The sequence below is a fragment of the Anas platyrhynchos genome, chromosome 10 (assembly GCF_047663525.1).
Source record: "Anas platyrhynchos isolate ZD024472 breed Pekin duck chromosome 10, IASCAAS_PekinDuck_T2T, whole genome shotgun sequence".
NCBI classification, from domain to species: domain Eukaryota; kingdom Metazoa; phylum Chordata; class Aves; order Anseriformes; family Anatidae; genus Anas; species Anas platyrhynchos.
The window spans coordinates 19,896,665-19,968,753 of record NC_092596.1 but is presented as its reverse complement, the minus strand read 5'-3'; the positions used below and the strand labels follow the sequence as shown (position 1 = coordinate 19,968,753).

The window sequence follows — 72,089 nt, the reverse complement described above, 5'->3', positions numbered from 1 at the left end:
CAAACTCTGGAGAGGAGGAGATTTCAGCAAGTCAGTCTGTAAAGATAGAAAGTGATCCATATTTGCTAGGATGAGATGGCTGATAAAGATAAAACTTCTAATGGAGGAGGAGGAATTTTGAAGAGTATGTATTTACACATATTATTTATATTTACAGAAACATAAAATGTTAACTTTTTTCTTAAAAAAATAGTGTATCAAACATCTTATGTTGTGTCTTTTTATTGAAAATATATACGGATGGTGATGCAGAAAAAACTTTTAAATAACACATTTGCTAAATTTAATAAAAATCTGGGCTCACACAATATCGAACATTTTATAAAAACTATCAATATGGAGCTATTTTTAATGATTATATTTACTTTATACCCAATTACTTGACAAGTAATCAGGAGATGAAAGGCTGTAGCAAAAGAAAAAACTCAGAATAAAGGAGGTGATAACTAGAAATAGGTACAACAATACACAGACATATTTGAACATCTCAAAGTTAATATCCACTCAATCTACTGAATAAACTATTAACTGAACAAAAGCACTTTAACTATTTCCCTAATTGAACCCAAGATGCCTTTTTTAAAAAAGGAGTTGGAATAAAGATATATAGCCTGAAGAGGGAAGAGGGAAGGTACCAACACCAGATGATATAAACAGGCATATGCAAACATGACAAGTTTATATTTAAGAAACCATTCAGGGCAAGGACATGATACTTTAAAAGTATCAAATTATCATAGCATTGCAAGCATTTTTAATCCATAAATAATCACATACTGTGCTGCATAACCTGATGAAGGAAATTCAAAGATATTCATAGAGGGATCATTTCAGAGGAGTCAATGGAGGAGAAAAAAAAAAAAAAAAAAAAGGAAAAAAGAAAAAAGGGTCAAGGAGGATGCAGTTATTTAGAACTGCAGTTTCACCTTAAGCTTCATTCATCCTAACTGTATGATGCTACCAAAAAAAATGGACATCTTCTCTTACCCCTCCCACCCATGAATTGTTATGCTTAATCTCATAACCTGTAACTGTACAGTGCAGTGTGGGAGACTGCTGATCTGGAGGAACATTATCCCAGCTAAATAACCAAAGAGGGTTTTGCTTGTTTGTGTTCTTTTTCCTCCTCCATTCTACTGGTTAATTGTAATTATATATACATATTTTATATATATATATATATATATATATATATAAATATAATATATATATGTGTTTTTTAAAAGGGTTTAATAGTCATATAAACTTAGTAATGTAGCACTTTCTGCAAATGGATATGCTGGTAATAGCACTTAAAAATGAGTATATTAATAAATGTGCAGAAAAATTAAACATTTATAACTCATATTTTTATTAAAAATCTTCCTATCATCTTCTGCATTACAGGAAACCATTTCACCTGCTTAATGTTTTTTTTCTGGAACAATGATACAGAATGACTAAAAGTGAATTGGTCAAATATTGAACAAATTATTTTATTCCCAAATTATCTATTTATTAATTGCATACAATTAAGGACATTAGAGCTAAAAAGTCCTCACTTGCCCTAAAAATTATGGCAGTAAAATAGTTTGCAATCAATTTCATGAACAACTTAAATTTTTGCTATCATATGTGATAAAAAAAAGGCTTGACTTATTCAAAAAGTCTTCCAGCACAACTCCCACACAATGCTGGCAAAGAGATAAGTCCTAGAAAAAGCCAGTACAATAAACGACCTCAATATGCTTTCAAAATCTAGGACATTCGTGTTAATGAGTTAATGTTAACTCTACAATACTAGGCAAAAACTCCTATCCCTTACTAGACCTTACTCGAGGAGAGGAGAGGAAAAGGGAGGAGAGGAGAGAAAACTTCAAAAGCAACCTAGAGGATTAAGCCCTAATTAAATAAGATAAAGCTATCAAACTTTGGCTTTCAGATTTTTAAAATCTTCAGAAAAGTGAAGAATGTAGTCATAGTTATAAGATGCACCATTAGCTTCATAATTAAGTAGAAAAAATCCATAACAGCAAATAAATTGAACTATTTCCTCACAAGAGGGCGTGGAGAGGCAGGCACTGATCTCTTCTCTCTGGTGATAAGATATAGGACCTGAGGGAATGGCTTGAAGCTGTGACCAAGTTCAGTCTGGGTATCACGAAAAAGTTCTTCACCAAAAGAGTGGACAGGCACTGGAACAGACTTCCCTGGGAAGTGGTCATGGCACTGAGCTGACCACCATTCAAAAAGTGTTTGGACACTGCTCTCAGACAACTGATATTTATTTATTTATTTATTTATTTAGAGTGATCCTTTGGTGACCCAGGAGTTGCACTAAATGAGCCTTGAGGATCCCTTCCAATTCAGATATAAGATATATTATACAATTCTATGATTTTGCTTTATTGTATCCTTACTTCTATTTTGTTTGCACTTATTTTAAAATGTATTAAAGGCTAGACTTCAGTTTTGGAAATACAGAACTTTAGAGGAGAGAAACATTCTTTTTAAGGTTGCTGTATTGTAAATAGTTTTCTATATTTCCAGTTGAAGGAATTACTGATATTTTAAAAGCACTGAAGATCCATGAAAGCTCTAGAATTAGGATCTCTAAGTAGCTTGCAGAAATGCTCTTTCCCTGCATAAATTTAGCCTATTAGTTTTGTTTTGGTTCCAGATTTGAAGAAAAAATGTAACTGTGTTTACAGAAAGAAAAAACACATAATTAAAAAAAAAAAAAAAAAAAGAAAAATTTGAAAGTTGAGAAGTTCAAACACTAAAAAGACAGTAAATCTAGTCTGTGGCTAAAACTACAATCAAACATTAAAGATTTTGCATGACTTGTGCAATAGAGACACATTTATCTCTGCACCAGTTGCATCACTTCAATGAGGAAATCATTTCTTTCACATACACAATACAGCGTACAGAGTCAAAATGCTCCACAAACAGCTCCACAATCTGCTGATTAGCTCTTTCTAAGTACCTAAAGAACATAGATAAAAATCTCAGAGACATTATCCCAGTGAATACTGTGGTCCAGGTAGGCAGCTCTTGACAACCTTTGGTTATCTCATTGCTGTGTTCCCAAATCCATGATGTACATGAGTGTTTGGGAGGGCAAAGGGAGTCCCCAGCAAATTACTAACTCTTGGAGAGCAGAGGGGCAGCTCTGGGCTCAAGGACTTCAGGCTCTCTGTTTGCAACATGTACTATGATGGGGTCTACGTTAAAACATCTTTTAGTCCTTGAAGTTAACTACAATCTGGTTTCTCCTTATAAACTTAAGCAGTGAATATATTGAATAGATAAAGCAGTACAGTGTTAAGGAGATGCCTCTCTGCTGATGATGTAAGCTTTGGTAATCAGAAATCACAGCTAAGAGGAAAAAAGCTTACATGTAAGAAAGAAAAATATACTGGTGAAATAATCCTGGTTTTTACCTGTGACAACAAAAGAATATCCCCCACCTGGATGGATGGGTGGCTCAGATGGGTAGCTTAAGTACTTGATAAATACATTTTCCAATCAGTAACTCCAAAGTGTATAATAACTACATGTCATTTGGATTTCCTGTAACTTAATAAAACCCAAGAGAGTTCTTTTGAAATAAGTTGGTTAAACTATATTACTTCTATATAAATTTAGGTTAAAAAAAAATCTCTTGTTGAAAAGCTAGATAAAAGTATATGAACTGTCCAGACGTAGTGTCTGCAGAAATATTTAATTTCTTTACAAGTCTCCAGGGATACTTTTGCTTGCTGTAACAATAGCAGATCAAGTAAATTTCATTTATTTGCAATACACATCATCACAGGTGGACCTGGTATCTTGGAAACATGTAAAAAATTAGGTTCTGGCTAGTACAGTCTAAAGACAGAAACACAAAAGAGAAAAATAAAGCTGAAGAGCAGATGGCACTGAAGATTGAAACAGAAAAAAAAATAAATCCAATAAAATTATCAATTTAAAAACAAACCAGCATTTCCTAAAATAGGTATGCTTCTGTTTTTTTTTTTTTTTTTTTTTTTTTTTTTGGTAGCTTTTTAAAGTTTCAAGCATGTAAAATGCATACAGATAAAGTTTCAAGATAAGTCAACCACAAGTCAATTTCTGTACCAGAAAAGAAGATCTTTCTGCTCCAGACACATTTAATTAGTTTGCCTAATGAGGCCTTTTAACATAACTGTTGAACTATTCACCTGCTGTACCTTTCAAGGGAAATATCAAATATATCAAATTTCCAGTTTAGCAGAAAAAAAGTTTTTTCTTTGCAAAATTGAAAACTATCAGATGTTTTGAGGTAACTCTGGAATCTTATGAAAGCTTGGATACTCTCCTCTCAAATAAGTTTTTTTTTTTTTTTAAACCATCAGCTGAAATACATAAAATAAATAAAATCATATTTAATGAAGTAATAATTATATAATTATACGGCATGTGAATAAATGACATGCAAATGAGCATGTGATATGATAGAATAAATTGGACATAAAGAATTCCCATGGCTAGAAACATATTTTGTTGCAAACTTAACCTTGGTCTTCTGATTAAAGCCCTTTAAAATTTAAGAAAATACTCAGCATTTTTAAAATCTTAAGAATTAATTAAGAATTAATTAATTAAGAATCTTAAATTCTTAAATTTCTTTCATAAGGATATGCTCAGCATGTTGCTCTGATGTAAGCTGATCATACAACAGAGTTCTGTATAAGACAGTACATGAAATTTGACCACTAAGTGTAATACAGGGTTACAGCTGTGGTAAGTGGGCAGTAGATAGTTAAACAGATAGGAACAAGGAGTGAGATGAAGGAAAGCAGCCATAACTAAAGTGCACCAAGAAGCTAAAAGCCAGAGATGAGACTGCTTTTCATACCTAGCAGAGTGATAGCATTTTGAGGTATGGTATCACAAACTAAACAGAGTACCAAACACATTAAAGTCTACTGATGATAAAATTGTTTTACAAACAGCAGAGTTTATTTTACCACTTATAGAACAAATTCTATCAATACTGAAAATTAATTAAACTTCTAAATCCATCTTGGAGCCTAATGGTATGCTCAAGCAAGAAAGAGAATAGCTGTATGAAGTGGGAAAGTAAGTCTAGGAGAAAGTTAAAATATATCTTTTCCGAAGCTTCACCAAGTGATCTCCTTCAATCAACCATTTTAATTGGCGCAGACTGCATTGCCTCACATAAGACACAGAACAGGAAACACAAATTTCTTAGATTTCTTTCTCTGTCATTACTAGTATGCAATTAGAAACACATTAGAAATACGAATGGAAGTTGAAGTTCAGGTAAGTAGAGATTGAAGTGCACTGCAACATCTTATTTTGTTCTTTAATATCTTCACAATCCAACAGGAAGCCTAACATAAACTAATCATTGTAGAGAACATTAAAGTCCCTGATTTCAGCCTAACACAATATATTCTAGAGAGCAGGCTACAGAAGAAACAAAATTAAACTGTCATCTAAAATGTAAATTTTAATTCTCAGGGGAGGAGAAAAAAAAAAAAAAAAAAAAAAAAAAGCTTAAGTTTACTGTCCTGTCTTGGGTAGTTGCTTCCCAAGTATTTTGTTTCACACATGTTTTTTTTAGATTGTATGGGGGAGTAAGTTTTTGTAAGTAAATTTTGGACTTAACTGGAAATATATAACAAAAGGATGAAATGTGCTTTGATTTGATCCACTGTGATTTTGTCGAACACATGGAAAATTTCGGGTCTTGAACTGATGTTTTTTCTCTTGAATTCTAAATACTTATGGCTCAAGAAACATTTTATGTATTCATATATGGATGTAATTTATGGCATACTGGATTTATCATAATCAAGACCTAAGAGTTAAAATTAAATTTGTTAACCCATTTATTAGTTTTCTTATAAAGTCCCTGTTTCTACAAGCCTATATGCACACTCATCTTTATATGACTACTCCTGCTAAATTAATGGCAGAAGAATGAATATAGTGTAATAAATCCGTAGAGCTACATAGTATCATTGCCTGAATTGTGACTTTGATTAGACAGCTTAAATGAAGTGAATATAATTATCTCTTATATATGAAATACTGATCATAGAAGTATTAATATTTGTTATTTTATTGACTAAGTAGAAATGAATTAATGCAAAAAAAATAGTTTTATATTCTTCAAATTAATGCATTTAATTGCATTAAATTGGTGTGCAATTTCTTTATTTTCATTGTCAGTTTTGTATAAAACCATCAATCACTGAAGAAAGTAGGTATTTTTAATTCCTCAGTCACTCTATTAATTTTAAAATTTAATCATCCTTTTCATCATTTAGGATACTTGATTGGTCCATGAATTTAATCAGAATGTTTATTAAGCATATCTGTGGAAAACAAGGCTTCTCATTAAGGGGAACGGGTCAAGCTTTTACACTGATGGCTGGTATCTGCTTAGGTCACCAGAGGTTCTGACTAACACTGATTAAAGAAATGTGATACAAACTAACTTGTTGTTTTGACCTTCATTCAATTGTTTATTGTTCTTCAGGTTTTGCTGTCTGAATGGCGTGACACAAAAATACATAAGTAATACAGAGGAATGACCTAGTTTCAATGTTGAAAGAAGCTAACTATGGCAATACAGAGTTCAGTACATCCTTAGCTAACATTCTTTTGACCATATTACTTCCAAAATTTAGTTTCAAAATATCATATAAGGCCTGTTTTCTCATGGAACATTTTTCACAAAAGGACAAACGGTCAATTGAGTACAACCACATTATGCTCATTTTATTATGTTGGCTTCCAAATAGATCCTCAGTAGGCGAAAGATTCAAGGCAGTATTGAGGCAGTATTGAGGTGCTCAACGCCTCCAGCTTACCAAGTAGAAGTCTGTATTATGATTCTTTGTACGCAACCATTTTTTGAGACTTGGAGGGCAGAAAGGTTAAAGAGCAGGAGGAAAGGTCAAGCCAGATAAGTAAAAGTCCATATTTCATAGAATTACTGTTTTACTTATCACTTTCCTTGAGATTTGACAGGCATACTAGTGATTAGGTTATAACCTTCAAATAGATTTATAGGCTCTAGGGAATTTTTATTCAACTTACCCTTGGGGATGTCTTGATATAATGTCTTTATGTTGGCAGTTGTGATTTTTAAAGGTCTCACAGAATAATGAAGAAAGACATGAGCAGCAAATATCTTTGTATTCACTAAGTACTCTGGAAGCAAATACTTAATACTATTTTAAATAGCCTTGTTTACATTGTTCATTGATTTGGAATGTTTTGATAGTTTTGAACAGTTTTGACAGTGAATGAAAGTCAGCATTTCTGCTTTGGTTAACTTTAATATTCTGCTTTTGTCATCAGTGATCTTATTTGATGCAACAGTAATTAACTTCAGAGGATTCTTTCATATTAATTGGACAGGTGAGCACTGAAGAAAACACAGTAATGGCTCTAAGCTTTTCACAGGTAGGGACAAGTCCACACACACTATTACAATATAGCCAGCAAGAATTTAAATAGGGAATTTTTCAAAAGCATGTATACTTGGTTAGAACCAAACACAGCTGAAGCTCTGCCTTGCAACTGCTCATTATAAATCCACTCAGCAGCTGATTTCTCAAAATATTTTCAGCCTGTTATTGACAGAGCTACAATTTTCCCTGAGTTCTTACAAAACATGGTCTTGCCAAGTTTGCCACAAAAGACTTTCCCATCTCTACCAAGAAAAAGAGTATGAGATAAGATATCATGGTATGCAAAATCAAAATCATAGCATCACTGACAGAAGCAACAACCAGACGTGACAGTAAGACCGAACAGACAACCACCCATTCAGCAGTAAGACTCTTCTCTGGCTGGTCTGTGGGCTGCTGCTTTGTCATTCTGGACTTCAATGCCCTTTTGGGGGGAAAATCAGCCAACAGGCTATCACAGCACCTGATCAATCACTGTCAGTCTTATTCCAAAAGCAAAGATTTCCCTGATCAAATTCCTTGGTATGGATTCTCCCAGACTAAATCTCATCTTTCTTTTTCAATTTCATTGGGTCAATGCTCAACACCTATATTAAAATGAATGACAGCCTTTTGTATTTTGTTGTTAACGCCCATCAGATACTTACGTGGTTAGCACAGACACACTAGTTCAACTGGTAAAAAGCAAAAAATAAAAAAAAAAAGATGTCCCCACAGGAAGAAATTTACTCAACTTATTTCTTCAGCTTCAGAAAGTAGATACCTCCTTGTTTGAGGACAGGAGAGAAAACTGTCACTGTTCCTTTCATCTATTTGAGACAAAAAAAAAAAAAAAAAAAAAAAAAAAAAGACCAGCTAGTTTCTGACAATTGGCTGTTATTAAACTCCAACTTGCTATGGCCAGCTGTGCCTAATTTGAGTCACTGGTGCAAAAATAACCAGTCAGCAGGAATTGAGGCAATTATGGGTAATTCTGCTGTAGAGCAGTCCTGTATCAGAATCCCAGGATTAACTTCAGGCTGGTGCTCCAAGGTGACTGAATGAAGAACACAAGGCTTCAGTAAAATCATCAGTAGTCAAAATCAGTTTTTATATGAGCTGATTTTGGAAGGCTATAACCTGTTTTTGGTTTTATTTTTATTTTTATTTATTTATTACAGACAGATTGTTGAAACTATTTTAGTGCCTGAAGGTGCACAGAGGTGCATAATATCTTCTAGGGGCTATTTGTCTTACTGTTAAATATCCAGCCCTCTTGCTCGTATGTTAGTCTATAATCATTTTGCAACCCAATCAACCTCTATGGATGTTTAGCAATTTCTATACCTTGCCTCATATTCCCTCTGTTAGATTGCAAAATAATACAGTTTTTTAAACTTAATTTCAAGAAAACATTTCCCTCTTCCTAGATGAGAAACACATTATTTTTGTAAGAACTGCTATGAAATACATGCAGTAAACAAATTCAGAGAGTAAGAAGTGTTCTTAAGTCAGCATTCAGTTCTGCTTTTATGTTAAAAATATGAGAGAGAATAGAAATAAAATTTGAAGTAATCATGTCATTTTGAAAAAAGTCTCCAGGAAAACAAACAAACAAAAACTTCTGAATTTAAGATGTAGTTTAAGCTTTGAATGTAAAAACAACAGCTGGATGTAAACATCCTAAACAGCATCCTTTAAAAAAAAAAAAAAAAACATGTAGAAAAAATCATGAAAACCCAGCAAATAGTCCCATCATTAATATCAGTATTAACCAGACCACTGTAAAACAACTGTAGCTTTGCTTTTAAAGATGACAGTTTCCACTCACTGCTTCTGACTCACTGTAACAGAATTTTTTTCATAGGGAAAAATTAATAGTATCTTAATTGTATGTGAGAATTACTACTACCAGCTTTTCAAACTCTTAGGTGGTATTACATATGTGAGAGATAAAAATATCAGGTATATTGACACTGTTACCTGAAGTCAGCTTCTGTTGCAACAAAGCGTAGGCTCTCTACATCTAACAAGGTATAATTTAGGACATCAAGCCTCTATTCAAGCTAATAAGTAGATCCGTGTCCCTTCAATTATTTATTCCTTTAGCAGACAATTCCATTAACCCCCTCCTGTGCAATAATTTGTTCTGCCACATGTTAGAAAAATTATTTTCCAGCTGCTCAGCAATACTACTACTGTAAATTGAAAGTATTTTCTGGTAGACAGCTGATACTCAACAGAGAGGTGAACAGTGACATCTGATACACAGAGGGTAATGTAGTAGTAAAAACACTGTAAGACAAATGTTAAGTTCCTCCAGCTTGATGTTTGTGGACTGACAGCGAGATGCAAAAATACTTATGAATTATTCACTCACCTCAAGAAATAAATTATAGCTTTTCTTTTTAAAGCTACTACATAGGTGAGAACCAAAAACGAAGCAAACACTGACACCTGCAACATAGAAGCTATTCAAAGAAAATTGTACAGTACACACATAGTTAAGTTCACCCCCACCATGATGTTTGTGGACTTACAATGCCACAACATGTAAAATTGTAATAATTTATTCACTTAGCTTAGGTAAACAAGAAGTAATTCAATTTTCTGCACCCAAAAGGACTGTCTGGTGAGTCAATGAAAACAAACATTATGGCAGCAGCCACTGCTTTTGTACTTTATTTCATAGGAGGCTATACAGCCCAGAAACCTACAAACCTAGTGGAGTCATTTTGCAAAAGGCTTTACAGCTACACCAAATGGTATCTCCACAGCAGTTACAAGTTTTTGAATGCATGCCTTGTAGTGCATAATTCTAGACTGATAGTGGTGAGTAACAGAGAAAGGAATGCTCACACCATGATTTTTTTGAAAATTGTGTATTAAGCAAACGACTGCCAATCAGGTCTAAGGTAAGATGGGTGCAGCTGATGAGTCTGACCAGCAAGCACAAAGTAGTGGCATCCACTGCTCTGTCTGATTGTATTCAACATGTGAAATAGTCCAACATAGATACTGATCAGTTTTGTACTCATCCCAACTATAAAACTTATTGGTTTCCAGAGACAGACCTCCAGTGAACTATAAAATCAAAAATTCAAGGGAAGAAAGAGTGGCACTTCAGTCTGACATAATTGATGAGATCTGTACAGAGGAACAAATAATGAATGGAAGGGTATGGCAACCAGAGATAGAAAAAATAAAATGAACAACTGGGAAGGCATGCCTTTCAGTATTTCTCAAGACATCCATTTTTTTTTGACTGAGAATAATATAAAATTTAGTGGAAGCTCAAAACCTTGCCTATCTACAAAAATCAAGGAACTAAGAAATAGCCCCTTCCCTCCCCTCCCCCCCCCCCAAAAAAAAAATAAAAAAAAAAAAAAGAAAGAAAAAAGGACAAAGAAACACACCATTCAGAAGGTCCTGTCTGAAAACATACATGCCAGATATTTCTAAACAAAAGGGATGTAAGCAACTAGTAGAGCAAGACCAGTTCCCTGAACCCCTCTTTTCTGACCCCTCTCTTTTCATTTTCTTGAGAGAACAATTTGTTTGTATTGTTTTTGTACGTTCATTTTTCATAATGTTTATATATACTTTTGTAATCCTGTACCATGGATAGAAGATAGAAAGCCATTTCTTATAAGCAATTTTACCAGAAAAGAAACTATAGTTAAACATAATAGATAGATAAATAAAAACAACAATGTATAAAACAGAAATTCAAGCAAAGGAGAAGCTAATTTAATGCAGAGAAGAAAAGACATGGCCTGCTTTACAAATGCTAATGTATGTGACAGAAAACTATCAACCTCATTTCTCAATAGTAAATTTAAAATTCCAAGCTTAAATGGTTTACCAAAAATTACACAATAAGTCACTGCTGAATTCTGAAAGTAATCCCAAACCTAATCCCCAGACCACAGCGAGTCCCCAGGGAATTACTTATGGATGTATTTTTCACTGAAATTGTGCTTTTTCTTGTTTCCATTGTATTTAATAGAAACCATGGCTCAACACCCTTTAAATTTATTATATTATATTTCATAAGAAGACAACAGAGATGAGTAGAGGATGAAGATTTCCTTAACTGTTCATGGGCCAGTCAGCCTGATGCAAACCCTGGCCTTTTTTTTTCCATTCTGAGGATTTGACCTTGGGTTACGTGAGGGCTTCCTGTTGCTCCCAGTTTGCTGACCCCTCTTGCCTCACCAACAGAGAGTCATGTACAGTCATTCTGCACATGACAGCAAAGTCTTGGAAAGTTCATTCTAAATAGGCAAAAGTAACAGTTGTGACTCATTAAATGCAAAATGTTTACCTCACCTCAAAACAAGACACTCACAGAGAGTAGCAGGAGCAGGGCCCACAGGGCAGCCATGCCAAAGGGGTGCAGGCCAAGTGCCCCAACATGCCTGGGGACAGGGCCCAGCACACAAAGATGCCCACTGTGACATCAGGCAGCCATGTCACAGTAATGCACAGTCCTGCCAGCAATGCACAAAGCTGTGCAAGCCTTGTGGGCAGGGGCACAGCACCAACACAAAGGGCCTGTGCCTTGGCTGCCTGCCTGCTCCCAGGGTTGGCTTGGCCACAGGTTGCCAACCACTTACAGTCCCTGACTGCTGCCACAGTCCGTAAAACAGACTGTAAAATTTAAATTCAGGTTTGAATGAAGGAATGTATTTTCTGAAAAATTTTATGAGTCCTTGTAACATATGAAGAAAACTAGGAAATGACTTTTATAGCTGAAATCTTAGGTCTGTGGCCTATTGCACTACCTCATGCTGTAATGATTCTTAATTATCATGAGAAAGTGTGTACCACACAGTATTTTAAAGATTTTTTTTCACATCATCTCTTTATTTGTTTATATTAGCACCAAATTTTAATTATCTAGATATTTTTTAATTATTTATAATATAATATTACATATCTAATATATTATTATAATATAATTAATTATAGGATTTTTAAAAGAAAGTTTTGCTCCCATAAGGAATTTTTATATATCCCAGTCTGATTATACTTATGTGATAATGAAACTGCAGCTGAAGAAGACTCAATATATTCACATCACTGAATTCAGCAGAAAAAATCATTTTATTCCATGATTCAGAATGCTGCTGGTCAACAACAACAACAACAACAACAACAACAACAACAACAAAATAGAGGAAAGTACTATGACAGTGTTGAAAGACATGAATTATCATTTATATACTTACTTGAGAATGACAATCGGAAAGGACTGGGCAAGGATATTGGAATGGAGAAGTGTTTCTGGATACCAAGTGACTTAGACAAAAATAAGTCTAGGAAATAACCTCTCACTAGGTGAAGAGAATAAGCCAAAAGACACACAAAGGTAAGGAAAAGTGGTATGTATGAAACAGTCCATTGGAATGGGCACACAATTTAATATTTCTTTTTAAGGGAGATATGTGAAACCTACCAGTAACATGTTCCCTCCTTTCTGGTACTGGTTGATTTGACAGTAGAAAGCTATTATCCTCAGCAAGAAATTTCAACGGGTCTGAGCAGTACATTGAAATACTCCAAAATTGATGATAAAAGTGGAACAGTAATATGAGGAAATGAAGGAATTCCACAAAGCAAAAAGAGACATATGAATATAAAAATCTTAAAATGGAAATTAGAATTGCCTTTGTTGTACAGTTCATACATAATGTTACATAATCCCTTCACTTACTTTTTTCTACAGGTGGTCATTTTCTTCACAGAAAGTTTGGTATCTTCATTAATTCCCTAGCACGCAGCTTTTAAGAACTGATCTAGCTTACAGATATGCTAATTAAGTACAGCAGCTAATTAAGTTAATAAAGTGATGTAAAAATACAAAGTTCCATATCAGGATACACGAATATGGTGAAAATACCAGTATATCATTTTGGGCAACCTGTATGAGTATTTTTGTCTCATCTGTGCTCTGATTCCCGAGCTTTAATTCTCCAGTTACATGGAGAATTTCCTTTTCATCTTGCTTTTGACACTAAATATATATATATATGATCTTAAAGCACTCAGAATTTACAAACTTGTTACAAAAGCCAGATGGAAATTAATTCCACCTTAATGGTTTGATTTTGCTTATATGTCATAACTTAGGGCAACAAATGAAACAAAAATGAGCATTATATGAGCATCTCAAGTTAAAGGAGATGAAGTCCTACAGAAATACCATGATGATGGTTTTAAAGACATTATAATTCTTGTTAATAGCATAATGATTGAGAGTGAAAAGACAGCATTAATTCAGGAAAACTTTGTGTTAAGTTAGAGTTATTATTACAAACAAAATACTGTATTAAAACACTATCTGTTTATATTGACAGTGAGCAATATTCAGAACAGTAGCTGGACTAGAAATAGTAACAAAACAATAAATCAAAAAAAAAAAAAAAGTCCTATAAGTAGTGCTTATGAAACTTCAATTCATGATAAGAATATAAGTGGAAAGTTCTAAATTTTTCTTGTCATTTAAAAAAAAAAAAATTGAGTTAGAAGAAGCGCATAGAAGGATGATTGATAGAGTATGGTGGTATTATGAGCAATATTCTGGAAATGTCTCAAGAGAGAGCCTATAAATTTGAGTTCACACATCTCTGCCTTTTATACCACAGTTCCACAGAGGAATGTCTTCCATATGACCTTCCTCTTCATGCTTGCTTTATTCACTGTCTCTGTGTTAATGCAGACACTTATATTATTATTTTTTTTTAGAAAATTGATAAGGAGGGGCAAACAAGGGACCTGTAAAAGGTTACCCCAAACTTTCAAATGGGTAGAATCCAGTCAGTAGCCAAGAAATTAAATACACTGTCAAACTCAATGGGTCATATTATAAAAAGAGAACTGTTGCTACGAATGCTGTAAAGAAAGGCAGGTTGATATTTTTCTTTCCGTAAGACCTACATACCCTAGATATACTTTGGATTAGCCTATACAGTTTATCAGATTAAGAAAAACATGGATGCAGTGGTTCAGAAGGTATAGAATCACAGAATTATTAAGGTTCGAAAAGACCTTCAAGATCATCTGCTCCAACCATCACCCTACTACCAATGCCACCCACTAAACCATGTCCAACCTTTCCTTAAATACCCCCAGGGACGGTGACTCCACCACTTCCCTGAGCAACCTGTTCCAAATGCCTGTATACTCTTTCTGAGAAGAAATGTCTCCTCATTTCCAGCCTAAACCTCCTCCAGCACAACTTGAGGCCTTTCCCTCTAGTCCTATCACTAGTTATCTGCAAGAAGAGGCCAACCCCCAGCTCCCTACAACTCCCCATCACCTTTCCTTGCACCAAGGTCAGGCTGACAGGCCTGTAGTTCCCTGGGTCCTCCTTATGACCCTTCTTATAGATGAGCCTCACATTAGCAAGTCTCCAGTCATCTGGGACTAGTCTGGTAAAAGAACAAAAGAACTTGGTCAACTTCAAAAATATTTTAATTTTCCACTGGATCTTACAACGGTGTCTAAAACATTAACTGAGGTCCAAATGTATACAGGATCTACGTGTCACCAACTTTAAAAAAGAAAGAACTATGTAGAACCAGTAACAGAATTTTGGTTCACATCAAATGTAATGAATAAATTCCTAATTGAGAACCCAAATGTTTGTATAAATACTTCCATGGGATTGTCTCAGTTATGAGACTAGTGACAGAAAACAGCAAAGGAGAAAAGTTATCTCCATAAGTACATAGGTAGGAGCATACAAGAAAACTGACCGCACCTAACCTAAATCATAAATTCCTAAAGGAGTGGTAACCTGGAGATAACCGGATGGTAAAAATTTAATAGCATATGAAGGACAGTTTGAAAAAATCTACTCTTTTAGCAATTTTGTTTTCATATGAACTTTTAGTTCTCTGACAGTTGGTGTATTAGCTCCTTAACTGTTTCATATAGCTGTAAAATTTTTGAAAAGTTGTTCAGAAGGTTTCCTTTCAGGAAACTGTACTCTGAACTGTGGTATCTGGTACATTTATAATGCACTATAAAGTCCATTTGCTTCTAATTTTAAATGAAAACCTGGTGTCTAGTTCAGACTAGATCTGAACTTGTTTTTAATTACCTGTAGAGTTTGTCATATTAAATTGGGTTAAGTTTCATCACATTACTTGCATGGCACAAAACAAATGAATATAAACTGGCATAACATGTAGCATACTTAAAATACTTTGCTAACTACTTCATTTTATTGAAAATGAATGAGGTAGAAAACTTCCTCTAGGATGGTAATTTTAACCTTAACTATGGCTTCTACTGTTAAGAACTAACTTCTGGTAGGAAAGTAGTGAAAAAAAAGTAGAAATAAAAAGTAGAAAAATATAGTGAAAAAAAAAGTAGACGTTTTCAAGACTGATAAGAATGAATATGAAAGAATACTTTAAGATCTTATTGGAAAAAATATAATGAGAAGAAATATGCTTTTTACACACAGGTTTGAGTGTCAAAAAGATGTATCTGAACTGGGACTGGATGAAGTCTAACAGGATAATGTATTGCCATGCAAACAATTCATGTCTTCTAACTTTGAAGTAGGATCTAGAGAGCAAGTGCAAAACCCAAGAATTTAGTAGTACAGATAGATTAAGTCTTGAAGTACTTAGGAGACTGACTGTGCAAACTTGACACATGCTGTCTTAACAAGAACAAGAAACAGCTCACATGCCATTGGGAAATAATGCCAAACTAATAAAATTTGCCTAAAATTTCTTCTTAACATTCACCAAAAGAAACTTACCATGAAACTGCATAACAAATAGAGTCTGAAATATATGTTGCACATACAGAACTGGATACTAGTAAAAAAATACACATTTGAAGTACTTTTGAAAATCTGAACACATTAATGATAGAGGATATTACTGTATCTTTAGTGTCAGAAAAGCTCTTTAAATTTTTTCCCTATACTTTGTCATTTTCTGCTGTCATTAAATTGCATCTCATTAACTTTCAGAATGAAACATATTTGAATTCCCACCCAAATAGAAATTTAAATGATGAAGATTCATCTTTGTACATTTGCAAGACAAAGAAAGGTGACATTAATGGAACATGAAGCATCATGAATTAGAGGTAGTAAAATATTTAAACTTACTTGTAGTTGTTCTGTAACTATGACACCCAGTCCACACTAAAAGTACACATGAAAACTAATTAGTTTAGTGTCTTTTCTTTTCCTTTTCAGCACATTTTTAAAATGCAGTGATTTTTCTCAGACACATTATACTCATCTCACAGTAGAGTTTTTAAAGAATAAACTTTATGATAATGACTCAAAAATCTTATTGAGCCAGTATTTATTAAAAGGATATAATAGATTAGAATGATACTAAATTCTTAAGGTGTCATTATTCAACACATCTCAACTTACCTCCTGCTTGACCATAGTTAAACTGTAAGGTTTTAGAGCCTTAGATAGCCTTTTGACAGCAATAGTCAGGGATGAAATCTAATTAATTGTAAGATAAAGCTTTCAGCATTTGCAAATAGGATTATATGATTTAATTCCTAATGATAAGGGGCCTGGACTCCCGACCAAGATTCCTGCTATTGCTAGTCCTAACATTTAGTATGATTAATGCTGCATAATATTGAATAGACTTTATATAATTTGAAAAGTAAGATTAGCCAAGATAATTTTTACTGAAATCACATTCTGTACCTTTGCTTACAAGTGGTCCATGTTCTAACTTTAATATGAATGCAGACAATTATAGTACGTTTCATACCATATATTTTTCATCTTCTCTCTCTTACCTCAATGAATAGGATTTTTATATTTCTTCTCTGACTGCATGGTAAACTCATTTATATCCTGTTTCAGTTTCCTATCTGATTAATTCTTTTCCCTACAGATTTATTTTTGCTGAACCATGATGGTACCACACAGACAGCAGAATGAAGAATAAAATTCATACACAATCATGTAAGCAGAGATACAATGCCTGCAACTCCTATCCATTTCAAAGAAGCTGCCATTGTTTAATACCTTTAAAAGTTGCACTGCTGTTTATATCTGCAGAATATATTATCCCAGCATATAGCACTGGATAATTATCAGTCAATGAATGCACACTGTGAAGTAAATATCAAAATTGGCACAAAAAGAAATGCCTTCTTTGCACTCCACACTTGTTGCCAGAATAATTATGTAATCTTTAGGGGGAAAAAAGTCTGAAAAGGCCATTGAATGAAAACCTTTCCATACCTCTAGGTTTAACAAGAATACAACTGAAATAACATATACAAAGCTGGGGAGAAAATTCTGAGGAAAGCTGATTGAATTTCCATCAAGAATCCCAAAGATTTTAGTACTATCAGCAGACTCAGATAAAACTCTATACATAAGCACTGCTCTGTCTTGCAATGGCATATAATAGAAGAAGGAACACCAGATTTCATTATAATTGTCAGTTCTATTCAAATAGGCATACAGTGCTACTGTTCCCTCACATTAAGCATTTTCTTCAATTTTTAAGGCCATTTGGAAATGTGAGCAAGCTGGCAGTTTATTACCATCTGTATTTCACATAGCAGAGATGTTGCCAGTAATTTCCAACCAGAATTAAAATGAAGTGGTGGCAATCTCCCACTGTCAATAATCACATGGTCTCATAGGTTGGACACAAAATTAGGATTAGGAGAGACGTATCTTGCCACTAACTTTAGCAATGCACTTAAAATTTCCTACATTATCTAGCAATCTTAACTCAAGTACCACAACTACAGTTAAGACACTTTCCTACTCCTATGCTCCAAATTAGTTCTCAATGAAAAATAATTCAATTTTATAAGGTACTGGGTACAGCAGTTTCCAGTAACATATCTCTGCAGGAACTGCTACTTGTTGGCAACATTAAACTAGCATTAATATTGGTAGGCCTTAGGATAAGTTAATACAATCAGTAGGATTAAAATAAACAACCAGAACAGCAGACATCATGGACGAAACTAGCTTGAGTTACAAGGCTCTTCTGTCTGAACCCAAGGACAGTTAAAAAAGTCAATATGCAAAACTAATCTCATTCATTGTAAATTTGGGGCCAATTTAAAGCATAAAATATATATCTTTTGTACTAAATGAATACCTATTCAATTTCTCAGCCTTCTACCGTTTACATATTTGATAGCAAAATTAGAAACAGCTGTGTAAAAATTCAATCACATGAATGGAGAAGTCCTTCAGATGGATCAGAAGAATATTATAGCAGCAGTTTCTCTGTGCAGTAAGAAGTGCCTGGAAGTGGTTTACAGTTGTTCCAGTTCCCATGTCACCTGTTAAGGATAAGATGGCAGTAAAAGTAGGTCAGAAGTATACCACTTGACTTCATGAGAATAGAGCCCTAAACAATTAAAGTATAGCTGCTGGAATAACTAGTGTGTGAAGAAGAAACGAAAGGGGTTAAATATTTGATGGAGTGATGTAAAAGCATTCCATTAGTATTTCTCCCCAGCTTCATGGCTTTTCTGAGAAAACTTATAAGCTCAGCAACAGCACTTCAGTTGCTCTATGTGAATACATAAAAAACATTCTAGTGAAATTTGTAACCAGAAAATCTGCATGAAATTGAGAGCAGAAGAAAAGTGCAAGAGAGGTTTTAAACACTTACGATTTGATCATTGAAAAATGAGTATTCTTTCAGTTTGCACAATGCAAGGTAATAATCTAAAAATTAAGCTCCCTTAACTTTTTGATACTGCCCATCTATACTCCAGTATTGTTACTAAATGTCTTACCAACAACTGCTAACTTTTACAATCTCAGTAATCCACACTAATGCAGTAGAACTTAGATTTAAGAGCTGTTACTGTTAGTGCATTAATATAGTCAAAGACAGTTTAGAAGCAGACTAGGTGTACAAGTCCTGCTAACAGATATGACCCTCCAGGTACTCATTCAGTCTGGCAATAAACAAGCCACACTTTCAAGCTGTGGTTTCTCATTTCATATCTATAGTTCAATGTCAGGTCTACTGTTAACTGTGACTTTACAGTGGGAGGCAACAAAGACAACTTTTCTCATCCCTTGTTCCTGGGCCAGAATGTAGTTATTCTGTCCTGTACTGGGCTTTTGGTGTTTCTGTCCTCCACCAGGCTTTTGGGACCTTGGCACTGCAAAGTAACACTGCAATCTATTATATGCTGGTCCTTGGACAAGGTGCTATAGCTTCAGGTTCATTGCTACAGTTTTCACAAAACATTTTGAAAACAGATGGGGATAACCAACGCTTTCTGAAAAACATATCCTCTGTTACAGAACATGACTGCAATATGCCTTCTGTCAACAGAAATAGGATGTCATAGGATGCTAAAATCTATTTTACCAGCCACTGCTGGTCATATCATAACTGTCACTCATATGACAATCCGCTATCACTGCTGCCTTACCTTTACCAACCAAGTCCCTCAAGAGTTATTGTATGATTTTAAGCAAACTTCATTATAGCCTATAGAGTAAGCAGAGTCCTTATTCTCTTCTTTGAACTACGTGACATCTTATTTTGAGCTGAAGCCAGTAGTCAGTACATTAGCTGCTTAACTTAGTCACTGAGTAAGCAGCTTAATTTGTTTTCAGTAAAACTTCATGCAGCTTGGCACTCGGCCAAGTTCTAGGTAAATATTATTTTTTAAAATGATAAAATACTAATAACTCTTAAAATTTTTCAAACAGTATTGAAATAGCTGTGCCAAAACCAAAACAATATATAGTGATCAAATGTTCTGTTGAGTAGTTAATATACTTTGAGGTTTATTTTCTTCACCACAGGGAACATCAGACTGACCTAAGTTAGAAATTTCTTTCCATAACCCCCAAATTTGGATTCTTTTGAATTAATACATTATAGAATTATACTCTCAGTTCACCTATTTAGTCTGAAAACAGAAGCACAAGTAAGTCGTCTGTATATGGCTTTGAAGTCACTTTAATACATCTATTTCTACATGAAGGTCTTAAAAAATCAAAAAATGTTAAAAAATCTTCTAAAAAAAGAACACTGTAGTCATGTTCCTGATGACATACAAAATGTCTCCTCATTTTAAATTGTTTCTGCCTACTTTTTCACAGGAGGAGAAAGATATTCTCAAACATAATACGTGAAAGAAAGAGATGAGAAAATCCACATCACAGACGAAAATCTATATGATTTTGCTGGGAATAATGGACCCAATCCACTAAATAGTTTTTGAGAAGCAGCCAGAGATCAAGAAACTGCCTTCTTTTCAACACACACACAAATGAAAGAAATATTTTCACAACTGGGAAGTATGCATTTGTAATTTGTTCTACGCTTCTTTCCATACACTTCTGTGCTTCTTCTCTAGAGATAAGTCTAAAGCTGAGAAAAAACAACGCATGAAACATCATGACACTGAATCAACTCCTCACTAACATCAATAAAATGAACACTTTTGCAGACCAATAAAAGTGATATTTGTGCAGGATGCTTATTACCTAATTATTCAGTTAATTGGATTCAAAGGAGTGCTACAATGTATAGACAGTATCTGTCAGTAATAACTTTTTCTAAAAGTAGAGAGATATTTTAGAAGTAAAAATACAGGGTAGGTATTCCAGGAACATTAATTTTTCTATTGAGAATACAAAAGTATTTGTGTTCGTTTACACCTCTGTAACAGATGTCATTTCATTTCTGCAAGTGTCTATCTGATTGATTTTTTTATTTTTATTTTTATTTTTATTTTTTGCCAATAATGGATTTCTCTCAGGCACAGATTAAAATCAGCTTCTATAGCTAATTCCACAAAATAAAAATTTCCTCTGCATTTAACAAAATGTCCTCTGTGGTTTCAGATTCAAATAGACAGATGGAAACAAATAGAACATCAAGAACTGAAAGTTAGAAGACGCTAATTCTGAATATCTTCTGAGAGCTGGTTCATTTAGAGACCTCACTACCTGTGGATAATTCATGTGTGCTCATTCCAGCTATTGCTGATTTAAAATATTAAGACAGCTCACTAACCTCAGTAAAGAGACCCATAGGTTTGAAAGACAGGATAAGGGAAAAAGAACAAGCTTGCTGAGCACACCAGATGAAAAATTTATAATTTTAATATCTTTGTATTTCCATATTCTATTATATGCTCATCAGAAGCTGAAGCATGGAATAGAAGTTACTTTATTTCTTTTCTGCCTGCAGGTATACACCAAAGCGTCAAGCTGATGGGTTGGTTCATATAACACCAGCTACTCTTATCACCCAGATAATTTATTTATACTGAAAATTGTGTTTTCCCAGGACAATGTTGATGCAGTATGACTGCCTTTTCAGTTTCTAAAGATGTATAATAGTAATGTGGATACATATATTGATAAAATTTCATTCCCTATATGCGATCAAACATGGTATACAATAAGGTTTTTCAGTTATAAAGCTTAGGAAACCAATTGTACACCATTTCATTTTCAACCCAGTACAATATTTTCCCAATTTTTAATGTCTGAATGGCCGTGCATATTTAGTCTTTTCACTTCCACATTAACAAACCTATACACAAATACCTGCAAGTCCTTCATGATGTATGAATGCTGTTTATTTGGTTTTGTTCCTGGAGAATTGAAACCAAACCTGTATTTGGAATTTAAGTTAACAGAAATGCATAGACATGTCAATTGCATGCATTAATCTTAATGCATAAGCATAATGCATAACAGATAAAATGGGCTTCTGGCATAATAAGTTGCATGATATATGTTTGAGTTCATGTCTACTATTACACCAGTACGCTAAGCCATGTGATAGCAGAAATGAGGCACAATCTACAGACATGTCCTGCTGCACACCACTTTTGCACAGGATAGTTTGTTTGCATGTCCAAGATCATTATCAGGTTTAGGTTAACTCCTTGTGCGATTGCTGACAGAATTAGGGCCCTGCAAAACAAGTAAAAAGCACTAAAGACACATTAACGTCATCCAAAAAAAGTATTGAGACTCTTACTTGACTTTTTAAGTCACTTAGAGACTTGAACAGAGATCATTCACTTACAGGTTGCTAGACGTGAAAGACACTAATATTTCTTCTGAGAAGCATTCATTGATAAAAGTCAGTTTATACAAATCAGGTTAATGAAAGTGACCTGAAAGTAAAGGAAAACAAGCAAAAAAGGGTTGTACACATTTGAGTGTATACTTACAGTTAGCATAACCTTTCTTATTGGAAATGAGCTTTGAATTCTCTGATTCTATGAAATTCTCAAAATGTGTGAATATATATATATACATATATCTTTAAAAGAGACTTATCTAAGCCTTTATGATTGGTAGCCACTGAGGTAGAAAATGTCCTCACCTCTACTTAGGCTAAGTCCTATGCGTTACAGCACAGACCAGAAGTTGAGTGAAACACTTGGAGCTTTGGTTTGTGACCAAATAACTTGGCAAAACTAAATTCAGTGATAATGAAGCTTCACAGATTTACATGTCCTGAAAACTGTGAAAGCAAATTCAATATTGTACTCCTGGAGATCATTACAGCATTGAAATACTTTCATAAAAAGATAAAAAATATGAAGAAGACAAACTGCTCACAGAACTGAATAGTCATAGCAAACGACAACTATAAAGAAACTTTGCCAACTCTCCTAAAATAATATACTTATTTGATATACTTATTTGTACTGGTGATTTCAGTAATTATTTTTTTTTCAGTAATTAAATTTTGAAATACTTAATTTTCAAAAGACATTTAAAATATTTACCCTAGTATGTTAGAAACAGTAACTTAACTGAGAACAGTACTAGTTAGCTCTATGGTAATTACCACTATAATTGAGAAGTGCTTAAACACAGGTCATGATGTCCTTACCGGAGATTATTCCCAAAAGATGAAGAGTGCAGTCTTTTAGGCAGTGAGGAATTCAGCATTGAAACATAGCAATAAAGAAGTTTGAAATGAATATGCCAGGAGGGGCAAAAAAGTATCCCCAAGACTTACCACACTGTTGAGAATGTAGGAAAGTTATGGAGAACAGCTACTTGCAGAACATGTGATAAAATGAAGAATAACATTTTAACCTTCTTAAAGATTATTTATTCCTAAAATCTGAGTTTAGCTATATGAGATAATCCACATTTACTGCAACCAACTAACCTGAATAACATTTTCTCTGTTTGAATTTCAAAAAGAGCCTGTGACAGTTTCAGAGTCTTCCTCTACAGAAAATTGTAAAATCCATATGTTCTGATGAGCAGAAATAAATAAAAAACTAGCCTTTTTCACATTCCAAGCATGTCTGTTAACTTTCTCTATTAACACTCCTTGGATAGAAATAGCATATAGAGTGTGCAAGAGCTAATATTGGAAAAGCTAAACAAAAGCTGTAATCAGATTTTAAAGCAGACAATATAAAGCATTGTAATTAACTGGGTTGGAATAAAGTGGTCTTTATTAGAGCAAATGAGCTCATCTGCTATAGGAATGAATATTTCACAATCTAATGCAGAATGTATTGACATCAGCCAAACATTTACATTTCTTCCATGGACAGATTGTTATTGACCTTGTGATGTGACATATCTACTGTCACTAAGCTACAAAATGGGAATCTCATCCTGCTTCTCCTCTTTTATATACAGAAAGCAACTAATTTGTCAGCATGCCAGCTTTAACTAGCTGAGATGAAGGTAAGCTAATTTAATAGGAACTGTTCAATAGCTTCGACCCACCTGACACTGTCAGTTAAGGCAGCTCCACATTGCAGCGTCTTTCATTATTTCCAGCTCTTTCTTCAGACTACTTGAACAGCAAGTCAAATAATATGCTTAGGAGTCAATAGGCCTGACTTTTTCTCAAGGACATTCTTTTGATGCCAGGAACTGTCAAGTGGGAAAATACGTAGTGTGAAGGTGAGAGGACACTAATTAAATATACATAGCTCTGGCCAAAGAAGAATGAGGCACAGCTTGCTATCTGAAAACTCAGTTGCCTGCTTGACTGAGGTCACAGCTGTTGACTTGTACAAGTTCTTAAGTTGCTATCTCAGTATGAGATGCTTAAACACTCTTAAACACCAGACAAAGGCTATCTTCAAGGATTCTGTGTACAGTTATATCTGCTTTTGTAGTTTACAGACAGACATAATAGATTCCTTGCTCCAATTCAGCTATAATGAATATATATCTTTTATCTATTAAACTTTGAGGTATTATGGTATTTCCTGAAACTACTGAGTGATATTATTAATGATGTCCATGCAGAAACTGACTGTATTTTTAGGCCTATTTTAAAGTGTGATTCTAGCTACATCGCCCCTCCAGATTAAATTAGCTACAATGAAGAGCAATGAACAAGTGATGTGTTTACATACATGCATTTGGATTATTTCACAGAAATGAGTGTGCAAATTCCCATCTGTGTCAAAAACTTTCAGGCCATGGAGATAATATAAAAATATCAGATGGCCTAATGCTTTCATCCCTTCCCTCTGTTTTCACATTCCTGGTTGCTCTCATTTAATATGTTTTATCTATAATCCAACTCTCTACTATCCAGAGTTGAAAGTTTATTTGCATTATAAGGTATCAGTACAACTTTTCCTATGATCGCTGTTGGACATAGCTGTACAGTGCAAGTGTTTTCCAGAGCTCCCTGACCGGTGCCTTCCATCTTGCCAAATACCACCACCCTAACCTGCAGTCTTACATGCTATGTGCAACGTGATTTGTGTTTGGCCTTTCACAGGCAGCTGGGTAGCAATGGCTGTAACTATAAATGCATTTGGATTTTTGTTCACATATTTATGTAGGAAGAGGAGACTTTATAAGGCAGTTTACATGTTATGAGGACTATCCCTCCCTCCAGACTCAAGGGTAATCAAAACCCACATTATCTGTAAATGGACAGATGAGGAAGTGCTCAAAACTGGGCTTATATGAGTGAAAAATTATGCAAATTACCACATTTAATAGTTGCATAATTTCACACTAACAACTAAGCATTTCAAACTCCAGCATTTATTATTCCTACTACATAAATATAATGGTGTATCACGTTCACTCTTTATTGTTTCCAGCCTCTTGCAATTTTACCCATCAAAGGAGAGAATGTTTTCCTGGAAACTGAATTCATCCTTCCCATTTTCCCTACTGACAATACAAATGACATTGCCTGTGTAGCTTATAAGAATGAACTTTCCTCATCAGCCACCACAAAGAACAACAGGGGAAAAAAAAAGTCTTGCCTTCCTCAGAGACTAGACTGACCTTCCTCTTTAGTTCATCAGACTGGTTTTAGGTCTGAAAGCTGAGATTAAATATTGTCTGATAAATTACTAATACACCATTTAACAAAGTCTTTCAGACTATTTGAGAACAATCATAGGTCTCAGTTTGTAAGCTTTTCAAGTTAACATCATTTTTTTTCTTTTTGTACAGAAATAACTATTTCTATCCAAACACATTTACATGTAGTTTGAGAGTGATATAGTTCGTACTCCTTAGGAAAAACATGTAATATGCTATTGCTGAAGGCAAAGTCCCCAGCAAATTAACAAATGCTTCAATAGATCCCATTTTTCACTTCAATTTTTCTTTGGTTGCATTTTTCATGCATACTTTATTAATAGTCTCTGTATATATGTATTAGTCCCTACAGTTCAAGATTTAGCTCTCCATGGATAAATAATTCCCCAGGGTTGAGGGATACCCAGGAGCTACCTCAGTTACCTTACTTGATTTCAATCCATTCGCATGATATTGCCACAGCTTAACAAACATACTGAAATAGCAGATACTTCATGCATAATTGCAATTACATATTTTTTGATGTCTTGGATGTCAAATATACAGTCCACAAAACCTGGCTGAAGCAGCTGGCAAAACTAAGCTCTGTGTGTTTCATCTGCCAATTCAGAAGAGATTTCCTCACAAAACCTTCTCTCATTTACTGTGAATTTCCAACAATGCAGTGCTGCTTATTTTAGAGGAATACCTTACATTTGTAAAAATGTAACTCATAGCAAATGTCCTTTTGGGCTTAATCCCATGTAAGCATCTGCTGTATTTGTTAATTTCAGATCCTTTATGAATCTGAAACATTATGCTCCATATTCAGATATCATATCAATCACACTCTACTCCTAAAGTATGGTAAGAAAAAGTATGTTTTGATGTTTTGCAACAATACATAGTATTTCTGGAGATATGTTTTCAGAAGTATTGTAACAGAGAGAGGAACACAACAGTCAAGAAAACTGCCTGTGACAGTAGATTATGATAGGGCAAACTGGATGAAGGCAAAATATTCAGGAAAAATATTTCTGACTTAACATTCACCCTGAAACAACCGCTATATATTTATGGTAGATGAGAAACATGAGATACAAAGATTTCTGCAAAATAATACATCAACTCTACCCAATGTCTGTTCCATAATTAGTGAACCTTAGGCACCGATCCACTAGAAAAGAAAAGAAAAGAAAAGAAAAGAAAAGAAAAGAAAAGAAAAGAAAAGAAAAGAAAAGAAAAGAAAAGAAAAGAAAAGAAAAGAGAAAAGAAAAGAAAAGAAAAGAAAAGAAAAGAAAAGAAAAGAAAAGAAAAGAAAAGAAAAGAAAAGAAAAGAAAAGAAAAGAAAAGAAAAGAAAAGAAAAGAAAAGAAAAGAAAAGAAAAGAAAAGAAAAGAAAAGAAAAGAAAAGAAAAGAAAAGAAAAGAAAAGAAAAGTTATTTTCCTCCCCTCATTTCTTCAGGGCAGCAAGTTGTCAATGTTTGCAAACTGTTATGTAAATGCATAGCACTATAAACATTTTTTTAAAACAATGAAATAATTCCATTTCTGTGCACAAAATCCCAATATTAAGAATAACACTTTTCTATCCAAAGACTATGTACAAGCATATATCCCAGTATGGCATAATAAAGCAAGCCCCACAACAGCCATTGTATGTCACACAATCTTGCAGTTTCATGAGCATATTGAGGATGTTTTCAAAACTGGCCTTAAATGCATCAGTTGCCAGTGAGACACACTTGGTCACTGCAGCTGATTTGTGATGACTGGCTCAGTCTGTCAGCAGAGGACCTATTCTGCCACGTCAAATAATGTCCTTCATATTTTGGAGATGAAACAAATTGCCGTCCCCTGAGAACATGAGAACATTTCTTTCCTTGTCACATTTGAATGTATAAGGAAATACTGAGTATCTTATTTTTTATTTTTTTTAAGATAAAGAGAACTTACTGCATAGCAGCAACTGAATCAGAGATAATCTGGGTAGCAGAAAATGATTCGCTGGCTCCAGTGAAGTGTTAGAAGCAATTAGTCTTTATTGTGCTACTCAGAAAAAGATTTTTATACAAGCCCTATGCCTGTAATGCTGTACTCATTCAGGTCTCAGAAGGAGCACAACCATAGCATGGGCAGAAAAATATGCAAAAGGTTCTCTGTTCTATCATGGTATCCTGCTGCTGCTCTAGAGCATCTTAGTGAAGGCCTTGTAAAACATTGATCAATGACAGATAATGCTCTATTCTGTTCTATTAAGACTTAAATTTTAGAATAGACAGTGTGTTTATGCATAGATTTCTAATTTTTTTGTGATTTTTTTTTTGGGGGGGGGGGTTACTTTAAGATTTGGTCAGAAAAATTTGCAAAAAATTTAGAAGCATGACAATACTAAAAGACTAATAAGTCTTTTAGTACTTATTAAGTTTTACTTATTTACTTATTAAGTAAGTTTTCATATTGATTATATTTACACATGGCATTATAAACATCGGCATTTGATGTGTTCCAAACTGGCATTTCCATGGAACTGAGTGCAAGCAGGTTCCCACTTCATCAGTGAAAACCAACGGCTGATAAAGATTTAGATTATGGTATGATCCTCAGCAAGAGTACTAGTGTTATCCATCTGCCTGAAAACATTGACGGAAAATATTTTAATGGCACTTTTCACTCCACTTTTTTTCTTATAAAAATCTACTGAGAGTACTTCATAAGGTCATTTGATTGATCTATGGGATTTAGAGATATTAAATTTTCCACCATATTGGTCAAATCACAAAACAGAGATGCTAATAATTTAGAAATGACATCTATGATTCATTCTCCAATGCTACTCTTGTTCAGACCATTTGTTTTGTTGTAATTTCTAGATTATAATGTAAACCTTTACGTTAATCAATAAAACTAAAAATAACTACAAAATTTCATGTTACATATATTGATTTAAGAAAAGGCATGACAGAGGTATATAAAATAACAAATGACATGAATTAAAATGCACCACATCATTGTAAGCAAACTAAGAGAGGGTTAATGAAAACTGGGAACTAATTGTTAAAATAGACTTTCCTTTTTTTTTTCTATTCCCCCCCCTTTCTTTTTTAATATAATAAATAATTAACACATGGAACTCATTGCTTCCAGGCATCATTTAATGAAGAAGTTTATGAGGTTGGGGGTTTTTAAGCTTTGTGAGGGTAATAAGAAATCTGACATATATTCCAGAAAGCATTTCCTGCTCCAAGCTAAAGAGCAGAGATATCATTTAAAAGCCAAGACTCAAAAAACATACACTTCAGGTTTATAATCCACTATATCATTAATATGATACTATGCACTCTATCATTAGAAGTCACAAACAGATTCACTTATGGAATTTATCACTGTATTAAAAACACTTAAACATTAGGTACAGAACAAATGACAAACTATGACTCACTCCAGAAAGCAAATTATTATTTTATGTGTCAAGACTAGAAACACCATTGAGAAAACTTGACTTTTCAGACTGATATGGCTGAAATATGGCACCTTTGAAAGCATTAACAGGAGCTTACGTGGACGACATCCCTCTATGACAATGATTTGTCTGCCTCTATTTGGACTTTAAGGAAAAATTTAGGAACAGGGCAAGTTTAGAGTGATACTTCCATGGAAATGCTCTCGTCATTCCTAAAACCCAAACTTAAGTGCATTCAACATACGCTTTCAGTCTTGTAAATTCCAACCTGAATTAGAAATACCTGAAGAACACTTTTTCTCTGAAATTAGTAGGTTTTTGTTTGTTTGTTTGTTTTAAGGACAATAAAAATGTGTAAATTACTGGATGGGAACCTACAGTGAGACTCAGTGATCAAGTAATTACATAATTTTTACCTAATTATCTATCTAGAAATGATAACAGTGTAATATTCAGATATATAGTGGTGTCTTAGATACTTCATGATTGTGAACTGGACTCAAGATAAAAAGTATTTATTTCAGGTTCTTAAAACTACCATTTCAACAATTGGCTATTAAAATTAATACTATATATTATTAATATAAAACATAATAGTGTAATATGTGTTAGATGTATATACTATAAGGAATATTCCAATAATCAATTATATTATGTTTATATATTTAAAATTGTGTATATTAAACAATTAAACATTTGTATAAATATCTGTCCTATTTCATTAACACTGGGAACAACTAGAAAAATAATTCAGTTCTGAGATTAGAAGAATTTAGGGTAAACCTAGATATTTTTCTAATTGCACGTGAATCAGACATTGGCAAAATTGACCCTTGAACAATTTAATCACAGAAAATGTAAACTCTATGTGAAAATGAATTGTTTTCAGGAAAAAAAAAAAAAGTTTGATTCTCAACGAAAAAGAAATACTTTTCACTGCTAATTTTCCTGAAGCAATTACACATTTCATAGAATTAAGCAGGACAGAAAAGAGAAAAATTTCAAGACACTGTAACAAACAACACAAATCCACATGCAATTACAAACACAGAAATGCTCTGAAGTGAGATATCCCATTTCTTTGGAGAGTACCCTAATCATCAGCAACAGAGCTTTTTTCCTCTCTTTGAAGGCTGAAATTTGCAAAATGAAACACCTTCAACATGAAAAGATTATCCCTTTTCAAAGCTTAACCAGTTAGATTAATATTTGAAATTTGAACTTCGTTTTCCCCCATCCTAATTTGATGCTCTTACCATCTGGATATCAGGAGGAAGCAGCATGGATTTGGTTGCACATCTAGCTCATTTTTTCCTTCTCTTTTATTGTAAATAATTAAAAATAAAAGATGTAAAATATCCAAGTTCATCTTGGGTAAAGATATTCATGATAGAAAATGATACCAGAAGCAAAAGTCCATTTTATATGGAAACAAAAAATACAGTTTAAAGAGATTTGATTTGGTTTATTTTACTTCCAGTTTTGATTCCCAAATCAAAAACATAATTTGCATAGCACCAGGATAGAGTCTGTCTTACAAAATAAAAGGCTGTAAATATGTATATATTCACTTATATATATATATATATATATATATAGCACCAACCAACAGCTATAATAAAAAGAAACACAAATTGGACTGAAACTCGTAGCTATTGATCTTCCCTTAAAGAAACCCAGACAGAGCTTTAGGACTATAGGAATTTATTTGGTTTTCATGAACAGAGAGAGTAGAGAGCTAAGAAGACGGTAAAAAGCAAAGGATTTTGCATGTGGTAAGAATCTAATTTCCATATGACTTTTTTAACTGCACTGGGTTATTCTACTCTCCCAAGCAAAAGCTTTTACTTCATGTCTGGACAACAGCTCTGTAAGTAGCCTGCTTTGTATATTAGAATGGTGGAAAGGGTTTTGCAAAAATGTTTTTCTACCTTTTTTGATTAGAAGTTTTGTGCTGTAATTTCATTGCAAGTGGCTGCTATAATTACAGGTTAAATTTGGCACCTACATTCTACTTATCTAATATTTTGCAAATTCATTTAAGCTATAACGTAAGAGGATAAAAAATTGTGTTTTAGGCTTCTGTCATGTAATTATTACCTTTTATAAAAAAAAAAAAAAATGTTTACCCAATTAGTAAATAATGAAAACTAATTTCCTTTCGGTAGCTGGCAAGAACTACAACAAAAATTTGTGCAATTTCTGTCTTACATTTTTTCTAAATTACCTGCTCTACATGAGCATTTTTCCCCTTCACCAAGTTTTGCAAGGACTTTTACACAAATAAACATCAAAATTCTATAATTACAAATTAGAATCACTGATTACATGTATTTGCAGTAATTACATAATTAGAGACAATTACATTAATTATACAAACAATAAACTGTATTGAGTAGCAATGAAAAACAAGAACATTCTCATGTATAAAAACATGCTTTGAGCTAGAAAAAAAGGATTTATCATTAGCACTGAAATGCAAAACTAAAGCACAGAGCAACACCACTGTATTCTGCAACACAGAGCAATACCCTGTTCATTCAAGAACTAAAAACTCTTTAAGTAGCTGCTTGCAAACATGATGCAGTATTTTGGGATACACATATCCCAAATAACATATGCAGAACTAAGGAATACAAAATAGAGGTGGAATGCATCTTTTCACAAGCATCTCACTCCCATTTTCAAGAGCCCAATGTTGTGGCTGCACAAGCAGCTGAAGCTCATCATGCCATGGGCAACCAATGTAAGGTGTGATCTAGCATGTGGTAGTGCTTCCCTGTCTGAATGCTCCCACACTTGCTTTTGTGCTGGGGTGCCCATGGAGCTCACATATACAGGGTGCCAACTATTTTTATTTGTCATTGTTTGTTAGTTTTCTGTCAAACAGATTCAGATCATTGTGTCCCAGGACAGGCAGAGTAAAACCTGCATCAGTCTCCTCCACATTGGTCACTGGGAGAAGTCCCTGAAGCAAGTGATTCCCAGAATCACACCTGTGTTTTTGCTCAGAGAGAACTGTTTAGTTCAAACCAAAAGAGACGTCATCAGTAAATTAACTATGTATGCAACACTGATCAGGGGACCAGGAAATGTGACTAAGCAGGGAGACAAATTAATTGAGAGCCTAGTTGTTCCTATTATATTTATCAGAGTTGTAGTGACTATTTCTCTCTTCATTACATTTTTGATGTACAGAAACTTTGGCTAAGTTAAACTGCATATCTGCTTTTAGTTGAAAAATGAATTACCAAGACTGTTTGTTAGGTGAAAGACTACAGGAAATGGTGTGCTCTAAAGTGCTGAGGGTGAGGCAACCTTGGGTAAGACAATAGAGGCAGCTGTTTTGTGAGTTTCACTAAATCTGTGACATTTATAGTGTATGTCAGTGAGATGGAAAAGAATTCAGGCCACGAATTCCCATATTAAATGGGCTAGAGTCCTCTCACGTCATTAGACTCCTCTCGCGTCAAGAGCAGAAGCAGTTTTGTCAGTATGATGCTAAGCTCAAGCTCTTACTTTGGGAAGCTAAGACTGTTTTAAAGCTTCTGATTTGCAGGATGTGTAGCTATGTTCAGTTCTCAGCTAGTCTAAGGACCAATGTTCTGACGTTCTTCTTTTCCAAAGAGGCATGCCAGGGGTACCAATGAAGAAATCACAAATTCTGAAGCTCAAATAGGTCAAAGAAGCAGAAAAGTACATGCAGTATGTGTGGTGGGCTCTCCAGAGCAAACTGGTTAGCAGTCCACTAAAAAGTTGAAAAGCAACATAGACAGGAGACAGTCACATACATAACAGCCCTTCCTCACTTAATTTAAATTTTGATACAAAGTAAGCTCCCTAAATATTATTTGCTTATACTTGAAAGCATCTGATACCTAAGAGAAATTGTTGCTTAATATACATTCAGCCCTGTTCTTGAATATCAGCCCAAGGAAACATTATCAGTATGTCACCAAGTGATTCTAAATGTCCACCGATAGTCACATGCTTTTAAGTTTACTGCCATATGACAAAACCCTGGGAATAAATAAATAAATACATATATAATGGTCCTATGTTATAATTAAAAAATAATAATAAATTAGCAAAACAGCAGAACCACAGTTTGTTTCAGCTAATAGAATGTCTTGGTAACAATGATTTGAAACACTGTGAAGGTCTGTTAGTTCAATAAAATGCCAAAGCTTCTGAGACCCACTAGCATACATCTTGCTCATTGCCTGCTCTAACCTTTATTCCTCAAATCCACAATGAGTTGCAGGTAGAGCAGTTACTGTTTAGAAATTCAGCTAGGACAGTCTGACTTAAACACTAATTATATTGTTCTTATGCTACCTTTGTATTTTGTGAATGACAACACTGGTGAAGGTTTAATGAGCTGTGAATGACTATACAAAACGTATGGGGCCACAAAACCTGCTTCTGGTAATTTACATGAACAGTTACATTTAAGTGCCAAGGTCTATGTCATGATCCATTGTTAATATACTCTCTATGTTCCTTCTTAAGATTGGTTGGAATACATTTATTTTCAAGTGACCAAGCTAAACCTCCCCATTCTGTTTTTTCTCTATCTGAATCAGTCATTGATACACACGGAGAAGCCTGGCTATGAATATTAACTCCCTATAGGTTTCAACACATAAAATATATGCTACTTTCTACCTAACACAAGTGGTTGTGTTTCTTTTTTGTTGGTTTGTTTTGTTTTTAAAGAGAATATTCTACATTTCTTTTTAACACAGTCACACTCTGACTGTGCATTTACAAACTGACAGTACTCCCTGCCAGAATATCTGCAGGCACATAGCACTTCTCACTAGCCTGACAGAAGCCCTTGAAGAATGAACCAATGTATTGCCTTCCCTTGTGTGCTTTTTCCAACCACTCAGAATATCCATAGCATTTATTCTTCATGTTTGCACACTGTAACAGAGAATAAGCTATTTCCTGAATGTAGGGGATTTTGTTTGTTTTATGAAAACCAACTGTATTCTTTTAAAGTGTCAATATCAGATCAAAAACTACTTACCTTAAAGTAATTTCAGAGACTTGAAACTTACACATCAGAGGGACCTAGATTAATATAGTAATCCTTTAAGACAAGTCAGACAGTCATCTTCTGTATTTATCATCTTATGCTTTTGTACTTCTATGACAAAGGCCATTAAATTTTTTTTCCTTATTTCCTATTATTCCTTATTATAAGAAATCTTCCATTTGTATCCCTTTGAGTGCCTCAAATCAAGAAATGAACTGACAACATGCATTCACTAATTCTATATATAATCACAAACTACCATATAACCAAAAGCTACCTCCCACACAAACAAGGAAAACTATGGGAAAGAAAGAAAACAAATCCAGAATTGAAAAATGTTCTTTTTTCTTTTCTTTTTTTTTTTTTTTTTCTTCAATTGAACTATAAAGTTTAGTTTCAATGTATCTGAAAATGCACTGTAGCAAAAAGAATTTCATCTTAGATCTTCTAATAGTAATAGCATCCATGTATCTATATGTAAAAGACTATTTTTTGCATCCTAGAGAATGCTCAAAATTATTTAGAGTACTGTAGTAATGTATCTAAGGCTGTAATGCAGACATGGAAGATAGTCATGAAGACTGGAAAGAAAAACATGATTATTGCCATCTCAAAAGGTGAAAAAGATTGAAAAAGACAAAATGATTCAGTAAATATTTATTTATTTATTACCATTCTGGTTAAAGAACTATTAAAACAAATTACAGAGACATAATAATTGCCTGAAGATGTCAAGCAAAGAATCTTGCCCTTGTTACAACCATCAGCTTCATAATTCAGCTTTTAACCTGAAATATTCCTACTAGTTCCACAGCACACCTGGCTTCTGGAAAAAAACATTAGCTAAAAAACAGCAATGACAGAAGTTTCATTTTGCAACAGAGAAAGGAAAAATACATCCAGGAAAGAAGAGAAAGAATTCTCTACAGCCTGGGTTGACCTGGACACGCAGAAGTGCAGCTGGGGATGCTATTCACTTTCTAAAAGATAGCTCCAATTGGTAAATCATTTCCCTTCTTCCTGCTTCATTTTTGTACTTTGATGTAATTTTGCTCAGTGACCTGGTTGGTCCAAATAACACGTACCTGAAAAATTAATTTTCTCTATGTGTTTTAAGTGTAAGAACTATTGTTTGCAAATAATCAATGTCAAGTGGTCAACTGCATTTGTTCACTAGCTGTTACAGAATTCTGTCTATACTGGGATTAACCCCAGCTTTAATTACCCTGTTCAGAGAGTTTGTTTACATGCCAAAGCCACATATTCTCTAGCATCTTTTGCAAACTGAGTGTGTAAATCAGTAAGAAAAGTCCAATTAAAATAATACCACAATACAGCAGTAACAAGAGTAAGGTGATCTTCCATGGTGTTAAGAAGTAAATATTATTTTGCCAGTGCGTATATACTTGTTCCCAAGGAAGTATTTCATTATCATGATACTTTGAAAAATGATAACCATCCAGCTGTATATGAAGCCAACTGTAGTGTGCTTTCTTTTCCACCTGTATAGATTTAAACAAGCAAACAAACAAAACCCACGAGTATAGGTTTATTCCCATTTTATATTTTATATCTATCCATCTTTAAGAATTTCAGCAATTCAGGTAATGAATTCCCTATGCAAAATGTAGAAAAAGTCATAAATATCAGACTGAAATTGCTTAACCAGGATAGTAGGAGACAGTAAGGGAAGGAGTGATTCTCCCTCAGCTACTGACATAACATTATCCATACCCTCTCATCTGGATTTGCAGTTCTCATCTGGAGCTAGGAGCCTGAAGCTGCACTAGTCATACAAAACCACTCTTCTAATGCAACTGCCTCTTTATCCCACTACAGTATCATCCTTTGTTTAACAGAAATATCTTCTGAGTTAAAAAAGAACAATATTATTTGAATATTTACTGAACACATGGGATAGTAGATAAATAAGAAGATCAATTAATCTAAAAAAGTCTTGAATTGCTGTTTCACTTCTCCTGAATAATGACAAGGAAAAACAATTTATTTTGAGACACTATTCTACAACATACCTTCATTAATTAACAATCCAATGTAACAATCATTCTGATTCCCTAAAGATCAATGCTATAGTATTTTCTTCACTGAAGCATTATTTATTCATACAGTAATTTTAGTTTAGTTTTCTAAAATATGATGATTCATCAAAGACAAAATATTTTCCAAATAATTTCCAGATTAAAAAAAAAAAAATCATCTTAAGGTTAATTACTAACAAAGAGCCGCAAAACTGTCTCACATGCCACAGAATTTTCTATTCCAGACATATAATCGGGAGCAAACTGGCTTTCCTGTATCTCCTGTATGTTAGAATCTGTATCTCCTGATCTAGCATCTGCATTTCTTTCCTCACTCACCCCTAAAAAAATTCACAACAAAACACTCCAAAATCAAACTCATGCTTCAATAAAGATTTTGAGAACTTTTAATATTCTTGAACTAGTAATGTTTAGGAGATGGACTTTACACTTAGTTTCCACATGCATCAAGATATCTTGTGAATAGTCCACTTAATCTGTAGTCAAAAGGAATTACAGCATAATTACTACAGTTTTAAGACCTTTCAGACTTCATCAATAAATCTCTCTTTGATGCTATCTGAAGATGTGGAGAAGCTCGATCAATAATTAATGTTAATCATGTTCAGTCTTAATCAATAACAGAACTACAGAACTTTTCAAAACCCAGTTCTGTTAAGTTAAAATCAAATTTAAATAAAGCTGTGTGTGCAGAAAAGAGTTGTTAATGATACCATAATTAGTTTGTTTTAATACTACAATTGCCAAATGCCCCTGTACCTTTTGCAGACTACCCGATTATCACATTCGTTGATTATTACATTCATTATTTGCACCTGGTGCAAGAAAAAGTTCGGCTAATCATGTACAGTACACATACAAGAAACTGTAGAGATGTGGGGATACTCTTATCATTCCAAGCCTACTGAAAAATTTTGCCCAGAAATAGATAGATATTACCCAGATATCTGAACAGTTCTGAAGATGAAAACTGTCAATGGAAGATGCACCAGAGTCACTCACCTGTGTCCTGTCAAAAGCTAGTTTTATATGTATGCTGACTTTCCCTTAGCCTCCCAGGATCATTAGGTCACATTGCAGAGAATACCAATTTCATTTACTGCAAGTTATTAGGAAAATAAAAGTTTCTTCTTTAACTTGGGGATCAAAAAAGGTAAGTGCTACCCATTACTCCACCTGATCTCTTGAGAGATGTCAAACTGAGCTTTTCTATTTCCTTCTACACTTGAAAGAGGAGGTCACAGAGTAAAAGTCAAATATTTAACAACCCTTCAAACAATGTATTCAGTGCCAAAAGACCTGAGTCAGGGAAAAGGGGTAAACGTTATGTGAACTGTGCTCTTTTGAGACTGCTCTCTTTCCATTCTAGTTCTGCTACTAGGTGTCTATTTTCACACATTATAAATTAGGTAAATGTTAACCCATTCACACTGACAGCTGCCTATAACGGTATATTTCACACCTCACGTAAATAAAAGAAGATTTCTATTTTTAGACGGTATTTCTCATTCACACTAGCAAATGCCAGTGGTCAAAGGACTGTTTCATACTATATTTTTCGCAAGAAGCAAGACAGTGATGAGGTCTTGAATTTTACGTGATTAGAACCAAAGATTTGCTTCTGAAAACGAAAAGCATTACAATTTTAAAATGATAAAAACAGAAATTCTCCACTGTAATGAGCCTACCTGGAGTGTTAATGTAGGAATTAATACTGCAACACATATCAATATTCTGAATGTCATCTGTTTGGATAGTTGCCTTGAGCTCACATGCATAAAATTAAACAAGTCTATAAAGATTTGTGATCTCAAGACCTTATTAATGCAACCATTCCACAGGAGTCATATTTGAAATCTAACAGAAAAAAAAATCCTGCAAAAAAAAGCTTTTGTCTATTTATATAAAATGGAAATTCATGAGCAAGTATGTTGCCATGCACAATAAAGAATACAACTGATTAACTGCCTCGTAGTTTGTTATTGCTGTTTTGGTTTTGGATACATTTTGTTGTTTTTATCTTTTAAAGTACCTACAGGGAGAAATTTGCTCTGTATTTATTCTTAAGCATTCCTGATTGCTGCCAGATTAGGTCTAAAGTGCAGTCTCAAATGATTATATATTTGATTGGCCATTTACTGTAATGCTGAATGACTGATCAATTGCCAGTTAAACTGCTCATTAAGAAAAAAAAAATAATATATAGGTTTAAAGAAACTCAGCTACTCCATTTTTCTCCCAATCATTTCCTTGGTCTGTTAACAGACAGCTTTTGTCCTACTGTTCAATAGCACAAAGTTAGATTTGCCTTATTCTGTGTGGTGTAAAGCACTTAGGCAGTTTTAGAGTAAAAGTACTTTTTGAGAAGAGCTTCTTTAGAGTGCAAATGACAGTAATAACATATCTCTTATATGCTAAATTTCCATGTTAAAGCATCAATTCAATAATCTGCGATCTGTGAAAAAGCAAAGTTATTTTACCGTGATTTTATTTGTTACAATGAACTGACTTCAATTCCCAGGAGGAAATATGCTTGCAATGAAATTTAAATTTAAAAATCTCACACTAATGGAAACTTCAATACACAGACAGAAATCTACTTAGTCAGCAAGCACAAATAAGGACCACCATTTTCTTTCAATAACCTTTGCAACTTGTCTTCTAAGTTAAAAAGGCTTATTAAATAATGCAAAAGGAAATGCTTATGAAGGAGTAGCCTCTGATTTTTTCTCCCTTCCGCTCCAGCATTGAGCAATGGAGTCTTTGAACAAGCAAGCATCTGTCACCTCAGATGACCCCAAATTTTGTTCTTCATATGAAGCTTTTCTTTTTGTTCTTAACAAAGTGCAGGGGACATATATATAATTAATTCACATGAGCAGGTCTTCAGAACAGAGATATCAGTGACTCATGAAACACAGGTTAGCACTCATGTGCATAAAAATCATAAAACTCATGGTTAGATTGATCACAAACCCATTCATAATATCATCGCATATTCTGTTTTTCTGGACAGACGGGTTTGCAGCACTTTGGCATTAAGCTGGAGAACCATATGCCAAAAAGATAAAAGGTACCTGTTTACCAAAGCTCAGAACCAATTTTTCCATCTTATAACATTACCAGTCAAAGCTTGCTAAAGCCACCGTCAATTTATGTATCTTCATTCAAAAGCCACCAAAAGAACAGAATTACCACCTTAAGCACATGCTCATGAAAACATGTCATTAAAAATCCTCACATGCCACAGGAACCATGTTAATGCTGAGAGGTTGATCTAATACAAAGTACTGAAGCAGTGGAGGTAGATGTGAGGATATATCAAGAGTCTGAAAACCTTTGAGATGAAATCTACAAAATGCTGAAATGCACGGAGAAGCAAGGAAACCATGACAAACTGGTAGATGTGAGGCAACATCCTGGCCAGAAACAAGCCTGGAGGTGCAGACAAAGGCAGTGTTCTTGTTCTTCCTGACAGCTTGGAAACACGTGAATGTCACCCCCCATTTCTCCTCCACTGAGAGCAGGAGATGGAATATTGGTGAATCTGTTGGGCTAAGAAAATGAGGGAAGTAGTGTATCTCATCAGTTTTACTCCTACTGGCTAGGATTGCATTGTTTGCTAAGCAGCATTTTAGAAAAGGACTGCTACTGTGTTCCCCCTTCCTCTAGCAGCCCCCTTCTCCCCCCCCATTATTTCAGTGCAGATGATACAACTGCAATCTTCTACAATTTTAAATAATTCAGTTCTTTAATACTAAAATAATATGCCTCATGTGGGGCTATTAAATCAGAATATTAAAGGAGTGATTGTCATGATCTGCTTTCCTCTGTAGACAATCTTTTTCATTTAGGAAAGTATTTGTGCAATCTGTAATAGGATGAATCTCATGAGCAACAGGGAAGAAGAAAGGTGATAGGCCTGGGCCTGAGACACAGAACATGCTGGGTTGTGTGACTTTGGGAAGCGGATTTTTTTATTTTGGTGGGGAAAAAAAACAACCACCTCATAATCAAGCAAAAAACAAACACGCAAACAAAACAAAACAAAACAAAACAAAAAAAAAAGAGATTTGGTATCACATAGGAATTTTGTATATTGGTAGTTTTGCACAGAAAGTATATGGACGATGCAGATGAAATGATGAACAGTTTAACACAAAAAAAATCCCATTTATCACATGACTGACACCGATACCTGTGAAGACTCTTGAGGGAGGGACAATTTGCTTCCCTTTCCAGTTTGAAACTCCACCCCCAGTGGTATAGTTTTAACACATAAAAGACCTTGTAGATATAATGTCAGTTTAATCTAACTTTTGAGAATTTTCTTACAGCAATTGAAGATTTTTATTACAGAATTATGGCTTACATAGTTAACATAAACCATATGCCATAATATTCTAAGTGTGGTGACTGGGAGAGTAACTAGACTCTTAATTTACAAGCATATATTATGTACACTGCCTAAACCAGCAGACAGAATTGCAAAGGAAAAAAGAAATCATCTGTGGTATACATATCACATTTATAAACAAAGATCTGGACTTTTTTTTTTCCATACATAACTCTTTTTGTGAATCCCTCTTATTTAACTTTTGTGAACTGTATTACTGCATCTAGTCGCTTATTAGAAATAAATATTCGGTCTTGGATTGTTATTTCAGCTATTTCACTGCTAGAACAACTAAAGTAAGACATGCAAATAGCTGAGGAAGCACTGACCATCTGGAAAGATGTTCAATCTGCTTGTAAATCCAAGCAGCCCTTCACAATAGTAGCCTGAACAGATGTTTACCTTTACAGATTTTTGCTCTTCCCTCATTTTGGAAAAGCTTTGTTTTCACATGATTCTAGACACGGGAACCAAAATCACATTCCATGACATAGTAATAAAGATAAAATAAGCACACAAAGCCTTACTGAGATCTAAAAAAAAAAACCCTCTGTGTTGCTATAATAAAGAGAATAGCAGACAGAGTCAGGCACAGGCAACACTCATCAATTCAGCTCTAAAACTTTCTGAAAACCTTAAAGAGAAAAAGGAATAAATATGATTTTATTTATTGAAAAACAAACAAACAAAAAACAAGGCTTCTAAAAAAAATAAAGAGCTTTTCAGATTTGACTCTCTTAAAAACAAAATGTATGCCTACATTAATCACCATTCTCTCTTTCAATGTATATTAAAAGTCTTTATTTGTAATTCATATAAAGAAATGTGAAACGAGTACATTAGGTGGATTTTACTAAGTCAACTAAATATTAGGCCTAAAAGCTATCACTGCCCCTTTAACATTTACATGTAAGTCTTTCCCACAGTAAAATAGTCAGCTACATCCCCACTGAATGATAAAGAATAGATTTAGTGGATACATTATAGCACACTACTCTTTTAACATACCTTTGCAGTAGCAAGCCAAATTAAATGCTGGACTAAGCAAGATCAATTCAGTTGTAGTCAGCAGAGATGCATCAGCCTACCTGTGATCGCAAAAGAATTTGCAATTGAAGAGCTGGTAATGTTGCTTAAATAGTGATGAATATTACTTGAATTTTTATTTTTATTTTACATGCACATTACTCTTGCATAAACTCCAAAAGAAAAATTTAAAGGAATAAATTATTTTATTACCTAATTGAAAACAATGACTTTTAGGAGGTACATATTCTAATGTCTTTGAGAGGTAATTCTGACAGTGATTGTATTAGGTTACAATAGGAGAAATTAAAACATGCCCTTCATTTCCAGTCATTACATATATTGCTTCATCACAGCTTCATCACCAAAGGAAATAATTTGACAAAGATATTGAAGAGGCTTAAGAATGAAGTTTATAAAAGTGAAGCAGGTATGTGGAATATCATAGTGTAAGAACTGGAATGATCCAATATGAATGCAGTAAGAGAAATGAAGGTGTATGAACACCTTCATAGAAGGTGTATGAGGGTGTATGAACAAACATAAATTAAATTAAAGTTTCTAGGGCCATGGTGTTCTGGAGCAGAATTCCAGCATTTTTAACAAACAGAGTCAATATAGAGATCCTATCTGCTTTTGAGATGTTGCTTGATCAATTTATTTTACAATCCCTTACCCATGTCTGGCTGCGCTAGCAGGAAACTGGAGTCAGTCATGCAGGGTGTTCCTTCCAGTAGTCTTCCTGCTAAGAGATATAAATAGTATCTTAAATGCTTGTATTGTTTATTTGAAAAGTAAAAAATAAAAATTAGTGGAGTGAATTTTCTGGTTAGCTGGAACTATTATGGTGGTATTGAGGGAAGGATGTTTTGCCAAGGTAGGTGTATAATATGCAATGGCTGCAATTTGAGTGCACCAGGATGGAGATGCCAACTCTGACAAGATTATCACAAAATGTATAGAAAGGAAATAGTTGCTTCCACTTGTGCATGTACTTTTCAAACAATAATGTTTTGGCGTAATCCTGAACAGGTTAACACCAATACAGAACTGAGTAAAGCCACATTCTGCAATAGAATACTATTTCTCCTATGTACAAATTAAACAATTTAGCAAAACCATTTAGAGCCACTCTGTTTTCATGAAAACATAATTTTGTTATCCTTTTATGCACATATAACTAAGCACAGACAAACTTGTGTCCAAACTATATGTCATTTCTGAATCCTGGTGACTGTAATATTAAAAGCTCAGTTTGGCTTCTGGGATCAGTCAGCTAGACCAATAACTCAGTTGTGAGTTCTGAGTCTAGTGGGTGGCAATGTACAGTTAGATATGGGAAAAGAAATATTTAAAGCTACACCTTAAACTTAATTTCCTGTAAATACACAGTTGTATTTTTACTCAGGTATTTATCAATTTTCAATAAAAAATGAGTCAGATACACTTGCACTTAAGAATGTCTCTAAGGTACTAAACTCTGATACAACGATGCATTGATTTTCATTAATTTTCAGAATATTTGAGATCTTTGCTCCACTGGCATGCTGAAATAGTTCATATTTCTTATCAGTGTCTAGGATAGGCCCTTCCAGCTGTGGGAATTTGCAATAGCCATACAGAATTCTTAAGTATGAAGGAAATAGTAAAATTCAGATAATTGGTTCTTCCATTTATAAATGAGTTAGAAAGTTAGAAAAACAGCCTTCCTGATCATAATCTGTTACTTTTATTAATAAGATTAAGAAGTTTCTTCATTTTATTAAAAATAAATAAATAAAATAAAAATAAAGTTAAAAAAAAAAAAAAAACAAACACAAAAACCCCACTATTTTTAATACTAGTGTGCTGGGAATAACTGGAAATCCAAGTATGAATGATGCAGAGATACTAAAATTTCACTTTATCACAAGATAGAAGTTCTGTTACTAAAACTTCAGCAGTATTCTGATGTTTCTCACAAGTATCAGCTTGTGCAAAATAGCTTATTACTTTTAGATTATACATTTTATTTTTAATGTATTTATTTATTTTTTTTAATTTAAAATACTTTAAAGATCTGAATTTAGCCCTCTTCTAAAATATCGTATTATTAGGTTGGATTATATCAGTATTTAACTTGGATCTTAATGAATGCATTTTTAATTAATCACACTTGTTTTTTTCCCCAATGAACTTCAACGGTTTATCTAAAACACTAATCCAAAGGCTTCCATGTCATATCATAAAGTTAATAACCTTGCTAACTACTTATTTGCTGACAGAACAAACTGTACTCATTTGCAGAATGTGAAGAATTCAGAATTTGAAAGAAAAAAAGATCTTTAACAAGGTGTAAAGCACAATTTCTGAAAAATATTTCATCACCTAGCTACATTTAGATAGTAGCCTTCTCTCCTCTAAAAACAGTCTAATTAAATACAGCTGGAGCTAGCACAAAAGAATTTCATTAATTAATTGGCAACCTGCTGACACTAATTAAGCTATGAAAATTCAACTCCCTCACACCAGATTTTAAACATTAGTCAGTTACATTTGTTGGGAAGTTTGCCTTGTGTCTCTAACACAATCAAAAGAGAGAAAAATGAACTTTGTGGTTAACATGTGTGGGAACAAAATGACCTATTATTGGAAAAATTAGATATTAAACCTTGCACTGATACAGAAAGGAAATTGTGCTACCGAAGCTCTTGCTGATAGATTTTCTTAGGAGTGGGATTAAGGGCTTCACAACTACAGCCTCCTTACAATGTAGAAAAGGATCCCAAACCACTAATAGCACAGTGGAGGGTAATTATCTTTATTTACATTCCCTACAACACCCTGTGTAAGGTGCTGCAAAGCTTCCCTTCACTGCAGCTGGTTGTGTAGTGATCCCCCAATCAAGATTTCATGCAGTAACTAATAGGAATCACAGAAACTCTTTAACCCGTATTCTAAATCTCATCTAAGATATCAAATGAGATCTCACTTGAAATTTTAACTGTTAATTACACTGTAACAAAGAGGATTTATTACTTTATGTCTTGTGATCTACTGCCAGTGAGTGGTACTGCTATTATCTGAGTGGACATTAATGAATGTCATGTGGTGCGTATTCTTTCCCTTCCCAAAACCCCAGGTCCATCTCATAACACAAGTAAGGTTTCAACACCATGTACTAACCCTGATGTACATCCACATTGTTTTTATTTTGTAGTGTGTTCTTTTTTTTTTTTTTTTTTTTTCCTTCTTCTTGGTTTAGATTGTTAATAAACATTGTCTACATTTTAAAAATCCCAATCTTTATCATGCTGTAGGGACTATAGGAATCAATAAACAACTCCTTTACTTTAAAGTGCCCTCATGTGTCAGCCAGGAAAGTGGCAGTCTCATTTTAATAACTGGCTTATTTGTTAAATGCATAATCTAAAATAATAAAAATAATTAAAATTAGGAGTCTAGAAATATGTTTGTTCATATTCTCCCTCTAAACACATGCTCATTGTTCTGACGTATGAGCTTCATACTGAAGCTGGTACTCAATGTAAAGCCAAATACAATTCAGAATTTCTGTAGAGGTTAAGAAGAATAACTATGACTCTCAAGAGTGTCTGGTGAGATCTGAAGAACTACATGACTGTGTCCTTAAATGCTTTCTTGCTGTGGTTGAATTATCTCAAGTGGAAAAAGGCAAGCATATGCTCAAAAACTTCTTGAACTCTAGCCAACAAGGAATAATCAGTCACTGAAAAATAATGGAAATCCTACTGTCATTGCTATACAGTGCTAAAAATCAGCTAGAGAGGATCATGCTCGCTACCCATCAGTCTCTTTACATCTGTTGATTATAATACACAAAATAGAGTCAAGAAAAAGTGTTTTCCATTAAGGGCAGAAAAGAATTATCTTAACCATTGTACCATTCCCAGTTCTAATGTTTATATATATATATACACATGTATACATATATATTTGTATTTATCCCACTCATAATTGCAATATTTTATCCTGATATTAGCGTATGTTTGACAATACTTTTGATAATGCCATTGATTAAAGCAGAGCTAAAGTAGTTTAGCCTGGTTAGCAGTATTCACACCTAACAGTCAATTTTTCAGTCTATCTCATGTTACGCCACTTTAGCCACATCTTCAAAATGCTGTGGAGTTAGCAAAGCCACATTGGTACAAGACGATGTTGAGATCCACTGCACCAGAACCTACCTCAAAGCTTTACTCGGGTACAAGCAACCAAGATCAGATGCAACAAGATTATTCTAGACACTGAGCCTCAGATTCAGCCATTTGATTATTTTTCAAAACAGATTCAACCCCCTAATTTTAAAGGTATGTTTATGAAAAATAATTATGTATGCAGTAATAGTCAAAAGGGAAGAATTAAGGGAGAATTGCTTTATTGTAAGTGAAGACTTGCAATATATTGAAATATTTTGAACCTTTTTTGAACCCTATTTTGAACCTTTGAAAACCTGGAAATATTTTCTTAGAAACCCAGCACTGAATTAAATATTCTGCCAAAACAAACACATTTTAGGCCAATGTTCTCTGGCTGTGGATGTCATTAGGATATAAGCTCTCTTTACAGCATTTGAGGAATATATATATGTGCGTTTCAGCACATTCTAACAAACTGCTGTTATGTGGCAGTTAAAATGTATCTTCAAGAATGGCATCTCCTAGAACAAATCAGCAGGCTCATCGTCAGCAAGGATGTTCCCTTTTAAAGAAAAAAAAAAAAAATAGTTGAGACTTGGCCAGTCCACAAAGGGGGATGCCTAGAAGCCCTGTGCCCCTGTCTGATAGTGGATCTCAGTGGAATAGCAGAGAAAAATTTGAAAGGATATTGCCACATGAGAGCTAGGAGGAAGCTCCTTCCTTAATGCAGTACTTTGTCTCACTGAGAGAACAGCTCTCTTAATAACATAGGGATAACTTCCAGGCAGGATGGTCACTTCTAACAGTACTATTTTTTTCATAAAAAATAATAAAAATAATAGAAGGAAAGGAAGAGAATGCAGAAAATTGAAGCAATATCTTGTTTTAAAGATGGCCTTTTCCACTCAATTTTAATTAAAATAAAGGGTGCAGTAGTCCATAGTCTACATATTAGTAAACACTAATAGCTAAAAGTAGCAAGTCTTCTAGTCTGGACTGAATCCTTCAGTTGTCATCAAGACAACAAAGTGAAAGTTGAGACAATGAAAGTTATTGTGACAATAGAAAGGAAAAAGGTTCAAGCCGTGCCTGGGGCATGAAACGGAGAGTAAAAGTTAAAGGAAAAAAATCATGAAAGATGCATGACTACCAGATTCATATGTAGTACAGTTAAGTGCATTCATTAAATGATCATAAGGAATATATGGCATAAAAATGAAAGAGAAGAGCACAATCTCTAATAGAACCTGATAATTTCCATGTATGAAAAGCAGCAAACCATGGCAACTACTTAAACTAAGATCACTAAATCTTACATTCCATCTTCCAGTGCAAGCAATGTTTAAGGAAAAGAATATCACACAGTAAATAATACAAGTAACAAAAGGAAATACCAGATTTAACTTTTAAAGCTCCACTGCAACAGTACATAATGAAGCGTTCATTTGTTTTGAAGCCAGCATGAAATTATCCTATCATTTTAAGAAGTACATTGGTTCTGAACGTATACATCCCCAGCTTCTTGAAAATACATATCCTAGTAAATGAGCTGTACTGTTTTGACCAGGTCATTTGATATTTGAAGATTTTTACATTCCATTGTGTTTTATATAATCTGGCTGTATTATTTCACATAGTTATATCCTTTGGCCAAGGTTTTGACACCTCTGCATGGGATTATGTTTAACACCTCATCAGTTGGTATACGTATGCTAATCATTGCTGTTTAGCACCTGTTTTCTCCCTTCCTGCTGTTCAGGCTCAACACACAAGTACCACAGCTCTCAGTCTTTACAGAATTTGCAGACCATTCTACCGCTTTGACCAACAAATAATATTTATCTTTTGAAAATATAGCAGAGAAGATCCTATCCCCCACCTCAGGTAAACCAGTGGAAGTACTGACATAACAATTTATGTATAAATACGGGGTGGAGATGGGGACGGCAGCATGACACGACACTTTACTGGTGATATATAAAAAGAGAGCATGTCAGCTACAGAGAATGGGAAGGATCTAGCTGTTGGTGCAGGAAACTCACTTTACCAGCTCCAAAACTTCCTCGTGATCATTGTTCACCATGTTCTATATCATACAAGCACTGGTGCTCTGTGCTGACCTATTAGACTTGTTAAATAAGCATACTTCATTGTGATATATGGCATAATAATTCGTGTCAAGAAAATGGTTGAAATTAATAAAGAAGGGGGAGATGTGGGAGTGTGGCCATGGGGGTCCGAAAGCCCCGTGGTTGATGATAACATCAGACTCTTAACGATGAGGCCATCAGGAATGTGAAAGAGTTTAGAGGGAACAAAGAAGGGTGATTCAGGAGACGCCATGCCGTCTCAGGTTGCTTGTTCTCCAGTCATTAAAGCATGGAAGTTGCTGGGTATTTGCTGTTGTTGTTTGACCAATGAAAAGTTGTTTTTGAAAAGAACTGCTGTAAGGAGAAGGGTATAAGAGGGGAGCCTGTCCTCAAGATATTAAAAAAAAAGGCAACATGATGAAGTTACGTCATCAATAAAGAAGTAGAAAGAAGGAATGAAAAGGAACAGGATAGCAGAATGGAGACCAGGACGGGCGCATTGATTTCCTCATGAAGATAGGTTCGGCCAAACTCAGCAAACCACTCAAAATCTCAAGCTGAGAGAAGCGGATCCGCGCACACAACTGCCCTTTGCTGCTAACCAGTTACACATTGTGGGGAATCATACATCCTTAGGAACAAAGACTGTCCTGGTAACCTTACAGCTTATTCCCCTTATTAACAATCAGACAGTGTCTCCGGTGTTTGTAATCAAGAAAAGGAATGGAAAATGGAGGCTGTTGTAAGTCATGGAAGATATGGGAGCACTTCAACCAGGCCAACTATGCGCCCCTAGTCATGGACATTGATAGTAATAGACTTAAAGGATTGTTTGTTACCTTTTCTGATTGTACATATGTATAGGCATACTCGGGTTCAGTATGTAAAAGCAATGTTCTGTGTATTTAGAAGGTTCGATGTTTGTGTGTGCGTGTTGGTAGAGCACAGACTCCCCGCACACCCAGCACTGTTTACTTGCCTTTTATAAATATTACTAAATTCAGATTGAGTTGAGACTTCATTTATAACATTCATAATAAAATAACCCACAGATTAAACACAGATTCCCATGAGTCTGCTATCAAGGAATTCAGCCATTGGTACTCTGTGTCCCTGGCATTAGCATAGGTAATGAAGGTGACAAGGAACGCTCAAATGCTTGTTTCCATGGCTCTGTCTGGATTCCTCATTGTGTTCACTAAGCTCACAACTCAGCCTCTCCCATCATCTCAGTAATGTTATCAGTTCCATTATTCTTGGAAGATAAATGAAGAATTTGAGCACATGGAGAGAACACTTGTTAGAACTTCTTACAACAATTTACACAGATCCTTTGTTTAAGGATAATTTTAAGGATAAATTAGAAAAGATTATAGAACTTCAGGGTAAAAGTACTGTGTTTTTTCTTGATCATGCCCTTTCCTTCAAGAAGGGAAGGCCTGCTTTCTGAAAGTGAAAATGAAATGAGAGATAGAAAATCCTTACTGCAATAAATAATTATAACTGTTATTCAAGAATATCCTGAATGACTTTAGTATGAATAATCCTCATGAATATTTTCATGATATGTACTTGAATACTACCACTGAAATATTTGTTGATTTAAAAAAAAAAAAAAGTGGTGTGTCATGGCTAAGCAATATAGTTGGAAACAAGCAAACAAAAAAAAAAAACAAAAATGGCTGTGTGGGAGAGAAAAAAAAAAGAAAGAAAGCAAATAACAGGAAAAATCTGTACACAGACAAGGGCTCAAAGCAGCTGATCATCATATATTAATCAAATGCATTTTCAATGCATTGAACAAATCAGTTACTGCATGAAGTCCTGAGCCATCCAAACTGAATGAAGTCCTTTAGGTCAGACGAGATGACCTCCTGAGGTCCCTTGTAACCTGAGTTACCCTTTGATCCTATGATTTTAACATATAAAAATTTCTGACTTCTGTTTGTTGTAGTTTTCCTATTCATTCTTTTTGTATTTTCTAAATGAATGTTAAATCAGAAATCAATAGCACAGTACAGCATTTGCATTGTGTTGATTCTGTGATCAAGTAAAATAAAATGCATCTTTTATTGTACTAGTGACAATATACACTATCATCTCCCAAAGACATTGGGCTGGACAAGCCTGTCTGGGGGATAGCTGCCAGGTGTCTGAGAATCTACATACTCTGGTCAAACATAAAAATACTAGCAAGAGCAGTACACATGCATTTTGCAATAGCAAGTTCATCAGAAATGTAAATAATGGCCATCCCTAACTTAAAATACTAAAATGTCCTTAAATTAATTGTAACAGGTAAATACCAACTATGGAACTGGAAATTATCACATGGCAAACTCTTGCCAAAATAGAATTACACACTGTGCCCTTGAGAGATTTTCACATTGTTATTTTTATTAGTCAGGACAATAGCATGTCTGCTTCAGACATTAGAATATTTCAAAACTCAGAGCAAAAGAACATCAGTGCTTCAGGCACTACTGCTTTAGCTTTCAGGATAACCTGAAGCATAATTTGGCTTCATGTTGTAAGCAGGTCTACAGCCAAATTCAGCATTCCCTGCTGAGGTAGTCTACATATCGTATGTAGCTGTAGCAGAGAAATGTATAAATGAACAGAAATTTGAACATTTTAATATGAAGAACGGAATACATTGCATAAAGCTTTCCAGGTCCTTGACATTGAAAATAATGGTATCTGACAGCTCTAAGGTTAAGTAGCCACTCATTCAGCACAGCATCGTTTATCTGCCAACAGTATGTGTCTCTTGTTGTTACTTCAAAGAAAAAATTCAATAAAAATTTAAACAAAAACAGTTCTGTCAGTATAAAGCTTTAATATTTTACACTGTATTCAATTTCTTTCCTTTGTAAAGTGCTTTCATACTTCTCAAACTTGTCCTGCAGTACACAATTCTCATTATTTAAAAGAAAGACACCATGAATCACCTTTAAACACCTATATGTTTCCTAAAACACTAACATTTATTTCTAATAGACATCACTTTAAAACCAGCTGCACTACGTACAGTGGAATGCTTAATTCTGTGTAGATTGAGAGAGCTTTAAGAATATATATGTTAAGTACTTCAGCATCATTGCATATAAGCAGGTTATGTGGTTAAGTATTCGTGATTCAGAATATAACATTAATGGTTTCATTTCTAAGAAATGTTTTCCTTCATGCATATGAAGTATACAATAGTTCTTAATTCCATGTGCTCTTTCATACAGTACATTTGTTGGTACAAAATGCAGAGTGTGCTATAAATAAACTTTGGAATAAGTTTAACAAAGGATTCATTTATTCAAGACAATGCCCTCTCTATATATTTCACTTTACCCACCCACATATTTTATGAATCTAACAATTACATACTGCAGTATTCAATGCTTATGTCAGACGTGTATCAAAGTTGCTAGATACAAGAAATCCAACACTGTTTATGACAGATTTTATGTCTCTTCTGTAAGTGCATATGGCAAGGTATAGTCTTTCCATTTTAAGCTATTTCCCATGTATATTTTAATAATAAAATGATTCATCTATTTAGAATCATTTTAAACTATTTAATTCAGATATGGAGTGTAAAAAATTTCAGGAGAAAAAGAGAAGTTAGCCATTGGCCAGATGTAACTGATTCAGATTATAATAGCTTCAATAAAAACATTTTTTTTTTAATTTGATACATACCCTAAAACCAAAATTACCAATCTGCCAAAGTCAATATGTTCATATAAAGAAAAGACTGTAAAATACGATCATAACTACATTCATAAACAGACTTATATTTGATTTTAAACATTTCTTCTAGGCAGAAATATTAACATATTTTCTATCCTAGTCAGAAGTTATAACCATACTACAAATTACAGCACTAAAATTTTGTGGAGAAGATTATGATAAAATTTTCATTAAACATTAACTTTACTGGGCAAAATATAGGCATTAAAATAATATCAGAAATCATCTATTATCTTATTTAAGTATCTTTATGACTTTGAAAGATAGTTGCTCCACACTTTGCTGAAATGCTTTATATGTTTTTAAGTCATAAACATCTGCAACGATCTTCTTTATACAAGTGTTACTATAAAGTTCTACCATAAATTATCTAGTAAGTGTTTAAATCAAACCAATATTAAATCTATTCTTTCAATAATAAAATTCATGCAGCTGAGAGCTGCTCATTGTTTATTTAGCTTAAACTAACACCTGAAATTGTTTCCTTGTAACTTCCATACATTCTTTATCTCTCTTTTCTTTGAAGAAAAAATGTAGCTGCACCATGTCATTCCTGTATGTTGCACTGTTCTCTGGTGATAAATGATCTTTAAGGTCTCTTCCAACCCAAGCCATTCTATGATTCTATGCATAACATCACTGAAAATAATCCATCTGAAATCCCCAGACAACCTAAATATGATCTCAGACATCCATAACACACTGTTTATTACATTGATTTTTATTTGTTAGACTGCTCAGCTGCTATCCTGACAACTGGTTATATGTCCCTGCCTGATGGGAAAAAATAAAAAACATACTCCAAAGTAAACCATGTTGAAATATAATCCACAAACACAGAAAAACGATCAAAGTTATTATTTCTTAAATTACTTCAGAAATACCTCTGCAGTACATCCCCGACATATAAATTTTCAAATGACCCTTCCATTATATTCAGAAACATACATGAGTTTAGCTGAATCCTCTGCTAGTACAGTTCTCTAAGAACAGGCCACCTTCTGAAAATCATAAGCAGAAAGGCAAAGTAGATAGAAAACAAACAAACAAGTGAACAAAACTTATTTACTGGGGCAAATTTAGATGATGGTTCAAGAGATTTAATTGCTGGAACTTCAACAAAGACAAGACATTTCTAGAACAAAGATAAGATGACACAAAAAGGAAGGAACATGGATTTGGAGAAGGGCAAGAGGAATCCATATTTTTCAGTAGGCTGCTATTTTATATCCTGGCTCAAATGCAATTCTCTGGGCAGTCTGTAGTTCGGTCTAAACCATAAAAGGTCTGACACAACTAATACTGAGAAAGAAGGTGTTGCAGCATGCAGAAATGAAGGGTTAGAATTGAAGCAGTCACTGACTACAGCTATGCTAGCTTTAAGGCTCACTTTTCACAGCAGGACAGGATCAGAGCAATACACTGTTTAAAACAGAATAGAACAGAGCTCAGAATATTTTAGTCCCCTTTGGAAAGTACACTAATGAGGCAGTCTATCTATAACATCTACTTCCCAGCAACAGGCAGACTGAAGAGCTTTGCTTAGTCCCACAAGTCAAAAGACAGGAACAATATCCTGCTCAAAAAGCCAGTAGAATTTTTTGTAGTGAAAGTGAAGAAGAAAATTAAATGATGTGGCAGAAATGAAGTTCAGTTTTGCAAGTCCAAGATGGGATAGTATTCCCTGTGCACATATATACAATGTATACAATATACAAAATATTATAATATACACAATCAACTGTAGCTTCATTGGTGATTACTTTATGTAAGGACAGCCTTCCTCAGGTCCTTGATTTAAAATCTTGAAGATAATTCATTGCAATATGAGGCAGCCAGAAAAGGTCTGCTACCTAACAATTCTGTGAGTAAAGATGTGTGAGTACACATTTGAAAGTTACCTACCTGACATACTACAAAAAGCCTGCTGCTAATAATCAGTAAGAATGTAGCAGAGGATTTGATAGAATACCAGAAGCGTATTGTAATCAAAATGCGTTTTTCAAATAAATAAATAAATAAATAAAAACACTTTTAATATTTGTAGAACTACTGAAAGGATTGTTAGACACTGGAACAGGCTGCCCAGGGAGGTGGTGGAGTCACCATCCCTGGAAGTCTTTAAAAGACGTTTAGATGTAGAGCTTAGGGATATGGTTTAGTGGGGACTGTTAGTGTTAGGTTAGAGGTTAGACTCAATGATCTTGAGGTCTCTTCCAACCTAGAAATTCTGTGATTCTGTGATTCTGTGATAAAACAGTAACTGGTAAATCTAAGCTTTCAACCAGTACAAAAACAATGAGTGGCTTGCTGACTTTTTCCATTAATTAGATATTGATATACTTTAGATAGTATTGATATACTTTATATAGATATTATATATTTTTTAATTAATAAAAGTTTCATTATTTCAGACAAGTTTAGATGAAAATAATTCGAATTTCAAATCCCTTTGAAATTCAAAGGCATTTCTCAAATAAACAGAGTTCATCTAAAAAATTCTCAGTGCTCAAAAACATTGAAAGCTATGGACATTAATTCATAGGATCATAGAAACACAAGGTTGGAAAGGACCTACAAGATAATCTAGTCCAACCGTCCTCCCAACACCAGTACTACCCACTGAGCTACTAAATCATATCTTGGAATTCCAATAGTGGCTTTCATACTTGCCACATAACAATGCAAAGTTATTTATTTATTTATTTATTTTGTAGTTCAGTGAAAGTGTAGGTCAATTTTTAACTCACTCATTGTTAAAATAACCTTAAAAAAAAAAAAATAAGAGAAGAGAAAAGATGGAAACAGCAGTGGAACAATGCTGTTTTGTTCAAAGAAAAATCTGTCTGAGGAAGAAAAAGCAACCCTAAAACTAAAAGCAATGGTGCAACTACAACTGAAGAAGCAGGCCTCTCTCTTCAAGGCTTCTCTAGATTTTAATTGATTTGAACATGTTGCATTTTTGGACATATTGCAAAAAAAGCATATTTAAAAAGCAATAGATGATCTACAGAGCTAAATAGCAAAGTCAAGACTTGCTGTTTTTCCTATCTAACCCAATGTCTCAGCTTCCATTTTACTGCCTTTTCCACTCTATATCACACTTCTGTGGTATATAGCAATACTTGGCTAAAATAAAAGAATAAAAATTAATTTTGCTTCAAAAGGAAAATAGAAAACAGATGAACAGTACAAAACATGTAACTTGAACCTATCCACTCCAATGATAGAGTTTTATTAACCTATTAGACATGTGAATTATGGGAGTTAGAAAAAAACTTGTTCATCATCAACTACAAAGACAATTACTAACAACAACAACAACAACTAAAGTTTTAAATGCTCTATTTTGCCCTTACTTCTATGACTCTTTATGCCATTATATGTCAAGAGTAGAGAAAACAAAACACTCCTGAGCACCTGTCATTTGTCATTAGTGTAGGTACTACACTACTGTGAAAGCAAAGTTATTTAAATAGTTGGTCTTGTTCAGAGAAACAGATTCTACAGTCAAGAAATTCCTTCATTGTAACATGCAAAAATACAGTATTAAAAAACTTAATTTCTGGTATGCACATACTTACAGACTGAAGAATAAAAACTGTAATCAATAAAATTACTCTTATTGATTACAAGAATATATCTAAACATTTATAATGTCCCATGACATAAACCACAAGATCTTTAAATGAAACAAATGGGTGGAATTTAACTTTTATTAGTATTTTTTATTTTCTGCCTTCTGTAATACAGTTACACTGTTTTAAGTGTGCTTAACAGATCCACATAAAAAGAAAATGCTATCTGTTCTCCCTTGTATTTGCTAGAAGGAAAAGTACAGGAAAGTCACAGGTCATGGAAACACACTTTGTTATATGTCCAAGCACCCTTCTTGAAACTTACCTTAGAATTACCTACATGTACCACTTTGTCACAGCTGAACATAAGGAATATCATTGTTTTTAGAGAAATTGGAAAAATAAAATAAATTAAAATTGTTATCTTTTAACAAGATCAAGAAGGCAGTCTAACTGCTACTTCAGAGTCATATTCAATATAAGATCTGTTCTTCCAATTGCCTTCATCAGTAAGGTTACCTGGCAAGAGCTAGTGCTCACTTGTGACCATTCCTTCTTCCCTCCTCTTCTGGATGCTACTTTAGTTATCAGCTTGTAATAGTTCCAGCCACCCCAGTGTTAAAGCTTAGACAAAATTTAAATAATGTTAACTTTAAAAAAAATCTATTGATCTTGGCATTCGCATGTTATTTGATTGCTTTCAAAAGAGTTTTCTTTCCTCTTTTTAATGTTTGGATTCATTAGTGTTTTTATTATTATTATTATTATTATTATTTATTATTATTATTATTTTAATCTAGGAAATTAGAAAGACAAGCTTTCCAAATAATCATCTACATTTGGTAGTTTTCTAATAACATGCAGTAACTCCTCCCACTTGACACTAGATATAGGTATTCAATACTAATAAGTACTTCTAATTCTCCATTTTATTTATTTATTTATTTTTTTAATGAAGAGTTTTGCCATTTTATGGGATGTGATATAATAGACTACAACTTAGTCACTGATGTGCACAAATGTTACCTTTTTTTGTGTCAGCAACAATAACGTCCTTTCAAATATGCTGAGAAGTGGCTAGAAACCTTCTGTTGCCAGAGGCAAGCTCTGGTGAGTAAAACTGTCAGCTGTGCTAAGATACCTCTACAGACTGTGTTATTTAAGGTTAACATTCATCAAACACGGTAATAATTAAGGTGCAAAAGTTGTCCCATTTTTATATGGCCCGAAGAATATAGCCACTGGATTCTCTTAAGTCTGCAAAACAGTTTATTTGATTTCCTCTTAGTGACTCTGTGTTTTCCTTGAGGAAAACACGATGCACAGATACTGTTTCCATGTCCTAATCATCTCAGGAAATAAATGATTAGACAGCACTCAGGAATCAATAAACCCCAGGAAAACCTGTTAACATTCCAGCTGATAACAGAACTCCCATAAATTGAAAGGTGTTAGGAGTGGTCCCCTGATATCTATGGTTCAAAACCTTTTTCCATTAACCTTGGTGAAAGTCTCACTTTTAACTTCACCAGAAGCAGAAACAAATGAAAGTCTGATCATCTGTTCAACCTTTACATGTCAGCTAAATAAAAGGTATTGCAGCATGCAATTGCACGAAGCAGTAATATTCATTAAAATGAAGAATTTTTTCCCCAAGTACTAGAGAACAATTGATGCTTGCTAACAGAAAAAGAAATATTTTATGAAACAAGGTATAGAAGCACCATTTTCACTTGAAACAATGTGGACTGAATCATTAAATCACAGTTTATATCTATAAGTGAAACTTTAGACAGACTAAAAAAAAAAAAAAAAAAAAAAGGAAAAAGTGCTTGTCCACAAAACACATTTCTGAATAAGCTCAAGCTGTAAACTATGTTCGTCATTCACAGAGCAATAGCTCTGAGGTCCAGTAATTCTAGGAGAGACAGGCAGACATGGGAGACTCTGTCAGTATTGTTACAGCCAAGGTATTGGGCTGGAATTACAAACTACTTCGTAACAATTTTGATTCCAATCACAGCTTATGGCCCTGAGGAAATCACTTCATTACTATCTCCTTTTGTTTTCCATTTATATAAGGAGGAGGATGTACATTTTCCTATAAACCTATTTCAGAGGGGTAGTGGGCAATTACTTGTGACTCGTAAAGATTTCTGAGGTAACAAATCTTTCTTTTGCTTAAGTCTTGTATTTTAAAAAGCCTGCATTTTTCATAGATCTACCTCTAAACAGTTCATGTCACTAGAAAAACTAACCTAAGTTTTGACTGTACTTCCAGACTGAAATAAAAGTGACCTAAGAAAGTAAAAATGGAATATATCAATGCCAACCATTGACCCCCATTGTGCCAAGGGACAATTTTCAGAGCAACGATGGTGATGTATTGCAGGACCACTGCAATTAACACGATTGAAATCTCCTAACCTATCAAGTGTTTCTACACTAAGAAGTTGTATATATGCATAAATATATATGTCTCCCACGTGAGCCTATCAATGATTTTGGGGCTTATTTTTGGTACACATATATTTCTATTTCATGTTTTATATTATATAAGCAGACATATGCATGGAAACTTGACAAGGTCAAGAGAGACTCCAGCCAGCAAATTCTGACATAGTGCTTTTTTTTTTTTATTTTACATCACACAACCCATCATTTTTATCTTTTCTCCTAAATGTTTATTATTATTATTATTATTATTATTATTTAAAAGCTGAAAATAAGCAGGAACTGTAATGAAACACTATTAGACTGGGAATTACCCATCAAACTTTAAGTATATAACTGTGGGGTTGAGAAGTAGATTCTGTACACAGCCAACAATAAGATGCAGAAATGGCAGAATATGATCCATGTAAGATCACTACCACACCCTGGAAGTGACTCTCTCTTTGTCTTGCATACATGGGAGAATTCTTGTATAGCTGGGAGAATTCTGGGCCCTCATACTCTTACTCTAGGGTATCTTCCAATCTGTTTCTACATGTGACCACATGTAGATATGGCAGAGGAAATCTGGCCAGTATCAAGAGCAGAAAGCTCTCAGAAGCTAAGCTTGTAGATCTACCTAGAATTTGAATTGTGTATCATCCAGAAATCCTGAATGCTTCAGGTATAAGCTGCTATATTGTAGTTTATCTTTTTTTAACACGTGTGCTGGGTCTGGCTGGGATGGAGTTAACTTTCCTTGCAGCAGCCCATACGGTGCTGTGCTCTGCACGTGTAGCTAGAACAGCATTGGTATCACACCAGTGTTGTGTCTATTGTTGCACAATACTGGCACCGCATGAGGACTCCCTCCAAGCCCCCAGCAACGAGCAGGCTGGGGGTGCGCAAGTGATGGGGAGGGGACATCACCAGGGCAGCTGACCTAAACCAATCAAAGGGATATTCCATACCATATGATGTCACACTCAGCAATAAGAGGTGGGAAAGGGGAAGGAGGGGGGGGGGAGGAGCTCTCGTGGAAGTGTCTGTCCTCCTTAACAACCGCTATGCGCATTGAAGTTCTGCTTCCCAGGATGTGGCTGAACATCGCTCATTGATGGGATGTAGTTAGTAACTGATTCTTCTCTCTCTGTGCTTCTGTGAGGCTTTTGCTTTTTTTTTTTTTTCATCTTCCTCTTCCTTTTAATTAAATCATCCTTATCTCAAACCTTGAGCTCTTTGCGTCATATTTTCTCCCCTTCCCTCTATGAGGAGAGGGAGTAAGAGAGTGACTGTGGTGGATCTTGGCTGCCCACCTGAGTAAAACCACCACATGTACCTCTAAAAATGCATCATACCTTTAAAAATGCATCATATTATGATTATTCCTACACTGACTGAAAAGAAGATGAAAATAAAGCCTGTAATTTTTTTTCCCCACTATATTAGGCATATATATAGCATATATAATTATATACTCATAATCTTTATTATTATTATGTTCTAGAAATCATAGTCTTTCTCTATTAGCAACTATAGAAGGCTACTTCAGTCAACAGTGGTGACTTGAGAAACTGAAAAGCACTTACTTTGTTCCCCAAGGAGACCAAAAGCTTCAGATCCCTGCATTTAACATGCTCTAGGCTTGAGAAATTGAGACATTGTCTTAAATGGCTGCACTGTATGTGCTGCAATTCCACTGGGTCATTCTTTATTTAAATTCTCATCAAGGGAAGCCTGGGTAACATTACATTTGCAGTATACTTCTCCAAATTCTGTATTTTGAAATCCAACTATAAACCTATAGCAGCTCTTTCATCAACTCAAAAATGCCAGACAGAATGCTTGCTTGGCAGCCACATACAAGTCCTATGGAATGTTTACAGACAAAAATTCTCTACCTTGACTAAAACAATAAAGGAAATTATACCCACAGCTTAGTTCTGAAGATTTAAACATAATACAGCTGGAACAGAAAGTTAATGGTAAGTCAATGTTGTCTGACACAACTTCATGTACAATATTTTGACCCATTGACCTTTTGAGGATAAAGTACCACCATTCAAATTGTAGAAATCTCAAGAGAGAAAACCACAGTGTTTTTGTTTGTTTGTTTTTGTTTTGTTTTGTTTTAATTATATTTTTCATGCACTCCAACACAAAGAGAGGGACAAGAACAGAATACATCTAGAAAAGGCAATAATAAATACATTTTAAAAACACATACAGCTATACAGTTGAATATGAGACAGCAGCCAGGAAGACCAACTGTATCAACCGTGGCATTGATAGTCGGTCAAGGGAAGTGATTGTCCTGCTCTACTCTGTGCTGGTACGGCCTCACCTTGAGTACTGTGTGCAGTTTTGGGCACCGCAGAACAAAAGGATGTGAAACTATTGGCGAGTGTCCAGATAAGGGTTAATTAGACAGTGAAGGGCCTAGAGGGGAAGACTTATGAGGAGCAGCTGATGTCACTTGGTTTGTTCAGCCTGGAAAAGAGAAGGCTGAGGGGAGACCTCATCATGATCTACAGCTTCCTCAAGAGGGTGAGTGGAGGAGCAGGCACCGATATATTCTGCCTGGTGACCAGCAATAGAACTTGAGGGAATGGATTTAAGCTGTGACAGGCAAGATTCAGGTTGGATATAAGGAAAAGGTTCTTCACCAAGGCTCCCCAGGGATGTAGTCATGGCATCAAGCCTGCTGGAGTTTAAGAAAAGTTTGGAATATGCTCTCAGTAATATGGTCTGAATTTTTGGGTAGACCTGTGTGGTGCCAGGATTTGGACTTGATGTCACGAGTCCTGAGTTCCAACTCGGGATATACATACAACTATGATTCTATAATTTTATATATAAAAGTTATTAAAAGAAGAAACATTGAATATGTACATGAAGAAACTTCTTTGAGCTGAGGCAGTATGCATCTTGCTAAAATTTTCTCATTGCGAAAATGTTTTTGGAAACTCCATCACAGAGATTATCTGATCATATATTTCATTATTTTGCATTTTTCTTACCAAATTTGTTCAGCTTTCTGAAATACTTTAAAGCGAGGAAAGCCACAGGATGGCTTATTCCACGTTACATACAGGGGGAGCCACATTGCTCTGAAATCATGGTTGCTTCATTTTTACTTCCATGTTACTTTGTATTTGCTACCACTAATATTGTTGTGGAAATCATATCCAATACATATACTTCAGGGAATTAAATAAGCAGCCCCACCAAATACCAGGCAAATCTTCATAATATTCTTTTGTTTTACTCTAATGAATAAACAAGAGAGAAAAGAGTTTCAGATGTGCTAAGTGCCTTTGGCTGCACAAGTACTACACTGCCCCAAATCCTTCCACATGGTTCCCTCCCCCAAAAAACAAACAAACAAAAACAAACAAAACAAAACAGTAAAATCTGCAAGCCATCATGTCATCAGTTAATTGCTTTAAACTGTACTCATTTTCAAGAAGTTCTGAACAACATGAAGGAGGTCTTGTCTCTTAACCTGATTTTTCATCTTAACCTAATGAAAGAGGAACTATTGACAGTTGTGTCTTACATAAACCAACGTTTCACTTAAGACAGGAATCTTTCCTTCTTTACTCCAACCTTTAAGAGTACAAATAATAAGGAAAAAAACTGCCCTGAATATATCATTCCTAGGTAAATTTTCCTTAGCCAAGCTTCCTATTTCTAGAAAGTTCATAAACTTGTACTGGAGTTTGGGCTAATTTCATTAATGAAATAAACGTATTCAGCTCAGGATGTCAGTGTATTGGGTCAGAATACACACCTGAAATTGCTCTATAGGTATTATTGAATCATCTATCAATGTTAAAGGAAAGATGTTCATTCTCATATTGGTAGCCCTTGCTGCAGTACTGTTTATTTACCATGGTATTGGTATTTTTAAAGTGCCACAGTACAGAGTTGCATAAAGGAAACTCAGAATTCATGAGAAAAAGACTTATCAAAGTTCCTATTGTTCACCCTGTCATATTTCAGGTGCATATGCTAAATTCCAGAAAAAGCAAGGTGAGTTTACAGTTTTTTCTTTTAGATTTGCTCTACTCTATATAAGCAACTAAGAGATTGAAGCCAGGTCTCATATTCTAGATAACTCCACTAAGTAAGCAAATTAGATCTACATATCAGAATTCTGCCTATGAACTGCTGAGTATGAGATTATTTAGAATAAGGTCAGCTGCTAGAAGGCAATGAGATTATCTCTCCTCAGAATGGCCGGTATAGCTCAGTGCCTAATTAGGACATTGTCTTTAAACTTGAAAAACAGCTGCAGGTCTTTCATACAGGCAGAGCAGAAACTTGGTGACTAGAAACTGGACTCCAGAACATTCTCTCTCATATTTTCTCATCTTCTGGGAAAGAAAATACATAAAATTCTGATATAGAGACAGAAGCACTTCCCAACACTTTTAGCATATGATAATATACACAAAATAAGTTCTTCATAAAAAAGTTTATGAAATCCTTACTATAGGACTTGTCATATGTACTATCCATCAAGAGTCCTCATCTATAACTACCTACAACTAGTGGGTGAGGTAGCTAGATCTTTGGTTTTAAGGTACTTGCCTAGGTCTGACTCATCACCTCATGCTCCAGAATGAAGATCACAGATAGAAGTCTTTACCTTCTGGTTCAGTGGGACTTCTTGCAATAATGCTGATGCCTCCCTTTGTGTGGGATGGAACATTTTCAATGATTGGTATAAAACTATATGAGAAATTGCACAACAGTTTCACCTTACATTATGCTGTATACAGATAACTATGTTATATTATATTTGCTTTATATTTAATCTTTAAAATATCAGTTTGTGTAGTTAACTCTTAATTTTATGTTCTGCAAATTATACATTTTTTTTTCACTTACAAGAGAGTTCTAAACAGGAAAATAAAAATACATGTATCAGTCTAAATCATGCTAACATATAAGACAATAAACAAAATTGAATTAATGTTCTATCAAAAAACTATCACAAAAAGAGACACAAAACGGTGCAGAATTAAAATCTGCACAGACAGCTGCAGTTAGACTATAATTTTATTTTTTACTTTTGTATGCATGCATGCAGTATGTGTAATCTTAGAAATTTATTATTCAGTCTAACTAATATTAGTCAAAATAATTAAAATTCCAAATAAAAATCATAATAAAAATGCCATTTTAGAGTTTCCCACTTTAGTACCAAAGAGAAACAAATAAATGATTTTTTTTTCAAGACAGAGTGAAATAGGATTTCTGTAGCATATGATAAATAATAATTTTAATCTCTCTTGTAAGAAAAAAAAAAAAATCCTGCTCATTTATGCACTTAATTCCATTAACTGCTACAATTTAGCCCCAACCTCAAAAATTCAGAATCAAACCTCTGTCACAAAATGCTCATATTCACAGCATCCTCACAGACAAAAGAACTGACTGATTGAAGCAGTTCAATGATCAGGGATGTCTACACCAATGAACTCCAAATACGGTATTAAAGGCTTTTTTTTCCTAATAACAAAAATATTAGAATAAATATTTTAATACAAATACATATCTCAGGAGGAAACTTTTAAAATGTTTTTTATATGTGAAGACACACTTTATAAAAAAAAAAAACAAGGTAGCTCTGATCTGTTTTTCAGTCTTTCTTTCTTTCTTTCTTTCTTTCTTTCTTTCTTTCTTTCTTTCATCTTTGAGAAAACTTACTAGCTAGAATTTTATTGAAGAGGGTGTTTATCTACTTGGAGCTTGTTAAGGAAGGACTTAACAAAGGAATTTTGTTAAGTTAAGGAAAGAAAATTCTCGTTATATTAAGAATACAAAAAAAGAAGAGAGGAGAGGAGAGGAGAGGAGAGGACAGGACAGGACAGGACAGGACAGGACAGGACAGGACAGGAGAGACTCTACAAAATAACTATATACTAAAAGTATAATGGATGTAAAACTGAAAGGAGGAACATCTTTTATCATTTAGGTAACTCCTGTGAGTATCTGGCTGTCACTCAGTCTTCATCAAAACCTGGCATATTAAACAGGTATTGAAAATGACAGAGATGTTCAAGTAATATTCAAGTAGGCAAAATATTCACATGAGATGCAGATCTATTTTCAAGTCCATGCACAGTCAGTGCTACACAATATATGCACATTGGCTATGCTGAATCCTCCTTTACCTGCTTTTTCTGTTTGCTTGGGAGAAGGAGGATATTGGTTTGATGTTTTTTTTTGGAAATTTCAGCAAATTTCATAGAACAGGAAAATGGTGTTCTTTGGAATATATTTTTATATATTTTCTGATATATTTTCAAAATTAATTATGCGTTTCAAAATAGCATTTCAACTATTTATTTTTAGAAACACATTAAGAAAAATCATTAACCTGATGGACAAAATCCACACTAAACTGCAAATTCCAAAATCCTTAAGCCAATAAATGTACATTCAACACTATTCCTTGGAAAAATGGCATAAAGTAGTATCAGACTCATTCCCATGGTACATCTCTTTCCACAGTCAGCTGCTATCTTTTGATAAGTCATTAGGAGAGATGACATGTGTATCCTGGCACAACTAGATCCTAGGGAAAAGTTGACAGATGTTATAGTATAAATCAGTTCTGATGCACATTGTGTTGCCTCCAGAGGCATCTTCTGGTCTTCTACAAAAGGTTACTGAACCATATATAATATAAAAATGCAGATACAATTGTAAGGAATAAATGTAAGGTTCTGTTCTACCCCACTTAGAAAGTCTAATGCATGAATTATGTTCCATCTGTGCAATGGTCAAATGTGACTGAAATTGATTTTAGATGTACCACATGGAGCAGCACAGACCTTAACAAGCTTAGTGACATGGGGGACCTTGTCAGGAATCTGTACAAAATTCATGATACAAGAAATTTGTATAAATGAGAATCTGGGACAACAAAGAATGGGGTTATATTACAGGAAACTTTTGTAGCAAGTAATCAAAATGAATCACATACTGAGTGCATTCTCAAATAGAATATAACAAAGTTTAGTCACATTAAATTCATAATAAACATGTGAAACATGTCAAATATGCAGATACATATCCTGACCACTAACTTTTCTGGATGCATGAGTAATATCTGAGCAATGGGAAGAAAACAGGTTCTGCTAACCTGTTTAGCCAGTAAGATTTTTTTGCCTGCAGTCTTAATCCTTTCACCACCTGCCTTAGTCAACGTTAGGGAAGTAAAACCCACCTGCATCCTTGATATTCCAGGATTGCTCTAGGCTTCCTCCCTCATTTCACTCCTGTAATGCTAGACAATGATCCAATGAAAACTGACAATTCTGCAGAGGAAAGAAAGAAGAGCTGAAGTAATAACATCCCACACTTTCCTCTTCTAATAGGAAATGCTCCATGACACTGCAGTGCTGGAGGGAATTGATGTATAGAGAATTGCTGTAGCCTCTTGACTCTCAGTCATGCTTTTGCTTGTGTAATTCTGCAATCATTCTAAGCAGCCATTTTAAACAAAGCAATAGGAAGAACTTGTGTTTGATCAGTATTTGACAGGAGATAAAGTATGTTACAGCAGCACTTCAGTAATATTTTGCACATATTGCAAATATGTGCAATGGCAGTAAATGTCATTTTACTCTCCTCACTGTGTTTGATTCATGCTTTCTTCACATCTTGAAGGCTAGCTTAATTCTCATTATCAGGTTCATTTGGATTCAGCATAATATGAACAACTTAGTGAAAACACTCAAAAAATATATCTGGGGAAAAAAAATCAGGATGTTTTCAATAGTCTGTAATTCCTCAAAATACACAGTTTTCTTATAAATATTCTACCACATTTATTGTTTTATTGTAAAAATAATGATAATGGTAAAAATATATATATATATTTTGTTCTCTTTTGTTTTTGTTTAGTTTTGAAAACAAGCCATACACATTTTTGATAAGGTTATATCAAAGTAATGAGTTTAAACCATTAATAACAAGCAAATATATCTTATCTTACTAACAGTATTTCAAAACTTCTAAGTTTTTAAGATGTATTTGTTCTTAGTCTTTCATTAATCTTTGTAAAGATTATGGATTTAATATCTGCTGACAGAATGAAAAAGGCTGTAAGCTAAGTATTGTAAATTTCTGAAATGCCCTGTGCCATATCTGGTGCCTTTATTCATTAGAATCTCAGGACCAAGAACAATCTTTGAACAAGCACTTACTTAATACTTTTACCTTTCAACCTGATCTATTATTTTCATCAATATGTAAATAATGTTGATGATATTTATCTCTCCATGTATTCATGCACTCTGTTGAACTCAGTTCCAGAATACCAAATAATTCATAAGCTCTTTAGATCCTCCATAGCAGTCAAAAAACTAACAGACAGAAACCATCATACCTGATGAGGCAATAGTGTTATCTTCATTTTATAGATGAGACAGAGATACAACAAAGTTCCCTTCAAACTAGAATGTCCAATGTAAAATATTTAGGGATACAATTTTCAGGATATACACAGCACCTCTGCCAATTAACCAATGTGTTTCGAAGTTAAGAAAATTTAAAGAGAAAAGGATGAAGAAATGTGATGGAGGTTTAAATAAAATTCAATGAAACCCTGGCTCAGCTATATGTTTGAGAAATGAGATAGCAAGGCCAGAAGTGACAAAGTTTGAGAAGAGGTTTAGCACAAGCCAGAGTGTAAGTATATTCAGAAAATCAAGTCCCCAAAACAACAGTTTTGGTTTCAATAAGTAATTATTCTTCCTGATCTAGTTTACTCTTTTGCATTTAAAACACAAAAAACAACCAAACAAAACAAAATGAAACAAAACAAAACAGACAAAAAAAAAATCAACTCAGAGTTTTGATCTTCTTCTAAGTAGATTCACAAAATATGTCTGAACCCTCATGTGCTGTTTGGGAAGACATTTCGACACCAAAAATTCATGAATTAAAAAGGTCTCTCAGTCACCAGTTTAGTGCTGTGATTTATTCATATATGTTGCACTGGCATTAAGAGCCACATTATACTTTGCTTTGAAAGAAAATAAGAGTAGCATTGTTCAAATCAGGTTTAAATTTATACATTGATTCCATAATGTCTCAGGCTGCTTTCTCTAACTCACTTCAAGATTTTGGTTATGGAACCATAGAATTTAAAGACAAGCAACTGAAATAAAAGTGAATATAACAAAAACAGTTAAGCATTTCTTCCTACCATCAGTCATTTCAATTTTCACAGACAGAAAACAGAAATATTTCAAATAGTGATTCACCCAGTCTTCTTTTCTGGATTTTGACTTTGTTTTGCATTATTTTAAATGCATCACACTTTAAAGTGTTTAGGGATTGTATTCCCTGGCATATAAAAATTCTTCTATATAGACTTATACAGAGGGGACTGCAGCAGCTTGAACGATGGAAGCTAATAACATAAACACAGCATGATTATGATTTTATGCACAGAAACTTGGCAAGAGTAAGAGTGTTTTAGTGGAATGTGGCTATGCTAATACTCCCTCCTGTGAATAGCTCCTTTTCACTGCATAATCAAGATCTCCATACAGTAATCTGAGATGCCTTTCACAGAGCTGCTTTAAAAAATTAAATTATCTTCATTATTATTAATTTTATGAAAACAAATTGCCTTGGAGTTTTGTGCTAATTACTGTCCCTGTCAGTATGACCCAATGAGAGGAGTTGTAGAAATTTATGCAACAAAATCACAAAGATACATGTCATAACCTTGCAAAGTAACAAAATGACTTCTAATAAGCATAACAGAAACCTTATGCTAAAATGTCCCTAGTTGCATTGCCTCACAACAGAATGCAATACAGGACATATTTCCACTTATATCTTAAACTCCAATACTACTACTTTCATGTTCAGAGAAAACTTCAAAATAAATTGTACATTTTTTATACAGTATTTTACAAGTTGTCAACAAACATAGAATGGTTCACATGGAGCCCACATCTGAATTTTGGCATGTCTGGGTTTTTTGTTTTCTTGTTTTGTAAAGACTTTTTATTTAAAGTCTTAATGAAACAAGTACTAAAAAGCACTTATGAAAAACCATTATGCTTTGGAAGTTTCTGCACTGATTTCAGTTATAGATGAATGGTTCGGAAATAAGGAAAAACTCACTAAGCTTGATTCCTGTTATCACTGAAGAGCACTCCAGATAAACTTTTGGATTAAATTTAAGATACTTCAGTCTAAAATCACCCGTCAAGTGTTCAACTACTGGCTTAGGGAACTGCAAGACACTATTGTGTTACTTATCACTAAGTAACAAAGTAGTATCTTTGACACAGCCTGAAGTTCCCGCAACTCAGAACAGTCTTGGGGAGATTTTTCTATAAAATTGAGTCCAAAGACACTTGGATCAGTAACCTAAAGAGTCTTGCTTGACGAGACTGAAAAACACACAATAGGTTATGGAAAACTGCAGTACTAATAACAGTTCATCTCAAAAACTAGCAATTTTGTAAATGACTAGTTTTGTTCTCTGACCATAAAATTCAGAAGAGAAAGTAGCATGAAATACCTTAAAAACACGCCCCACAAAATCCTAATTCATGCTGTTTCATTCAAAGAGGAGTATCCGAAGGCCGTCTGCATTAGAAGAGGTGAATGTGGAAAATCCTACTGCTTTTAATGCCTTTCTATAAACTAGAGTCAGCAAAACTAAGTAATATGATATAACATTTCCTGCATAGTTTAATAACTGCTAGGTAAGAGAAATAAAAGTTTAAAGAAAGAAATAGTTTTCTCCATTCTTTTTCCTCTATTCCCCATTCAACCAAGGATGTATTAGCTAAAGCTGTTCAATAAATCTTAGGGCTTGCTTAAGTAAAAATACGGAGCAAGAAAGAAATAAAACATCACTGTTTGGGTGCTGATCTTAATATTGTTATGCAAAACCAAGCCAAATGCAGCATAAGTCAACAAGCTATATGAAAATAGTGTAGAAATTTAAAACATGGATTTGAGAGAAAAGATTACAAAAAAGAAATCTTGCTTTGATGAAAGCTGAGGTATAAAAAATACGTAAAAATAATATTCCTATTTGATTAAAAATTATTAAAAATACTTCACTGGCACATGCAGGCTAGCCTAGGAGTAAATAATAAAATAAAATTATATAAAATAAAATAAAATAAAATTATATAAAATAAAATAAAATAAAATAAAATAAAATAAAATAAATAAAATAAAATAAAATAAAATAAAATAAAATAAAATAAAATAAAATAAATCATATGTTTTAGCTTGTGTAACTTTTTAAATTGCTAGTTAAAAACGGTAAGTTCCATTATGGCGTAGTAATGTCTTGAACACAAGAAAGGAAGGGTAAACTGTGGATCACATGCACAGGATACAGTCATAAGAATATATAGAGAGCTTTGCATTGACAAATGTGAGCATGCCAAGTATCACCACTTATACTACATGGTATTGCAAGCAGGTATGTTACACTGGACACCCTTCAGAAGGGCTTTAGATTGAAGATGAAGAACTTGTGGATCTGCAGAACCAACACCTACTACTAGAAGCAGTGAACATTTCAAGGGGGAAAAATAATTTAAAGCACTTTACAGATACCTAATTAAATAAATATATCAAACATTTTATTTTTCTTGCAAGTTGAGAAAACAAATTTGAGGTTTCATTAGAGATGAAATATCAGGCAAAATAACATAAACATTGCATCCATCACAGCCTCATTCAGTTAATTAAATTCAGAGGCTCAGCTGAGTAATTTAATTAGTAGTACTGGACATATTTTCAAATTGTATGGAAGCAGGAGTTTTCAATAATTTATCCTCCTTTCTTGGAACTCAGAAATACATTTCACTGTTTGATTTTAAATGGCCACACACATAAATTTTCCCAATGAACCATGAATAACGGTTTGCTATAATAACAAAGCTATGATTAACAGTTGGCTAAATAGAAGTAGAACAGGGCTAGCACATGTTAACTGAACCTTATTATTGGAAGATGTTGGCTTGATGGAGTTATAGCAAATTATTTATTTTTTAAAAATCTTAAATGTAGATCTCCTGTCCAAGAACTTTTTATTTCCAGATGAGTTAAGGTTGTATTTGAACTCACTCAGTATTCCCAGGTGACTTCATGAAATCACAGAGATGATTTTTTATCTAGCATGGAAGCTGTACTTATGACCTCAACAATTAAAAAAAAAAAAAAAAAAAGAAAAAAATTATTTTGTTTTTCTTAGAAGGAAGGAAGGAAGAACTGGTAGTGGACATTACTGTTAACTGAGATTTTGTTATTTTGTAAAATATAACTTCTGGAGAACCAGAGAAATCAAAGCAAACTTTTATCTGCTCAGAGCAGCAAGGTCCGTTCAACAAGCTCTTACGAAACCTTGTGCTAGGCTTTTTGTTTGTTTGTTTGTTTTTTCCTAGTGTTGTGTTCTCTGATAGCTCAGGTTGTGTACCACACTTGTTCCTAGGTTTACCTTTAAATCTGCCTTCTCTTCTCTTCTCTAGCTCACAACAGCTTAATACATACCTTTTTTTTTTTTTTCACTGTTAAAAAAAACATTTCTAAAATTGTTCAAGTTGTGAAAGGCTAGGGAATGTCCCCAGAGTTTCATTTTCGACCTTGGTTTCCCTCCTAGGCACCATTAAATACAGTTGAGTTTTAATAGAATGCTAATATCCCACTTTTTCATTGAGTATGTTACTGGGGAGTCATTCACCCAACTGAAGGAACAGCACTCTGTTCCAATCTGACTGCCCTGCTTTTAGTTGGTAGCAAGCAGAGAATTATAAAAAAACAGTGCATAGATTTGCATTTAAGGTAGCAGAATACTGGCCTCAGCCATGGAGTTCCTTGGTTTGTTTAAAAGATCAGCCAGAGATGTATCACAATGTGGATTTTCTTTCAGTCTAATAAAAATTAATACAGCAGCTGATAAAATGGGGAATTTATTGTTTACATAATCTCAAATTCTGGGCACTTGCTGTTGGTAACTTTCTCCACCTATTATTTATCTATAACAAGGTAATTAGTATTTCTTTGTAGAAAGGAAGTGGCACTACATTAGACTGCCTGCATGAGAGCTCAACCTGAAATCACCATGTTCTACTTCTTCCAGTAGAATATCTGTGAAGTATAATTATTATTAAGCACATTTTTTGGGGGGGAATATTAATTTTTCTAATGACACTGATGTAATGTTCTGGGAAGCACTGGATTAGTTCTGTTTCAAAGTACTGTACTATTTAAGAGCTTTGCCAAATGTTCTAATTACTTCACTTGGATGTTTCCACCAGGAAAACCATTGCTGAGACTTGTGAATCTCCTGCTTTTGCCAACTGTCAAGGAAATAATTTCATCCCCAATCAGGAGGGGAAATCTGTAACAATCTCTTAAATAAATAAATAAATAAATAAATGTGACGTTTCAGAAACATTTGTGTTGCTGCTGGTTTGTAAAAGATTTTGCCGAGAACATAGCAATTACTGTAATCATGGGCTACAATGAGCACTTCTGTGCTTTCAGTCAACTTAGCTTTGTATTTTCCTATTAGATCATGCAGGAGAAATTCAACGCAGTCTTTCACTGTTATGACTGTACTTTTTTGAGGACCATATCCTTAACTGATAGATACATCATTGTATCTTTATTGATTTGAGTGATCACGTGGCAGAACAGAGCTTCTAAGGATCTAGGGTGTGATCTCTCTCTAAATAATTTTTGTAGTAGTAGTGAGAGACTCTAAAGAAGTGCTCCAACTGAAACACATTTTACCATTATTCATTCCAACAGTCACAGAGGATTGAATATAAATTCACTTGTACTACTTCATAGCTGTACTATTTTCAACGAAATGTCTATGAAATGTCTTACTGTTGTTTATTTATAAAGACGAATAAAAGAGAGGCCTTTGTATCAAGGAGGCTCAACAGTGACAATGAATGACTAAAATATCAAACTACAGCTTCAGTAAGAATCCTATTTCTTGACATATATGTTATGAAATAGTTCTTTCAAAGTAACTTACAGAGTAATTGTTGTATATACCAGTATATAAGTAGTTGATCTCACAATGTGTCACGTGCATTTCAATAATTTAATTCCTTCACCTACATTATTTTCAGCAAGAATATAGATTTTATGGATTGGGTTTCAATTTATAAATCTGAGTAAGTGTAAAAGAAAATTAAGAGATTTGGGAAACTTGACTGGAGGCTGAACCAGACCTCCAGATGTCCCTTTTCAACCTCCACCATCCTGTGGCTGTGAATGAGTGGTGCATTTATCTGGAGACAGACAGGTAAAAGCACTTATTGTCAGGATTGTTTTCACAAAAACACAGACA

At 34.2% G+C, this 72,089-nt stretch overlaps 2 long non-coding RNA genes across 2 annotated transcripts; one reads left to right on the top strand and one right to left on the bottom strand.

The window, feature by feature from the left end:
- Nucleotides 1-16,420: 16,420 nt before the first annotated feature.
- On the top strand, nt 16,421-20,859 carry LOC140003341 (uncharacterized). Its single transcript, XR_011811833.1, has 3 exons — nt 16,421-16,550; nt 17,333-17,403; nt 20,545-20,859. It is a non-coding gene; the product is annotated as an uncharacterized lncRNA (long non-coding RNA).
- On the bottom strand, nt 17,961-42,464 carry LOC119717928 (uncharacterized). The gene is made up of 3 exons (XR_005268308.2): nt 42,387-42,464; nt 41,693-41,772; nt 17,961-18,752 (listed from the first exon to the last, which is right to left on the bottom strand). It is a non-coding gene; the product is annotated as an uncharacterized lncRNA (long non-coding RNA).
- Between the last annotated feature and the right edge of the window lie 29,625 nt (nt 42,465-72,089).